This window comes from Emys orbicularis, chromosome 6 (genome assembly GCF_028017835.1).
Source record: "Emys orbicularis isolate rEmyOrb1 chromosome 6, rEmyOrb1.hap1, whole genome shotgun sequence".
Taxonomy (NCBI): Eukaryota; Metazoa; Chordata; order Testudines; family Emydidae; genus Emys; species Emys orbicularis.
Genome location: NC_088688.1, coordinates 19,993,827 through 20,065,915, shown reverse-complemented (window position 1 = coordinate 20,065,915; position 72,089 = coordinate 19,993,827). Strand labels below are relative to the sequence as shown.

Here is a 72,089-nt window from a genome sequence, read left to right as displayed (position 1 = left end):
ACTGCTTGGTTTTCTTTCTGCCTCTCCTCAGTTGCCAGCTTGTCTTTTTTACCCACCCATAATACCCAAACAAACTTTTGCCCAGCAGGTGCTAGTTTCTAGCAGATTTTATTAGGCCTTGTTTTAGGTGTGGCCCCTTAAATGTTTCTTACAACTGTTTTAAGTGAAGGGTATGTCTGCACATCAGTTTTAATTTAATCAATAACAAGGTTTCACCCACCTCATAACAAAATAATACTAGTGTAATGATATGTTAAAATGACTACATAAAACTGTTTTTAAAATCTTCTTATAAGTTAATATTTAGTATTGTTTTATCATGCATATTTAAATAAATATATTTTGGTATAACTCAAAACAAAAGGCTCCTATATTGGAGTCTTTAAAAATAATTCGCTTAAATTTAAAAGATTAAACTTGACATAACCATGAAAACAAGGAAAATTGCCAGATGCACACAGTCACGGTATGTGATTGGTCGGGCTTATACTGAAAACAAAAGAATGATGAAAGACCTGAGAAATATTTCCTCAGGAAAAAAATATTATTTTGGATGGCAGGTATGGGAGTGGTTATAGGAGGTATTGTCAGCTATGACACCCCAGAATTGCAGGAGTTATACTTACAGGGATTGAACCCTGGTATAAGGCTGGCAATGGGCCATGTAAACACCCGCCAGACTAACTTGAGAGATCTGGAGAGGAGAGTAAAAGAAATCTATGAATTGCAACAAATGACCAATCCAAATTTAACAGTGAAAAAGCGAGTAGCCGTTTTCAATGGTAATAAAGATAGGGAGAAATCCCAACAGTTTAAGAAGTAGGTGAACCAGGACAAATACATGTTCAGAGGTATCTCCGAAGAGATGAGGATCATGAAAAAAGTGTTGGCACGGAGACTAGCCAAATATGAGCCTGAAGACCAGCTGACAAAGCTTTCTGCTGAGGAACTTTTTAAAAGACTAACCAAATATGAATCTAAGCAGCCAACAACATCAGTGGTTGCTGCCTCAGCAGGAACTTCTTTGGTAAGCCCATACTGAGGGTGCCAGGATCCCCAAGGCCCTGGCATGATGGCACCCCTGATTAACGATCGTTGGGGGCGCCCCACTGTGAACATTTTAGTAAAAGGGGATTTCAGCTGCATAACACAAAGAGTCTTGGTGGATACTGGGGCCTCCACCAGCCTCCTCTGTATAAAAGGATATGATAAAAACAGCTTTCCAATTGAAGAGATTAGATCCTTAGTCTCTTATAATGAGGAGAGTCTAACTCCTTTTACTAAGGAACTAACATGCATATTGGGACCTTTAAGAACAAAAGAACCGTTTGGTTTGCAAACCCTAGATGATCAAGGAATAATGGGTATCGATGTATTAAGGAAATTTGGGGTAATCATGGACTTACGGCATACTGCACTAAGCAAGGCTGAGGAAGACAAAGCAGGCAATGCCATCCCAGCAGTACACCAGGTAGCAGCCACCAAAGCACCCGAGGCTCTCTCCCTCCTAAGTGGGAAGAAGAAGTAATCCAAGTGGCTGGCAAACATCTAAAAGCCTTTGCGACTTCCAAACTAAGCTGTGGGAAAATAAAAGTACTGGTTAAGGTCAATGGACCTGACTCTAAGCTTGTGAGGCAATACAGGTTCTCAGCTGAGGCACAGATGGGAATTAAACCGACCATAGAGGCCTTAATGCAGCACGGAGTGTTGCTCACTTGCGATAGCGCGTGTAATTCCCCCATATGGCCAGTGAAAAAATCGGATGGGAAATCTTAGCGCCTTATAACAGACTATCATGCCTTAAATAAAGTGACGCCAAGGATGGCACCTGTGGTGGCCAAATTTCCTGAGATCATGGCTCTAATAATGGCGGGAGCACGATGGTACTCAGTATTAGACCTGGCCAATGCTTTTTTTTCGATACCCCTTGATTAATCATGTCAACATAAATTTGCATTTACTTATGATAACAGACAGATTACATTTACGCGAGTACCACGAGGGCTGCATACTGCACCTAGCATTTGCATCAACATGTGGCCGCAATGTGGAAAAACCTGAGGTACACAGACTGTGTAATCAGCTACGTGGATGACGTGCTGATTGCAACCAAAACCAGGGAAGACAACCTTAAGGCACTGGATGAGGTGCTAGAGGCCATTCAAACAACAGGCTTTCCGATAAATCCAGAGAAAGCACAGCTGCTGAAGCAGGAAGTAAGTTACCTTGGAGTGCAGCTGGGTCCCACAGGGAGAAGACCTGACCAGGCCTGTGTGGAACTAATCTCCAACCTTCCTTCCCCATCAGACATCAGCACATTATGATCATTCCTAGGTTTGGTAGGATTTTCGAGGGATTTCATCGAAAATTTCAGTGAAAAAGCCAAACCCCTCTACAACTTGCTGAGAAAGAACCAGGAATGGTGATGGGGAGCAGAGGAACAAGAAGCAAGTATGCTGCTTAAAAAGGCCTTAATGAAAGCACCTGCCTTAGCATTCCCTGGTCCCAGTAAGCCGTTCCACCTGCAAATTGCCAGCACTAAGTCAGCCATCAGTGTAGTCCTGTTACAGCAGCAAGGGACATCTGTGAAGCTGGTTGCCTACGGGTCTCGAATTCTGACACCAATATAGTCACAGTTTACTGCCTGCGAGAGGGAAGTGCTAGCCCTAGTTTGGGCAATGGCCCACTGGGAATACATAATAGGAATGTCACCTATCCTATTGAGGACCACCCATACCCCAGTGAGGTATGTGCTCTCTGGCCAAGCAAATTCAGGGAGAGTGAGCCATCCTAGACTGGCGAACTGGACCCTTGCCCTTATCAACAAAGTCATCACTGTTGAAAAAACCAACACACCAGGCAAGATCCCATTTGCCCTTTGCGTGACAGTCCCAGATGATAATTCCATCACAGATCATGAATGTCCTATCCTTCCAACAACTCCACCAGAGATCCAATCCCCATTCAGGATGGAGGAGAAATTTGAGGATGCCAAAGCCCAGAAGAGGGATCTCGGGGTAGTGGATGGCAGCTGTCTGTATGTTGATGGAAAGGTAGCCACGGGATATGCAGCCAGGCATGTTGCATCGGGCAAGGTGTTTCAAGGCACCATCAAACAACATTTAGCTCAAGCCGCAGAAGTGGTGGCAGTAATATCAGCACTGGAAAATGCGGATCCCTCCGTCAACATTACCATCTGTACAGACTCGGATTGGGTTACCAGAACGTTCATCGACTGGATGCCTGTATGGAAAACAAAGGACATGGAGACCAGCGATGATCATCCAGTGGCCTATGCCAGGTATCTTCACTATGCCTGGCAATTGGCAGAGCAAAGATCAGGGGATACTTACTGTTCAAGGTGCGAGCGCATCGGAGGAACTTGGTGGAGATATCCATACTTAACAACCAGGTGGACAAATTAGCCAAGCAGGCTGCTAAAATGGGCCCTGAATCGCTGTGGGACAAAGTAGGACCTACCATCCAGGCCTTGGCAAATTCCATTCCACCAGATTGTAGCAACATCATCAAGCTACAACAAAAGGACCCAGAAATACAACTCCTCAAGAATGGCAAAAGTAAGCTGTGGACTATTAATCAACATCGTTCAGGTGTAGTGATGGCAGAAAAAGAAGGTGATAAAGATAAGGAAATGCAACTTCCTGTATTGATCATCCCATCAGTACTGAGGGGAGAATTGATTCAACTGGCACATGCTCAGGGACATTTCGGGTTACATCATCTATCTTCAGTAGGATGGTGGCCTAGTATCAGACAGGACATGGAATATCATATTAATAACTCTTCAGTGTGCTGCAAATAACCCCGACCCCCATATCAGGAAAGGTCCTCTGCTACATCAGACTACAGGAGGTCCATGGCATCGTATTCAAATAGATTACATAGGGCCTCTTCCTCGCACAAGAAACGGAAATATTCATTGCCTAGTGGTGGTGGATTCATTCAGTAAATGGATAGAGGTGTACCCCACTAGAAGGTGTACTGCATTAAATACTGTTAAGTTGCTTCTAGAACATGCTTTCAGTCGGTTCGGGATTCCAAACATTATTGATTCGGACCAAGGGAGTCACTTCACTGGAGAAGTAACAAAACAGCTATGTATAGCCCTTGGAATGAAGCAAAGATTTCACATTGCAGGCCGCCCATAGTCATCTGGGCTGGTTGAACGAACAAACCGAACCCTGAAAACTGCCCTACAGAAGGTTATAGAATCATCCGGACGAGATTGGGACTGGCATCTGCCCATGATTTTAATGGCCGTAAGATCGACCAGAGGGGCTCATGGATTTACACCCCATGAAGTGCTTTTAGGAAGGCCAATGAGAACTCCAGAGGCATGGTGGTTGCCAGGAGGGGTTCTCCTGGATGAGTTTAAGCCGAGACAGAAAACAGATGAATATATCAAAGACCTCCTTAAAACTATCACCAAAACTCAAAAGGCAGCTGCAATTCATTTAAAGGGCAACATCAAGGCAGTAGATGACCGTTTAAACAGTAACTTGAAATTCCAGGAGTGGAACAGAGACTATGTACTTTTAAAATCTTATTCGGAAAAGGACCATGCTCTGAGTCCTAGATGGATGGGGCCAGCAGTCATTGTGCAAAAGGATGGACCCGCTGTGTATCAAATTGAGATCAATAATGGGAAAAAGAACAAGCCAACTAAATGGTTCCATAGTTCCCAGTTAAAACCTTGGAAGGGAGTTAAGCCAGTGTATATAGGTACAAATAGGAGCAATGATTGGAAACCCCCATAGTTGCATAATAACCATTTTCTTTCTTCTCTTCCTGTTTACAGAAGCCTGGGAAGCTAATGATGAAGGAAGAATTACATGTTGAACTTTTGTTAATGTACATAGTTATCCTATGAATTCCTAACGTGTCTCTTCAGGAGAACAAATTCTTTCTAATCAAAGTGAATGAATATTGGAAGTGTCAAGTCAACCCAATGATAATGGATCGATGGAGGAGTTCACCACGTGCGGAAGGGTATTCAAGAAGACTCCAAAGCCAGGTAAAGCAACAAAGGAATTCTCTGAAAGAAGATAGCACGACGGAAAAACTTCCAGTGGTTACTAGTCAGAAAGGAAAAGGACCATGGAGAGTAAGGCACCATGGGAGCGGGAAATGGAATTGGGAGTGGGTAACATTATTGTCTTACAAATCAATGGGACTTTGCTACCTAGCAGTCTCAGAATATTCACAGAATCAACTCACCACATTGTCTGACACAGTTAGTACATCTAACCCAGTACAACTCTTTGGTCCCATACGCAAGGGATATGAATGTGAATGGCATATGCCCACTGTAACTTTCACCAATTGTGCCAGAGATCTTTTCAAATGTGTTTTATTTGACATCTCATCTCCCTCCATGGTAATGCCCGGAGAAATGAGTTTATCCATTCAAATGTATCATCAACAAACTCACACAGATTTTGTAGACATCTATATAAAACCTTCTAATCACAATGAAACTGTGTTAAGGTTGACCTGTGACTCTCTCACATTAATTCAAAGTTTTGTATCTCAGATAATGAAATTAATAAGTTTAAGGAATTGTGTATGAATGTTTTTACCATAAATGTTACCTTGACAGACTATGGATTATGGACTATACGAGGCCCACTAGAATTTGAACATAAATAGAGATACAAGTGGTGACTCCACCTTCTATTACCAACCCAATTTGGGATACACCTGTACTAATCAGGTGTGGGAAGAAGACTCTACTTGTCTAAATCCCATAGAGGGAGCTTGTCATTATGAGGTATTACATCATTCCCTCAGCAAAGCCTCAGCAATAGTCCAGGTAGACACTCATTGTTTTTGTATTCAAAGTTTGTGTTCACACTTTTTGGTGAATCGTTTATATACAGTCAGTAACCTAGGGATAGGAAACTTGTGTATATGTCAAGCTATGCAAATTACCGGTTGTGACATCAATGTAATGGTGCACAATGTATATACCAATGACATGTATGGTGAATATAAACTCTATAATGCGTTAACACCAATTCATATTGGGGCAAATTTAGAAGCCATTCGCAAGCTTCTACACCACCAGAAATTAGCTCAGTACCTAGATAACCTGAAGATTGAAGGGCAAAAAACCCTTGTCACAGTACAACATTCTATCTCGGAAATAAAATGTATCTCAAAGAGAATTAGGGATGAGACCACTCCTGCCTATTGGTGGGAAACAATTTTCAGCACTGACATAGGAAACATAAGGTCAGCATGCTACATCCTTTTACATCCAATTGTGGTTTTGTTAATCATTCAAGGTATTTTGCTAATCTATGTAATAGGTCTTAACATTAGCCTATATCAACTGAAGCATAAGAGCAAGAAAAAGAAGATGTTACCTTTTGATATTAATGCTCTAGGGTTACTAGTTTGATATTTTAATAGTTCAATAGTGACGTTATTTGGAGCTGTTATGCCTTATTTGGCTATAACATCTCTGTAGGGAGCCAGGGTGGCTTCCCTCCAAACCTGAGGGTAAAGGGCCGCTCTCTCAGCCTGAGTGGGCGGGGCCAGGCCAAGCTCACTCCACCCCCCACAAGGGGAGGGGTGGGACAGGAAGTACAAAGGGCGGGGCCCTTAGCTCAGTCAGGGCAGCACCAGGGAGGGAGGCAGACGCAGACCACGGGCTGCTCCCTCCAGACCCTGCTGCCATGCCAGGGGAGGCCCTGGACCAGGGGAAACCTGACCTGCAGGAAGGACTGGAGCTACCAGGACTGCCAGCAGCCGAGTACCCCGAGGAACCGGAGGAGCCCGAGCCAGAGGGAGAGCTGGAGCTGCCAGTAGCTGATGACCCAGCCGACCCGCCTCGGGACCAAAACCCAGACAGCGCTACAGATTTTTGCCGGTGCTCCCCCCTTGCCTGAGGGGCACGCCACAGACTTTTGCCGGCACCCCCCTGCCTGAGGGGCGCGCCACAGACTTTTGCTGGCGCCCCCCTGCCTGAGGGGCGCGCCACAGACTTTTGCCGGCACTCCCCCCTTGCCTGAGGGGCGCGCCACAGACTTTTGCCGGCGCTCCCCTGCCTGCAGGGCGCGCTCCAGACTGGCCGGCGCTCTCCCTGCCGCTAATTCCCCGGTGACAGAGGCGTGACCCAGGCCGGCCAGTGATGCCGTAGCTCCCCACCGCCCCTAGCGGCCTGGTGGGCCAGCCGACAAGGATCACAATCTCCAAGGAGGGGATTGTTAGGTTGGGTTCACTTTTGTATGTTTTGTGACTACAGGAATCCATGTTGGTTCCAAAATGGAGTTTTGTACCCATGTGAGCTATAGGTCCATTTTCCCGCTCTTTTATTTCTCCTGGATTTGTAAACAACTTCCAGTCAGAACTGGTTTTCCCCTAAGGAGTTTCCCAGAGGGACTTCCCGCCTTTTCTAAGGGGTTTCTCGGGCAAGTGTATAAAAGGCTGCCCCGAACATGGCCTCAGGGCTGTCCATCTGAGTGGCAGCCAGGGACAGTCACGGGTCTTACCTGCAGGCATCTATCCATCCTAGTGATAGAAGGGCTAGGGATTTTCCTCCAACAGCTTCTTCACCTGTAAAGAGAAGAGAGAGAAGGAGAAGAAACAACACTTACCTTTGTCATCATCCATCGCTGTTCTCCTGAGTGTACCATCTGTTCTGCTTCCCATGATCCCGAAGGAACATCAAGGGACTCCTTGGAGCTCCTCTCCAAAGGCTTGTCATTAGCCAGATGATTGAGGTCCCAAGGACCTGCCGTCGCTATAATCTAGGGTGATCAGATGTCACGATTTTATAGGGACAGTCCCGATTTTTGGGTCTTTTTCTTATATATGCTCCTATTACCCCCCACCCTCATCCTGATTTTTCACATTTGCTGTCTGGTCACCCTACTTTGATCTGTGAAGAAGGTTTTTATGTCTGTTTTGTAGGGTTGAGTTTGGGGGTAATCACTGTATTGCGCAATTTTGCTGTTTATTCCCCTTCTTTGTCCCACTCTTTGTTACAAACCCTTCAATACACTTTATTGGATTTTACCTTTACTGAGTGACTCCTCATTATTTAGGGTGGGAGGGGTCCTTTTTGCAGGAGAAGAGATCCTACCAGATGACAGACGCTGGACAGGGAGGCCGAAAGCATAAGGGTCTCTTGTCTTATCACACACACACTCCTCCTTTGTCTTTCAGTCCTTTCCCTTTAACATCTAGACACTACTGTATTACAAATAATACATAACTATACTGGTCACTGTATGTTATGCATATGCCATTATGCCTGTTACAGCGTTCTTTAACAAATCAAAAACAAGAAGCATACCAGAAGGCAAGGGAGCCAACCATCGCTCTGGTGTGACACAAAAGACATGCTGTTTCTACAAGGAGCTGCATGCCATCCTCAGCAGCAACCCCACCTCCAGTGCCAAGAGCCCCATGGATACTTCAGTGGGGACTGTAGGCATCGGCCAGCGGAGTCCCCCCCACAGATGAAGTGTTAAACGAGGAAGTATAGTTGGAAGGAGGATGTGGAACACACGACAGGGGCCACCAGTGGCATGGCAAGTCAGGACTTCTTTTTGACTCCAGAGGGGTCTAGCCAGTCCCAACACTCTGGCTCTGGCACTCATGAAACAGGGCATGCGAGCTCCAGTAAGCACGCATTTTGCTTTGATACTGCATGGTGAGAGGAGATTGAGCTCTCGTGTACTTTGTTATATGATAGAAGAGGGATAAGGGACAAAAAATAACAAATAAGCCTATGCAGGAATGCAGTGTGGGCCTGGTGGAAAAGTGTTTCTTAATGTACACCAGGATGTCCTGGAAATCGTCCATAGAGATCTCTAGGAAACTTTCCTGTAGGTATTCTGCAGTCCTCTGGTGAAGGTTCCTTGGCAGAGCTGCCTTTTTTCCCCACCAACTGTAGGAAATTCACTGCATCACTCCACAGTTATTTCTGCAGGGACCAGAGTATCACACAGGTGAGAAGCATATGGAGCTGGTCTGAAGCCACACGCATGCAGGAAATGCCTCCTTGCATCCTGGGTTACCCTCGGGAGTGAGATATCAGGTTCAATTACCCACGCCAGTGGAAAAGGGTACCAATATTCATAATAGTCTTCCTAGGTCGGTGTAGGAATCTCCTTTGCAAACCACCCAGACCCTTTCTCCTTCCTTGCCTATTCCCAGGGCCGACAAGAGGGGGCGGGGGGAAGCCGGTACAAATTACTGGGGCACGACGATCCAGAAGGGAACCCGACTATGTTGCATATGTTTTTGTCTTTCTCGGTAGTATCATTATTTGTCAATTGTTTTTGACATCCATTGTAAAACCGGTGAATTTCAAATAAAATAATAATGATATACAAAATTCTGTCAGTTATCGGCCAATATAGACTCTAATCAACCAAAGAACTACTAATTACATATTAAGAACAGAATATAATTATATTTTAATGTAATTCTTAACAAAATATATATTTCATGTTCAATGCACACACAATTCTGAATAACGGCTTGCGAACTTGTGCCGTGAACCGAGCATTTCCGATTATTTCCAACTCTATACGAACATTCACTTCTGCTCGTTGACAGTATGACAGTGCAGTCTCATCTTATTATGCGCAGTCGCATTTGTATGTTTTCGTAAGTGAACACTGTGCGAATACAACAAAGTTGTTGTGTGATACACATTTTGTTATTTTACACGTACAAGTTTAACATTTAAAGTGTATGGTTAGTTCAGCAACGATCGTGTGGGTGCTTATATTATTGATATTAGTCATTAGGATCTTAATATTCTCAACAGGTATGAATATCATCATATTTATTATTAATATAAAAATGAGATCATGCATTTATTTTATATTGCAGTGAATTTAAAATAACTATAATACATTTTTTTAATTTTTTAATTTAATTTTAGATAACGTTTTTTACCCATTTTCAATTCTTACCATGGATTATCATCACAAATCTGGTGCAAAAAAACAGAAAGAACAAAAAGAGAGAAAAGAGCTGCTGTAGGTCAAAGAACTCTTGAATGTCTCGGATTTACCATCGCCTCTCATTCTCATTCGTCTGAAGATCAGAAAGGAAATCAGTTAGTCAAGTGAAGTTGAAATTGTTTCAAAAGAAAGAATTGAAAAAAGAGAAAATGATGAAGTGAATAAAAATAGCTCTAATAATGAAAGTGGTTCTAGTAATATGGCAACTTGTTATCCGAGCACTATACTATCTTCGGAACCACAATACACGTCTGCAGATAAAACTGATGTTACCGTCACCGAGGCTTGTTCCGCTTCTTGCTCGACAAAAATAATATCGCCAACTTCTGAAATTACGCTAAATAACAACGAGAAGCTATTAAATTTTGATATTGGCCTTCTAGAATCAAATTTCACAGTCAATGAAATAGAAGATGCCATTCAATGAGGGCCGGAACCATATCCTAAAATTTTACCACCTGATAAAGATGGCAACCAATTTCCTGTTTATGTATTGAATTTTCGCTTAAGGAATAATGAAGTAGTTCCTCGAGGTTGGTTGGTGTGGAGTAAAACTAAACAAGCCTTGTTCTGTTTTCCCTGTCATTTATTCTGTAAACATGCAGAAGCTCATCGTTCAGTTTTCACAACTGAAATTGGCTGGAGACCTTCTAAAGGTTATAAGGTAATAAATTTTTTTGGAGTTGTACAAAAGCTATATAATATATTTAGTGGCAGTCCTCAGAGGTGGGAAATTTTGAAAGAAAACATTGGTAGTTCGCTCCACTCCATGTCAATCACACGCTGGTCTGCTAGAGTTGAGAGTGTTAAATCCTTTGCAAAAAATCTTCCTGCAATTAAGAAGGCAATCGAGTCAGTGCTGGAATTAAATCTAAATTCAGAAATTTGAACAGATCTAAATGGTATAAAAATATATATAGAATCATTTGAATGTGTTTTGATGGCATCTGTTTGGCTGAAAATTCTTACAGCTATACATTATATAAGCACTGTTTTACAAGCACGAAAGACTACAATCGATGTTGAAGTTGAAAATCTTTTCAGTCTTCTGGATGATTTGAAAACAATCAGAAATAGTTGGCAATCCATCTTAAATGAATGCAAGCTAGTTGCTGAAAATTTAGGTATGCAGGCTGAGTTTACGATAATACGACAAAGAAAAAGGAAAAGAAAATCTGACTAATTGACAATAATTGAAGAATCCTTAAACTCAAGGCCGGAAGAGATATTCAAGTGCAATGTATTTAATGTTCTTTTGGACACTGTTATTGGCAATATGACAACACGATTTGAGGCGGCAAAAGCAATAAATTCTTTATTCAGCGTTTTATGGAAATTCTACAAATTAGAGGATGAAGAAATTCTAGAAAAGGCAAAAAAACTGCAAAGTAATTATGAACATGATATTTGCGAAAATATTTGCAATGAGCTAATACATCTTAAGGCAGTATATAAATCAAATTTGCAAGAAAATTTTCTTTTGCCAATAAACCTTTTGAATAAACTAAGACAATTAAAACTTGAAATTCTTTTTCCAAACGTAGTCGTTGCTTTAAGATTGTTCTGCACCATACCAGTAACAGTGGCTCAAGCAGAACGCTCTTTCGGTTGTCTTCCTAGAATAAAAGACGTGTTAAGGTCTACAATGGCCCAAAACTGATTGGCAGATTTAGGTTTACTGTCAGTTATGGCTGAAATAGCGAGAAAATGCGATTTTTCTGAAGTTATCGATTTATTTGCAAATCGCAAAGCTCGTAAAGCTCCACTGATATAAATATGATACAGTAAATTTTGCAAAATGCAACTTTCCTGAATCGATTGTTTTAAAAATGTAGCTTTTTATGAATAAAGTTGCAATTTGGGAATTTTGGGTACAATATTATTTTATTATGATAAAGTATATATTTTAAAAATTTTTAGTTATTCTTTAATTACAAAAGGTTCGATGGCCTACATATATATTTGACACAAAAAAAATACAATTTATTTTTTAAAATATTTCTAACTGTATTTTCTCTTAGTTTTCAAATAAACAAGATCTCACGTCAAAATTATGAAAATGTAAAAATTTAACATTCTAGTGAAAAACAAAAAGCAGTTGCATTTTGCAAGTAGTTAATTTTAAATATGTTGCATTATACGAGTGTTGCAATTTGCGAAAAGTTGCAATTTGTGAGGTTGCATTTTGCAAGTATTTACTGCAATGTGAATTATAATAATGTGATATATTTGTCGCAACCCTGAGCCCGGAGTTCAAGTTCTGGCCGCTTGTCGGTCACAAGTGTACCGTGTGCAAAGACACAAGCATGCCGGGGGGGAAAAGAGGTGCCGGGTGCAGTCCCCAGCTTTGCGTACCGGGCACCAGTCCGGAACCCAGAAGGTGAAGGAGCAAGGAACCAATCCGACACCGATACGAGCTAAGTGTCCCCATACAAAACCAGAAGCCCGCGCCTAAATCGGGAGGAGTGCCCGCGTGTTAGCCCTACGGACTGATCACCCTGTCGGCCAGGGTCTCCTCCGGATTTTGCCGGCTCGTGTCGTGTGTTTCTTCCCTTCTTTTGTACTTTATTTTTTTTTCAAAACTACGTCCCACATCTCTATTATGTACTCGGTATCCATATTGCTGGTCAGTTGCATCTGGAGTGCGGTACATATGTTTTAAGTTCTAGTACTATTTCTAGTTGATGTTTTACCCTCGTACCCGAGTAGAGTTGTAAAAGTTTTAAGTTAGATACCATTTTTAATGGATGAATTATCTTTCCCACTTGCTCCTTCCCAATCCAAGTTGTAAACTGTCCCATATTAACAGTAATAAAGCAGCCACTTGGCTTTAAATCACAGCCCGTTTCATCCCGTTCCTTTCTCCTCCTCCCCCATTAAATACCCACCCGAACCTCACTTGTCTTTGTCAATATTATATGTGATTTTGATTTAAGTTTTTTTATATGTTCTTTAAATTTTTATTTTTATATATTCTTTAAGAATAAATGTTTTTTTCCCCTATTCCATGTTTCATTTGTATACCAGGCAGGGCATATTTGTTTTTGTTGTTGTTGTTGTTGTTTTGTACATCAATACAAATCCCATGTAAAGATTTTTAGCCGTTCTGCCCTTGCTGGGGGGGCCTGAAAAAATTTTTTCACTGGGGCCCAAACCCGCTCTCGGCGGCCCTGCCTATTCCCCCTTCATACCCCCCATGCCGAATTCACCATATTTGAGACTTGCACCGAGCTGCGTGCTAGCCAAGGGATAGTGAGAAAGATATGTGTGTAACTTTTGTGATTCACAGGTGTGAGTGAACTCACAATACTGTCTCTGTTCATAGTATCTTTGGCTTCCGCAAATGTGCTCTTGAGGATCCACTCCTCCAAACCGGAAGAGCAGCTCTGTCAGATTAGGCAGCAAACCAGGAGGAGTCAGGAGGATATAGTTTGCAAAGTGCTGCAGTCAAACAGATTCAGCACATAGCGAAACGAGAGCGTGGAGGAGACAATTAACAAAAGACTTAGGTGAGATAGCCTGGAAAAGACAGGGGCAGGAGCAGATGATAAAGCTACTGGAGGGCCAGACAGAGGTGCTTAAGTCCCTCCTTATGCTGCAGACTGAGCACATCTGTGCATGACTCCCCCTGCAGCCAATACAAAACTCCATTCCATGCCCTCTCCAAATCCCCCCAGCACATTCCTCGCATATTCCCAGTCCCTCGCAGTACCCCGTGCACGCCACCCCTAGGGACTGGTTTCACAATGAAAGCTGGAGTTTCACACAGCTATGAGAGCTGTAACCTCTCACTTTACCCCTCTAATTGCCTGATATCTGGCTGCTCAAAATCAGTAGCCAGCTGATCTACCTCATCACTCCACCCCTTGGGAAATGTTTCCTCCTTCACTTTACAAATGTTATGCAGAGCACAGCAGGCTGCAATGACCATCAAAATATTTTCCTCATTGAGGTCTAACCTGTCAAAAAGGCACTACCTTTTAATCAGCCAAGGTCGCATTCAACGGTCATTCACCACCCACTGAGCCTGTTGTTGAAGCGCTCCTTGCTGCTGTCTAGGTTCCTGGTGTAAGGCTTCATGAGCCACAGGAGCAAGGGGCAGGTGGGGTCTCCCAGGATCACTATGGGCATTTCCACATCTCCCATTTGAATCTTCTGGTCTGGAAAGGAAGTCCTAGCATGCAGCTTTCTGTACAGTCCAGTGTTCCTAAAGATGCGCACATCATGCACCTTCCCTGACCACACCGCATTGATGTCAGTGAAATGACCCCAGTGATTCACCAGTGCCTGCAAAACCATGGAGAACTAGACTTTCTGTCGCAAGATGGTCTGAGGCCAAAATTGGGATATGCATTCCATCTATTCCTCCACCGCAGTTAGGGAATCCCACTGTCTCAAAGCCATCAAGTATTGCCTGCACATTACCGAGAATCACAGTCCTTTGTAGCAGGAGGTAAATAAATTAAGAGGTGATTAATGGCCCAGCACATTTGCATCACCACAATCGCCATGGTGAACTTTCCGATTCCAAACTGATTTGCAGCTGACTGGTAGCAGTCCAGAGTTGCCAGCTTCCACATAGCGATTGCCACTCACTTTTCCATAGTAAGGGCAGCTCTCATTCTGGTGTCCTTGCGCCACAGAGCATGCCCCCATGATGCACCGCAATTTGTTCCCAGATCTCCTGGTGGCAGAGTGGCGAGTTACACAGTGGGATAGCTGCCCACGATGCAACACTCTCTCTGTTGGTGCAAGAGCACTGATTGTGGATGCGCTCCACTGGCACAAGGAGCATCGTGTGGATGTGCACAACCGATGTAATTAAAGCGGCTTATGATTGTCAACGAAACTTAGGTCGACTTAACTCTGTAGTGTAGACATGGCCTAAGTCAGTGATAGCCAGCATGAAGGGAATCTTCTCCAGACATGGAATTCCAGATGAAGTCTTTAATGATAATGGGCTGCCATTTTCCCGGGCAGATTTTAGGCAATTTGCCATAGCTTGGAATTTTCATCACAAAACATCAAGTCCAAATTACCCCTAATCAAATGGACTTATGGAAAGGTCTGTACAGACAGTAAAGAACTTTATGAAAAAGACTTTTGACAGTGGGGGTAATTTGTATAAAGCATTACTGGTTTACTGAAGTACACCCCGGCAGAATGGCTTTGTGATGGGTTGAATCACAGAAACCCCCTTGAGAACTGCCAACTGATGTGCCAAGACTACTTCTGCCACTGATTTCCCTGTCAGCTCGGGACCCCAGCACCCTGTCTTGCTGAGCCAGAAACGGCCCAGTCTGCACTAGCAGTGAGGTTCCCCCACTGAGAGCTCAGCTGAAATCACTGAGAGCTGGGTGGAACCTCAAGAGACCAACTCGCAGAGATCACAGTGGCAGGTAGCAGCAGAAGGTGACAGTGCAGGGCCGTTGGCAACAGAGCAATGGAGTGAACAGTGGCACAATGAACAACAGTGGCCAGAGTGAACAGTGAGCAGCTGGAGGAACGAGCAAGGTGCCTTCTTGCCCCCCACCTGAAGGTGAACTCATGTGACAGCACCTCTGAACTCTGAGTCTCCACTGACCAAGGACAACACTGGTGAGTGCTAATGAGGCTGTTAAGAATGCTGGAGACACAACACAGTTCATGCGAACAAACATGGCTGTGGCATCATACTTTCTATTTAAGAGATACCACACACTACAAACTGGAGGCTAATGTTAAGTGTATTGTCACTTGTTCATCCTGAAGTTGAACACTGGTTCCGAACAAGACCAGCAAATGCTCACTATCTTTCTGCAAGAAACTCAACTGACTGGCTAGAAGCATGTGGTGCAACAGTGAAAGACTCAACAGTTGAAAAAGTGAAGAACTCTCTCACCACATTCAAAAAATTTGCATACATGACTAATGAATGCACCAATGCAAATCGGCATCAAGTATTAAGTCATTGTGTACGTTATCTTGATGTCAGTGATAGGCCAGTAGATGAATTTCTAGATGTTCAAGTTATAGAAGACAGATCGTCTGCATCTGTGACAACCCACATCTTAAAGAGTTAAATGCTTGTCAATTGGACCCCAAACAGATGGCTGCTTGTGCATTTGATGGAGTGCAAACTTCTCTGGAAGACATGGTGGAGCACAAGCTTTGCTCAGAAAAAAGTGTAACCCTAATCTCTCCTAGACACACTGCAGAGGCCTTCTACTCTAAGTAGCACTAGTATGAGCTGCAGACTCTTCGAAAACATTTTTAAAAAGCTATAAATTTAACGTCTTCATTATATTCTTTTTTCAGCAAGAGTCCAAAAAGACAATATCTTGGAAAATGTAGAAGATACACTGGGACTGAAGTTCAAATTAGTCCAACCTGGGAAAGCCCTCTGGCTTTCTCATGAGTGATCCTTGGTTGTTGTCTTAAAATTACTCCAGCCGTTATTACTGGCTTTGGAAAGTATCTACCAAGATGGGATGGATCTAAGTAGTGAGGTCGATGGATTACTTTTGCTACTACGTTCAGAGAAGACTATTGCCATTCTCTCTCTTGTAAGTCTACTGTTGAAACCACTTGGGTCATTAAACAATACCATCCAGGCATCTGCTACAACAGTAGTAGATCTTTGTCCAGTAATAGAAGCTACATTTGGATCAATCAGAGAGCTATCTATTGAAAAAGTACTGGAAGAAGCAAAGACTTCAGTCCAGAAGTTGACTAATGAAGGCATTTATATTGAATCCTTAAGTGAAGAGGACAAGAAGTGTTTGTTAAGACAACCGAAAAAAGTACACAAACTTGATTCTTAAAAATCTACAACAGCGACTTCTAGATTCTACTCAACCTCTACGTAGCTTTTACAGATGCCATGTGCTCGGGACAGAATAGAGAATTTTAACATAGAGTGGAATATCATACAACGAATGAATGAAGATTTGACTTCAAATTCTTTTTTATCATCACTAGTGGCTCGACCTGATCTTTATGCTATGTTTCCTGGGATGAAAGAAGTAGGAATTCATCTCTTGCTACTCCCAGTCACAACAGCTACAGTTGAGCGTTCTTTTTCACCATTGAATAGAATTTTGTGTTCTGAAAGAAGTCGCCTTCTGCCTTATCATGTGAATGAACTAATGAGCATATCAATTGAAGGAATGGAAGTACCGGACACACGAGAAGCCACCAAAGATGAACACATTGCATTCAAGAAGTTCATTAACAGAGTTGTGCAAAATTATAACAAGAAACCAAGAAGGATGTAGATGTAGTGCTTCATAGAAGGCTTGAGTAGCCAACTTTAATTTGTGTGATGATTTTAAAACATGAGTTAAATCTAATAAAATGGTCATGAAACATTTTTCAGTTTTTACTATGGTGCCATACAACCCACCTTCACCCTCACGGTCTCCTCCCCTCATCGGCCCTGACCCTTCCCCCCCCCATAAATTCAAACACCCCCCCTAATTTCAATTCCTGGAGAAAACACTATTGACAGTAGATGTGGACTCTGGCATTTCCCATCTGATTGATCCTTTATCAACACACAAAGGAGAAATTGTCAAGGAACAAAAGAACAACTCAGACACTAGTGAAAGGCTGATACTGAGAAGATCAGCGTGAGAGATTAAATGTCCTGAAAGATTTATAGAGACTTGCTAACCTGCCTGGAGAAGGGGTATTTGAGGGAAGTGAGTGGTAAAGACTCACTCGAAAGCGATGTGCTAGTAACCTCTCCTCTCTAGGTAGTTGACACATTGGGTTTATGGAAATGTATTACATGGGTTGAGAATACACATTTGTTATTAGATAGTTAGTTGTTTATATATATGTGTATGAGTTAATTTGTTTTTCTTTAAGAGGGGAGATGTAGAGATATGTTTGTAGAAGATTATAATTCAGAGATGCTCCCTCATAAGGGACAGTATTATGAACATAGGAATTTGGAGATGTGCCCTGTAGGAGGGAGTTGGGAACACCAGGGATGCTGGAACAATTTGTACAGTGGGGGTGCTGAGAGCCATTGAACCAAACTGTAAACCCTGTATATTATGGAAACCACATCAAGCCAGGGAGTGCGGCAGCACCCCTAGTTCCAGCACCTATGGGGAACACCGCTGGCTGTGTGCAGCTGTTCACCAGAGACGCTCTCCAGTTCATTTTATTCCTTTTTCATTACTGGTTTGTTATTTAATGAACCCCAGGATCATTACGGTAGTTAGATACGCTTTCATGGACCACTACTACTATTTTAATTACACACGGTATAATTATTCATTATACACAAAGCCATTGTAGAGCCACTGCTGTAGCAAGGTGGCAGGACATCTACCCCATCATCCTCGCTAACGAATTACAAAAGGACACTACCGCAACGAGGCAGTAAAGTTCCAGCTTCACTGATCAACTTCTTCCCTTCCAATACTTCATCATTTTATTAATAACAGATTTACAACTTTGCTTCAGAGTTGGCACCACTTCTATTTTAGCGATATCACATTGTAAAGGTGCTTGTCTCTATAGTATTTAAGCCAATGGTTCTCAAACTTTTGTATTGGTGACCCCTTTCACACAACAAGCCTCAGAGTGCAACGCGCCCCCCCCTTATAAATTAAAAACACATTTTTAAAATATTTAACACTATTATAAATGTTGAAGGAAAAGTGGGTTTGGGGTGGAGGCTGACAGCTCTGACCCTCATATAATAACCTCATGACTGGCTGAGGGGTCATGACAACCTGTTTGAGAACCCCTGGTTTAAGGACTGTTTTTTTACAGCAGTGGTTCTCAAACTTTTGTACTGGTGACCCCTTTCACATAGCAAGCCTCTGAGTGCAACCCCCCTTTAGAAATTAAAAACACTTTTTTATATATTTAACACTATAAATGCTAGAGGCAAACTGGAGTTTGGGGTGGAGGCTGGCAGCTCGTGACCCCCCCATGTAATAACCTCATGACCCCCAGTTTGAGAACCCCTCTTTTACAGCAAGAGACAGTGTGGTGGTGCGGAGAGGCCACAGACCTGTGAAGCAGTAAACCTGAGTTCTGATTCTGCGGGTAACTCAAGCCACATAACCATGGGTTAGGGTTCTCGTTTAAAAAATGGGGATGAAAATACCTGACACCGAGAAATACATGACTAGGAAGTGCTACATCAGCGCTAAGTATTATTATTAGGAGCCTTCAATAGAAAGACAGCTGGTGAGATTCAAGCCACCAGATCTCCTAACCCGCAGCATTTCAGACCGGGCAGGCTCAGTCGAGACGAGAGCTCAGGCGCTGCCTTGGCTCCAGTAGCTCGTGCATATCTGTCTCCCACTACGGATCTGGGCTCACGACACCGATAAGAGATTCAGATTATAAAATTCAAGCCAGGCTTCCCCCTCCCTCCTCAATCCTTCTGGCTTCAGATGGGATCCCCGAGATGCGCTGGGGGTTAACACCCACATAAGGCTGCCCCCTCCCCAAACCAAGATGGCTGCTGGTGGTAGGACGCCACTTTTTATAGCGCTGCCCCGGTCCCTCATTCAAAATGGCTGCTAAATTTCACCCACGGCGTTATCCGCCCTACAGCAAGATGGCTGCCGGGGGCGTGCGCGGCGTCATGCTCGTCGGCCCCGCCCCCCGGAAGTAAGCCGCGTGAGAGGGGCCTGGCTGCGCCTGCGCGTGTGCGGTGCATGCTGGGCGCACCCCTTTCCCGCGGTGACTTTGCAGATAAGCGAAGGCGTCTGCGGCTCGCTACCTCCGCTTGTGGCGGGGACCCCCGGCCAGGATGGTCGGGGTGAAGGTAATCGCGAACGACACCGAGTTCCAGCCTGAGCTCAGCGCCGCCGGCTCCCGGCTCGCCGTGGTCAAGTTCACCATGAGGGGGTGAGTGAGAGGAGACCCGAGCACCCCGAGCCTCTCCCTGCGGCCGGGGCCCGGCTGCCCCCTCCCTGGGCCGCTACTCCCCCGCAGGGCCCTGGTCTCTCCTTGTTTCAGGCACCCCTCGCGCAAGGCCCTGGGCTTCCCGTCTCCTACACCCTGCTCTGCCTCCTCGCCGCCCTACTGCACCTTTGCCCTGTGCGGGGACGGGGATCCTGGAGTATGGGAGGCGATGTGCTAACTTCGCTTCCCCTCTGTCTCCTAGGAGTGATCCGGCTGGGTCTCTTGCTCGGGGTGACATGGGTTGTGTAAGGGGCTTCTCCCCCTACCTGTCACTCGTAGCTCTACGGCCTAGGGGAGCGTGTGGAGTTGGGGAGACTGTAGTCCGAATCACAGTCCTGCACCAAACTTTGTGTCGGGTGTCAGATTCCCTTACTGGGGAGCGGTTTAAGGGCAGAGTTTGTGATTTCTCCTGATTGTGAAGGAAACATTTTGCTGTGTGAGTTTAGTGGGACACACGCTGATCATTTGCTAATAATGTCCACACAGACTGTCCCAGTCTCAAATAGGTCCAGGTGACTCCCCTGTGCTTGTTTAAAAGCCTGAATGTGTAGAAGATACTCTTGTATGGAAAGGGTGACTATCCCTCTGCTTTTTGCTAATTTATCTTCAGTAGATTGTGGTAGGTGGATCAGGCATGTCTAATTTTAGTGGTAATTTAGGGTTAGCAAATGCTTACTGTACTTTTGCATTTTAACTTTGAAAGTAGTCTGGCCTTGGAAATCTTACAGTAATTAAAATTAAAAATATCAGATGTCTAACATAACTTTTTAGTTAGTTGTCAGAATGCTGCATCATCTTGGCTGTTGACAAAAATACTCTACTACTGTGGAAAGGATTAGGGAACCAGTTATTAATCTTTGTTTTATTAATACCTGTAGTTCTGATTGCAAAGTGTCAATACAAAATTAAAGTTTTTGAGTTTTAAACGGCATGCTTAAGTAATAATGAAACTGCAGTATTCTAAATCGAAGAATATATTTAGCATTTGAACCAGAAAGCAAGCCCATCTTGCATGTAGTATTTTACATAACAGTGAGTTGCACATTAATTAATTATGGCCTCGGAGGTGGGAGGAGGGACTGTGTTTCTGCTTTATTGAATCCAATCTCATTGTAATCAGTCTGCGGTCGTAATTCCTCAAGCCCATTTTGCAGTTTGGTTCTGCATATTTGTGTGTACTCTGGTTTTGGTACTGAAGTCATGTAATCTTAATTATTAACATTATAGATCCTAGGCGCCTCAGTCATGGACCTGGACACCATTGTGCTAGGCGCTGTACAAACACAGAACAAAGATGGTCCCTGTCCCAAAGAGATTAAAATCTAAACAGAATTTAAATCTTCCTCAGTTTTTATTATAATACTCTAATCTCTAATGCTTTATAGAAACTTGGCTGTATCATATTGCAGCCTTGCAGAATCCTACTCTTCCACTTGCTCGGGGCAAGTAAATGGTTCTTATGAGCAAGTAAAACACTATAACTGTTAGCACTCTTATAACAAATAATGCATTTTCTTACCTGTATAGAAGAAATCTGTTAAACTTGACTGATATGACCCAGTTTTAATGAAATTGTATCTTAGACCTCCTTGTCTTAAATAGGCATGTTTAATATTTTGATCTACTACAGTGTTTGTAGCTGAATGTCTTACAATTGGCAAGAACAGCAGAAGTATTGTAGACTGTCATTAACTTCAAAGTGCTTCTGCTATAGTAAAGCATGGATCAAGAGCCAGTTACAGGCAACCATAAAAAGTATAACTTTGCTATTAAAGCGTGTTGTGGAGCAGCTGAAAAGAAATTATAAGGCGAGTGGTGGGGGAGAATAGATGAAAGGTCCTACAAGTGAGGGGGAGAGGAGACAACAGGGATAGTTGTCTGCCAGAAAAGTTACGTTAATAAAAAATTGAGGGGAGTAGAGGAAACCCCCTTAGTCTCTTTATATTTTGATACTTCCTACATATTATAGTGATTGGGATTTTAAGTAAGCTAGTCTCATTCTTAACTATAGTTGTACTACTTCCTTACTATAATAAATAACGTTTTTGGGGTAGCAACTGTTAAGAGGTTACAATTAAAAAGAGTGCTGAGTTAACGAGTTCTAGTTAGGAGAGCAGTAGCTTAGGTCCACATCATCAAAGGTATTTAGGCTACCAACTTCCATTGATTTCAATAGAATTTAGGAACCTAAATACTTTGAAGATCTGACCCTGAGTAACCTCATGAAATTTCTAAAGATGAGCCTTCCTGCAGACACTGCTGCTGGGGATCAGTGACTTCTCATGCTGAATGCAGGAGAAAAGAGAAGATGAACTACATCGCATTCATGGCTGAGTGGATACTGTAGTAGAAGCTAATGTCACTTATGGTAAACCTTTAGCAGAAAACCTGGAATTATAGACATACCAACTACTATGGAAAAAGGCATTAATTATATAACTACAGTTAATAAAGTGACAATTCAGTATATTTATTAAAATACTAAGTAGGGTTAGTCAGAGCTATTGATTTCTGTGTTTCCACTGTGAGTGTAGTTCGGTTCTCTTTCAGAGCAGCAAAGAACTCTGTCCAGAGTGGACAGCCTCCTTTTTACCTGATATGATCTCCCTTGATAGTGATATGTGGTAACGCTAACCAAACTAGACCTAAAGTATAAAGTTTAGAGCTAACAGATCAAGCTTATCACTGTTAAATCAGAACTGTGTAAGCAGGAAGCGGGACACATTATTTATATTTCTCACATTATTTTGTCTGTGTCATTTACAAATATCTAACCAGGTTTGCCAACCAACTATGAAAGGTGTTTTGAAACTTACATCTGTAAGGGCCAAATGCATACACAACTCCCATTGACTTCAGTAGAGATTGGATATTGTATCTAGGGGCAAAATATAGCCCCAATTGCAAAAATTGGACAAGCTTACATCTATTTTTTCCTTAACAGATGTGGCCCTTGTTTGAGGATAGCCCCAGCTTTCAATGCTTTGAGTAATAAATATCCCCAGGCAACTTTTTTGGAAGTGGATGTACATCAGTGCCAGGTGAGTAGTATACAAAAATACATTTTGACCATTGGGAAGTAAAAGACCTTATAACAGGGATGGGCAAACTATGGCCTGCCGGCCAGATCCAGCACTTGAGCTCCCGCTGCTTGCCCCTGCTCTGGTGCTCCAGCTGGGCAGCAGAGTCGGGGGCCGCTCCACGGCCCCCCTCTGGCTCCTACGTGTAGGGGCAGCCAGGGCACGCCACTCTGCACGCTGCCCACGCCCCAAGTGCCACCCCCACAGCTACAATTGGTCGGGAACCGCGGCCAATGGGAGCAGCAGAGGCAGTGCCTGTGGATGGGGCAGCATGCAGAGCCGCCTGGCTGCGCCTCTGCGTAGGAGCCGGAGAAGGGACATGCCACTGCTTCCAGGAGCCACTTGAGGTAAGCGCCGCCCAGAGCCTGCAATCCTGAGCCTCCCCCCGCATCCCAACCCCCTACCCCAGCCCTGATCCCCCTCCTGCCCTCCAAATCCCTCGGTCCAAGCCCAGAGCACCCTCCTACACCCCAAACTCCTCATCCCCAGCCTGGAGCCCCGTCCCGCACTCTGAGCTCCTCATTTCTGGCCTCACTCCCTCCTGCAGCCCAACCCCAATTTTGTGAGCATTCATGGCCCGCCATACAATTTCTATTCCCAGATGTGGCCCTCGGGCCGAAAAGTTTGCCCACCCCTGCCTTATAAGCTGCTCTTTATAAAAGAGTGGATAATATAATATCTGGAAACTGTGAATAAACATGTCATCTGGTCCAAACTATGTATCTTAGGACACTATGGCAATTAACTAATAAACTTACTGCACTGCTGACAGTTATATTAGAAAATTCTTGGAGTATTAGGGTGGTACCAATAAGACAGGAGAAATTACTGCATTTGTTTAATTCAAAAATAAAATGATCCTAGTCGTTACTACCCTGAAATTCCTAACTAGTGTACCTGGCTGGGGGGAGTGTCCAGCAGGAATTGCTAAATATCTAAAAAATCATGGGCAATAGTAGCATGAATTATGAAGAATAAATCTTACCAAACAAGTCTGCGTATATTTCCAAAAAAAAAAAAAAGTAGGTGTTGGGAATGCATCGGATATAATACCAGATTTTAGTTGAGCATTTATTAGTGACTTCTGAAATGTTACTAAAACTTATTTCTAGTGGGGTTGGGAGTAGAGCGATGCTCTCACTGGCTGAACAAAATGGTTAAATGATTAACATCAACATAGAGAGGCTAGGAAGTATCTTGAAATGACCAGTAGTCTTACTTTCATTAGTGGGAAAAAAGTGAATAGATAACATTAACAAACTTGCAGATGATACTGAATTGTAATAGATTATGAGAACCAGTCAGGATAGATAACTAATACAAAGGCATCTGAAGAGATTAGAAACACAGGCGAATAACAAAATGAAAATCCTTTTGTAATGCTATAGGCAGCAGTGGTACAACTGAATGTCCTAATCAATATTTAGTGTATGTATATTGTATGTTTAAAATATCTGGTTAAGGGCAATCGTGGGAAAGGGAACAAATGAGGTTGCTATACATTGTTCTTCATTTTATTAGCAACCATGTCTGTCGGTCTGCAATCATGGCTTTAACCCTGATATGTGTTGGCAGGGGAGGGTGAAGAGCTTTAAGAGCTACCAACTTACCTTATCTCAGAGTGAATGGTCTTTAGTTCTAGGGCTATTCCACAGCAACAGTTAATTACAATCTAAACTTCTTTTCTAGATGTGCCAAGATGCAAATGATCATGATTGCTAATACTCCTGCATATTAATAAAGCCACTTCTTGTAGCACAATACTTTTTTCAAGTTTACAAATGTTTGTATCTAACATTTTATTACACACCACTAATGATCAATTTGTGAATTCTAGGGAACAGCTGCAACCAATAATATATCAGCAACACCAACATTTCTGTTTTTCCGAAACAAAGTGCGAATCGACCAATATCAAGGAGCCGATGCTGTAGGATTAGAAGAAAAAATTAAACAGCATCTAGAGAATGATCCTGGAAGTAATGAGGACACAGATATTCCGAAGGGATATGTATGCATACCTTATTTTAAGATTTTTTTTTTAAAGTAAATTATTGCAAGTTATGTTAATGTTGTCCTGTTTTCTAAACTTACCCACTTTAGTTAGATCAGGGTAAGTTTAGGCAGAAACTTAAGTGTCTTAAGCTTTTTTGAAATATCACCAGCTTTTTCACTTTTTCTTTTCCAAACAAACTTTTAAAGAGTGACTTGTGCATAGTAATATATTATAGTAATGTTTGAAAATGGGGTAACTAAAAATCTCCTCATCCAAAATATTCCTCTAGGTCTGAAACATTGGATTTCATGTTTCATGTTGAAAATTTTGCTGTAGATATTTACTATCTCTTTGCTTCTACCAGATGTCTCAGTCTGTTTCCCTGTACATTTTTAGAAAGTGGAGATCTCTCTCCTAGAAAGTGACAGTTATTTCTGTAACTGCTAAAGCCTTAAAGGTTTTTTGGACTGTTCCTTAGTGAGTCCTCTTTGCTACCTTTTCAGTATCTTCCTTTTCTTGTAAATTTTTCTTAATCTTTTCATGCTATAATGTTGCAGCTGCCCCAGAAGCTTGTTGGAAGCTGCTTATTGGAAGGGGTGGTGTGGTGGCTTATCATAGTTTGGTCATTAATAGCTTCTAAGAATATTTGCAAAACTGGACCATACTGCCAAACTCTGTTTACCTGATTCCTCCCTCACCGCGGAACAGAGCAATATAAAGTAGCTCTTGTTTCGGGGTTGTACAAAAAAGGTCTAAAAAGGAGTTCTCTGCGGGTTACAGTATCACAGCAGAATAGGAATGGGCAAGTACACTTCTAGGTAACCTGAATTTGTTTCACTTCTCTCTCATCCTTTGCTATGGAGTGATTAGTGCATAATCTTTCATATATTTTTCTAAAAGCTACAGATTCTATCTTTAAAACCAAAAATTAGTTTTTAGTCTGTTGCAGAAAATTGTGGCATAGCAGTGTCACAGGATACATAAAACTTTTTGCTTGAGGCATAAATGTTCACAGAAATTAAGATAAATTCATTCCTGGGGGGGAATGTTTAGAGAAATATGTAATAGACACCTTGAAAATTTAAATTTAAACTGCATGAATACATACAAAAAAACATAGTAACTTAAAATGGAAAGGGTAAGTATGAAAAAGAGCAAACATTTTTCCTTGGTTTGTTAGAACTTCTGATGCCTTACAGAAAATGTGGTGAAGCTTGATTTAGAAAGTGTTCTGCTTGAATGGTTTTTGTGTGTGTGTGTGTTTTCTTTTCCTTTCCTCACTTACCTCTATTAGTAAGTGTGTCTTATTAAAATATCTCCTTGAAGTACCTTTATTCCTAATGGTTGTTTTCCAACACTTAGTCACACAGCAACTAATGAGAGGGCTGGAGTAGACAGCATTTTAACTTTGTGTACTAAGATTTGGAGGGAAGTCCATATTTTAAAACTGATATATGAAAAATCAACATTTTTTGACCCTTTTTCTCTTGCATGTTAATGCACAAAATAAAAAAAAAACTGGTAAAGTTTAAAAACATTATTTTAGGCTGATTTCCTCTAATATTTCTGCTTGATCAGTGAAAACCAGAAGTTGTCTGGTTCTCGTTAGCACTTCGCTGAAATGCTTGAATTGCAAAAGCTGCACGGAAATGTCTAATTCAACAGAAACTGAATTGGAATTTGAAAGTTTGTGGAAACATTGCTGCTTTTTTATAAAGCCGTAGTGTCATAATAGCTGTGTTGGGACTAAATAACCTGACAGGTGTCCTTTTTTTGACCATATGAATTTGTTTTAGCCAAACACTTGGGAAACACGGTTTCCCAATATTTTTTGTGGTAATTCCATTAATTTTCAGACAAATCAAACCTTTTAACGGGATAGTTGGAGTTTTGAATCACTGTTGTCAAACTATGATGCTAAAGAGTAATATGGTTTGAAACTTAAGGAAAAAAACATTTCCTGAAAGTGCTGTTCTGCTTGTTTTCATGTTACCCTAAGGCAACTGTGCATTGCAAATCTTAAGCATGTCTGACAGCTGTACCAACAAACACATGTAAATGAGAAACTTAATGTGACAAAACACTCTGATAGAGCTGTCATCTGAGGTGGCGTTCTCTGAGCAATATTTGGTATAATGTTTCTACTTAAAAAGGGATGGCTTATTGTTCTGGCAGCAATATAAAAACACTTTTGATTGAATACCTGGTATTATGTTTCAGAAACACTAAAACTGCTAATAGGTTCAATAACATGATAGCTTCACTACGGTAGTATGAAGGTTTGTATTTAGTATTAGGAAATATAATACATTAAACTTAACTCTGAATAGTAGTTGTGAAACCTAAAATTGTTAAATGTAAAAATGCATCTCTTTGGATGCTAAGTACTTTAAATTCATAGCTAAATAGAGAGACATCTACCATACAAATACAAATAACATAATCTTCCTGTTGAATCGTTCTTATGTAAATAAACAGTAGGAATACAGGCCACTTGAATTTGCAACAGTTCAATTACGCACTATGCTATCAGCGTTAGTGTTGCATCTAGTTGTGAATGTAAATACTTACACTAATAGTTAATGTAACATTCAGCATGGCAACATTGTAATACAAACAGGCAAAAGGCTGTTTTTTTTTAGCTTCACAGCCCAAAACACATTAGAAGTAATTTAAGTAACATGAGCACAAAGTAGGTATACATCTGCTTTTTTGAAACTTGGGTAACTTCATAAAACGAACAGATTTTTTTTTCCTAAGTTCAGCCTCTACATAAAGGTGATAATTATCTGGAAAGCTTTTTAAACAGAAGGCTCAAAAGATTTTGAGTAAGGAAAGCATGAAATCCACCTTCTCTGCTGAGAGGGGGATGGAATTCTGGCCACCTCATTTTTCATAACAAGAGTTAGAAAACAACTGAATATTAAAGCTATAAACTGAGCATATACATTGTCCTTGGTAATGTGTTTTTTTTGCCTCTTCTTGGGGTGGAATGTTTTAAACAAGTTTGAAAATTCAAGAGCGTGCAAGCCTAGTAAAGAATTCCATTGAGTTATTAGCTGTGTACTTAACTGCATTACACAGTGATGTCACAGCTTTTTAGTGGTCCATATCAGATGATATCCTTGGGGTAGAACTTAAGCTTTCTTGAAGGCACAATAGACTCTTCTTATCTTGGCGGGAAAAACCACCACTTTTTCCTCCAAACAGATATCTTGAGTGTATCTTGATCTAGATTTTGTACCCTATTGGTATATCGGTGGTATTTCCATGTTTTTCTTTCATGATGCGAATACCCTTAGTTGGATACTTCATAAGAAAAAGTTCAACCATGAAGAAATCTACTCTTCAGTGAATCAAGCAATTGCTGCTATTTGCTGTACTGAAAGCTCTAGTAGGCACAAGGAAAAGGGCTGGGGAATTCTTAATGCCTGATGAAACAATCTTAATTAAATACTAAAACTTGTTAGAAATGAGTGTAATCTAGTCATCAAAGCCTTTTATAAACTAGCAGCTTCTTTTTCAGCGCTACATGTGAGAGGTAACAAGATTAGCTCGGCAGGTGGAGTCTAGTAACGTTTACAGTGATAGCATTCTAAACTGTTCCATTAACTGTACACGATTCATCTTTGAGTAGGCTTACTTTTGGACTTTGTTAAAACTTCAGTCTTTATGCTTGTTTTTGCAAATGCATTATGAATAATTTTTTAGGATATAGTTTTCGTGCTTAAACCAAAATACAGCCTCAGATAATTCACTTTATTATCGGTGTCTCTTGCTGTGGACTTCTGTGAATTTGCATTCCAGGGAATATGTGATTATAAAATTTGGAAAGGTTGGGGGAGTTTAACTAAAATGTAAGATGAATGCTTGAATGTGTTGTGTTCCTAATTAAGTTGTCTGACCAGTTTTATTACTTTATCTCCTATATACAATGAGGAGTTTCACTCATCCACATATTGACTAATCCTTTTCAATTAGTAGATGGCAGATTTTCAAGCACCCAGCAAGCAACACTGTTGGCTTTTTTTTTTTTTTCAGATGGATTTAATGCCATTTATTAATAAAGCTGGCTGTGAATGTCTTAATGAAAGTGATGAACATGGATTCGATAACTGTTTACGTAAAGACTCTACCTACCTGGAATCTGACTGTGACGAGCAGGTATAATTTCAGTTTATTTCAGAGGTTGAATATAATTTTAAAGAGCAGTTTTTTCATTGTATTGGTCTAATACAGTTATCTAATTCTCATATGTTTACAGTAGTCTTGGGATTAAAAAGCAGGAGAAATAACTTTTGTTTGTGTGTGGAGACTAATAGCTCTTTCTGGCTAACCAAACAACACAGTACTTACCAGCAGCAAGCCTACAATAATAAACTATACACTTGATCAGGGTGGGCAAACTTTTTGGCCTGAAGACCACATCTGGGTATAGAAATTGTATGGCAGGCCATGAATGCTCACGAAATTGGGGGCTGGGGAGGGGTGAGGGCTCCAGCTGGGGGAGCGGGCTCTGGGGTGGGGCTGGGAATGAGGGATTTGGGGTGCGGGAGGGTGCTCTGGGCTGGGACCATGTTCAGCAGGCGGGGGGGATCATGGCTGGGGTAGAGGGGCGTTGAGGACTCTGGCTGGGGGTGCAGGCTCTGGGGTGGGGATGAGGGGTTTGGGGTGTAGGAGGGTGCTCCAGGCTGGGACCAAGGGGTTCAGAGAGTGGGAGGGGGGGATCAGGGCTAGGGCAGGGGGTTGGGGTGTGGGCTCAGGGTTGCAGACTCCAGGTGGTACTTACCTCAAGCAGTTACAGGAAGCAGCCGCATGTCCCCCCTACGGCTCCTACACGGAGTAGCAGCCAGGTGGCTCTGTGCGCTGCCCCATCCGCAGGCGCCACCCGTGCAGCTCCTATTGGCCGCAGTTCCCGGCCTATGGGAGCTGTGGGGATGGTGTGCGGAGCCCCCTGGCTGTCCCTACACGTAGGAGCTGGAGCAGGGATATGTCACCGCTTCTGGGAGCTGCACGGCAAGCCCCCAACCCCTCTCTGGCAGGAGCGCAGGAGGGGGCAAGACCCTGCTCTCCGGCAGGCCATTTGCCCACCCCTGCACTTGATGAATGCAGTAAACCTGTTACTAGATATTAATTGCAAGCTCAAGGGTTTATTTTAAACAGTGGAGAATTGACTTGGGGAAGAAAACCGTAATCTCACATAGCTTTTAAATGTTTTTTTCCTTTAGATAAAACACAGCTCTCGATGCTTCATAAAATGTTTTCATATTAAACAGAATTCTAAATTTGTGGAGGCTTTCAGGGACTTGGGTGAGATGGGGGCTGCCCTGTAACTAATACAGATGAAGGCCAAGATTTTTTGGAAATGGGTATCTAAAGTTAAGCTCTTAAACTCATATTCAAATGTTTGGAAACTGTTGGATACTCCACAGTCTTGAAAATTGGGCCTCATTAAGGCATCTCAGATGAAGCATCCAAAATTACTAGTCTCTTTTGAAAATCTTGCCCAAGATGTTTGGGTTAGGACTCTTAACTTTAGGTACCCGTTTTCAAAAGTGTTGGCCAAAATCTCTGAGATACTTGGTTCAGAGTTCTAGTAGAATGGCTTTCATTAAAATGACCCTTCTTACAAACAGCGTAAGAGGAGGATATTCCCTATTCTCTAATAATACTTACATATAAAGACTGAGAATATTAATCACATCCTGGCAATCACAGCTACTTTTCCTGAACTAAACAGAGTTTTGACTTATTTTTCTAGTTTAAATATTTTTTCTGCATTTCAAAATCTTCTGCATTCAAAAATACTTTGATAAACTTTTTCTCTACAGCTCCTTATTACTGTAGCTTTTAATCAACCTGTCAAGCTTTATTCCATGAAACTTCAAGGGCCAGATAATGGTGAGTAAAATGCATCTGTTCCTTCACTCCATCAAATTGTTCCTAATAAGTTCTGCTTACACCATTTTTAAAGGCTTAAGTGTTCTCCCAGGTTTAACTAGACTGTTACTTCAGCATCCTGAATCTAATAACCGCAGTTCCAGTTTTCTGAGCAGTATCATTATAACTATTAGCAAGTCCCATGTATTCATGGCAAGAGGGCAGTATGGATCCTATTGCTCTCTGGAAGTCCTGTAGCAGCTTTGTTGAAATTGGGGGGGAATCCATACAATAGACTTGTTTGTTCTTTAAAAAATAATTTAATGTAATCTCATGCTATCCCTATGCTTTATTTTTGATATGGCACAGATGTTTATATTGACAATACATTAGAGTAAGGTAGAAGTACATATTTCTGAATCTATGCAAGATATGAGTACAGAAACCACATTTTTATGTTGCAAAACTAAAATATTTAATGATCACTAGGTGTTTATATAACAAACTGTCCTAAAGATGTTTTTGGAATTTTATACTTTAAACTGTGGTTCAGTTACTTAAAATTGCTGATTTGTTTTAACACAGGTCAAGGTCCCAAGTATATAAAAATCTTCATCAACCTTCCCCGATCTATGGACTTTGAAGAGGCAGAAAGAAGTGAGCCAACCCAAGCCTTGGAACTAACGCCGGATGATATAAAAGAAGATGGTATTGTCCAGCTTCGCTATGTAAAATTTCAGAATGTTAACAGCGTAACTGTAAGTAAAGCTTTCTCTTCCAAGCTTCATGTAAATGTAGCTATATGAAGTTTGGAGGTCTACTTTAAAATACTCTGGGACGAAATAATTGTTGAGGTGACAAAGGTTTCAAAGCTTAGCCAGGTTTTCTTATAACAGTCTTATCATTTCAGAGTGACTACACACTTATGCCAAGCATAGGTTCATAGAATTTAAGGCAAGAACGGGACTATAAGACATCCAGTTGGACTTACAGAATTGTTGAAATCTAGGGCTGGATGGGACCTTAAAGTCATCAAGTCCAGTCCCCTGTGTTGAGGTAGGACCAAGTAAACCTAGACCATCTCTGCAAGATGTTTGTCCAGCCTGTTCTTAAAAACCGAATGATGGGGATTCCACAGCATCTTTTGGAAGCCCATTCTAGTGCTTAACTATCCTTATAGTTAGATTAGATATTGGGAAAAACTTTGTCTCCCATGTTGCAGATTAAGACTAAACATGCTCAGTTTTTTAACCTTTCCTCATAAGTCAGGTTTTCTAAACCTTTTATTATTTTAGTTGGTCTCCTCTGTACTCTCTCCAATTTATACACATGTACTAAAGTGTGGCATCCAGAACTGGACACAGTATTCTAATGCAGGCCTCACCAGTGCTGTGTAGAGTGGGACAGTTATGTCCCTTGTCTTACATACAACACTGCTGCTAATATTCTGGGGTGTGTTCACCTTTTTTCGGCTGAATCACGTTGTTGATTCATTGTGGTTGTGATCCACGAAAGCTTTAATACTTTGTGTATGTCACAGGGCATTACATTTCTCTGGGTTACCCCTGTATTGAACTCAATAACTTGTTTGAATAAAGCATATATTCCAGAAGGGCATCTGGGCACTTCCCTTAGTAGTTTGTTCCTGATGGTTATTCACTCTCTGTTTAGTAATAAAGCCCCCTTTTTAATAATGTGAATTTGTCTAGCTTCAACTTCCAGCTGTCAGTTTTTGTTTTGCTGTTGGCTGCTAAATTAAACAGCCCTCTAGTACCCAGCATTTTGTTCCCAGGAAGGTTCTTATATACTTTAATCAGGTAATCTCTGAATCTTTTTGACAAACTGAATAGCTTGAGATCTTTGTCTTTCACTTTAGTGCATTTTCTCTAACCCTCAAATAATTTTTGTGGCTCTTTTCTGTACCCTCCCCACATCCTCTTCAAAATGTGGACGTCAAACTAGATGCAGTATTGTAGTATCAATGTTGTATACAATGTTGTAAAATTACCTTCCTATTCACTACGCCCCTGTTTATACATCAAAGGATTGCATTAGCCCTTTTTGCCACATCATCACACTGGGAGTGTATGTTGAGTTACTTGTCCACTGTGACTCCTAAATCCTTTTCAGTCACTGTTTTCCAGGGTACAGTCCCCCATTTTGTAGGTACAGCCTGCATTCCTTGTTCCTACATGTGTAACCTTGCATCTGTCTATGCTAAAACTCACTGTTTGAATGGGCCTGGCTTACCAAATCCAGATGTATGACGGTCCTGTCCTCATTATTTACCACTCCACTAATCTTTGTGTCATCCCCAACTTTATCAGCAGATACTCCATATTTACTTCTAGATCATTGATGTTGAATAGCATTGGGCCTAATACAGATCCTTGTAGAACACCAATAGAAACACCCCCATTGACAACTACTTCTTGAGATATCATTTGCCAGTTTTAATCCATATAACCTGTGGTTTGGTACAGTATAGTGCTGATTTTTAATTAGAATGTTGTGTGGTATTTGTGCTTTACAAATGTCTAAGCGTATTACATCTATGCAGCTGCCTTTCAACCAAACTTATCTTGTCAAAAAATGAAATCAGGTTTGTTTGAAATTACCTATTTTTCATAAAACCGTGTTGACTGGCGTTAGTTATATTGCTATTCTGTATTAATTGAATCCTATAGCAGTGATTCCTTTAACTTGCGTGGGGTTGATGTTCAACTAACTACCTGTAAAAAGAACAAGTACTCCTGTTCTTTTTGCGGATACAGACTAACACGGCTGCTACTCTGAAACCTAACTACCTATAGTTATCCAGGTCATCCTGCTTGCCTTTTTTTGAATATTGGCACAACATTAGCAATTTTTCAGACTTCTGGATTTTCCCTGGTATTCCAAAATTTATTAAATTAACATCAGCGGAGCTGAGCTCCACTTCAGCAGGAGGTTGGGGGAGATTACTCTTTATTGTCCTTACCTTTGCCAGGCATTGATTTTTTTTTCCTTATGACTTTGCCTTCCCTTATCAATTTTCTGCACCTCATAATTTACTAATTTATATTGTCTATCTATTTCCCCTCTTTTCCATTTATTATGCATTGTGGGTTTTTTTCCAAATTGCTGCCTTCTCTTAGCCATTGAATAGGGTTGGGTTTTTAGCCAAAGTTGTCCTTGTGATTGTGGAATTGTCTGCTCTCTAGACCACCACTTATGTAAATGAATTGCAAGCCACAGCCTTTTTTTCAACAGAGGTTGGTCATGGACATGCTCTGACAACTAGTTGGAATGTAATGCTTCCCAACAAAGCCACAATAGCCAGACTGAATCATATCAAGTAGTCACAGAAGCTCACAGTAGAACATGTGAATCACTCCCCTGGGATTGAACCCACTTGACAAGATCATAGCATTTGCACGGACAGGTTATATGGACAGTCTTAAAATGAAATTTGCATGGTGTACCAACTTAGCATTTAGTACAGACTGATATCCATATAGTAATGGTTCTTCTTTATCTGCACTGTGGTCAGTTCCAAGTTTTTTCTCATATCTGCTGCTTGTTAATTCCCAATAGTCTCCTGCAGTCTAATGGGTTCTTAGGTGTGAGAATCTCGTATGCATTTGTAAATTTATCTTATTAAACAGTATATGAACAACATCCTGTTAACTGTGGAATCTACATTTAATTGTTAACTGAACAATATAATATAACTTATTAAAAAAACTTCCTGTGGGTTTTATAATGGGGGCATGATGCAGCTAAGTAGCTCATAGACATAGAAGGACAGAGGTCTTGGCACCAAAAAAGTGCCTGATCCAGTGTTGCTCTCTGAACTGTTATGTGAAGACTTGTACATCAGAGAAAAATTGACCAAAATTTGATTCAGGTAGCGGGTGCATCATCAGGAAATGATGGATGCAAATATAGTCCCCAGTCCTGCAAAGACACATGCTTCACTTTAAGTATGCAAACAGTTCGATTGACTTCTATAGAACTACTCGCTTTCATAATGGTAAGCATATGCCCAAGAGTTTCAAGGACTGGGTGCTAAGCTATTACTATGTCATTGCCACAGTGAACCTCTTCTCCAAAAGTAGATTTCCCCCCGTGTAATAGTATTTTATTGTGGAAAACCTAAAGGCCCCAGCCAGGATTGGGACCCCATTGTGCTAGGACTGTACTAGCAGAAAGTCTATGCTCCACGATGCTTGCAAAAAAGACAGACAATAAATATGCAATTTGTCAAAAGTTGCAGTATAACTTCTTCCGACTTCCCCTGGGAAAACAATCCCCTCCTGTGCCTCTGCCAGGCACATTCCTTCACAGCCCTTATTCACCGCAGATTCCCTCTCTTCATGCTATCCAGCCCTTATAGGAAAAACATTTCAACTCACTGTCATTGGAATATTTATATTTTAAAAAGGGCAACTAACGCTGCTCCCTGTGGCATGAGGCACAGGGCCCATAGTAGCCCCCTAATCTTTGCTGCTCTCCCTCCTCCTGGGGAGGGAGGGGGATCTTGCTGCTACTTTGCTGTAAGGGTACAGGAGACCCACAGGATCTCTTCCTTGCACTCCCCCACTGTCTGCTGGTCCCTGTTCCTGACCATTTCCCTTTCCTGAGATAAATGATTTGTTTTTCATTTGTCCATTTTATAGTATGTATTGGTTTTTGTGACATAAAGCCAGCTTAAACCAAATTAGAAAACATATTTTGGTTTTATAGATTTCTTATTACCAATTCATGCTTTTTTAAGGAGCGAAAGTGATAGAGAATACGAAGTCCATATAGGACAGCATTTATGTAGGGTTACCAGACGTCCGGATTTTCCCGGACATGTCCGGCTTTTTGGTGCTCAAATCCCCGTCCGGGGGGAATTGCCAAAAAGCCGAACATGTCTGGGAAAATGCCAGCATCCCTTCCCCAGTCCCCTGCTTACCTGAGCGGCTCCGGCAGGCTGCGAGCTGCAGGCGGATTCCCCGCTGCGGCGGCGACTGCTGCTGCTCCCCCCAGACACCTCAACTCTGTGTAGCTGAAGAGCGGAGCTGCCCGAGCGCTACCGGCTTCACAGTTTGCCGGGCAGCCCCCAGACTTCCAGACCCTGCGCCCCCAGCCGGGCGCTTCCCTTCCCGGGCTCCGGCTGCGCTGGGGAAGCGCCCAGCCCGGGGCGCAGGGTCTGGAGGTCTGGGGGCTGCCCGGCAAACCGTGAAGCCGGTAGCGCTCGGGCAGCCCTTTTCGCGTGGCTGGGAGGGAGGAGGAGGGGGAATGCGGGGCGCTCAGGGGAAGGGGCGGAGTTGGGGTGGGGACTTTGGGGAAGGGGCGGAGTTGGGGGCGGGGCCAGGGCCTCGTGGAGTGTCCTCTTTTTAAAAACCTTTAATATGGTAACCCTAATCTATGGAGCCATGTAAGTTTTCCCTACTGAGCTCCTGTTGAATTCTAGCAAATCTTCATATTGAAAGAACGTAATAACACAATTTGCTATGAAGAGGTAATGCTGATTTCAATATAGAAAATGGTTAAACAGCCGTTTGATATAATCTGAACGTAGGTAAATTAACTGTTCACCTGCAGTTACTTTGATACCTCAGATTTAAAAGCTTCTTGCTTGCTGAGTGTGGTCTTCTGATTTAACCACAGACCTGAAAGTTGGAGAAACCTAGATTCTACCTTGCTGCATACTTGATTGGTAGTCATTTTTACAGAGGTGAGCAGAGAGCTTTAATGAAGAGAGTGGTCTCTATTTAAAGAACTCTGTAGTTATTTATACTTTTATAGTACTTCTCACAAAGTAATATTTTTGGGGTATACTTCTGAAGCTGTTGGATTGTCTGCCCCCACTTTTTTCTAAAAATTTGAGAAACCTAACAAGTGTAATACCTCATTTAAGGGAAGGATTGTAGTGTTAGCCAAACTGCTGTAACTACACCATGTATATTAAACAAAGTTAGAATTAATACCTATGAACTATCTTACTTTTTTTAGTTATTTGTCCAGTCCAATCATGGTGATGAAGAGACGACAAGAATTACATATTTTACATTTATTGGAACGCCAGTCCAAGCAACAAACATGAATGACTTCAAGCGAGTAAGTTGGATTCCAGAACACACACATGAATGTTTAATTACATTTTTAAAACAAGTGTATGTCAGTGGATTGGTAGTTTCATTCTCAACGAAGTGGATTATTTCTATAATTGTTCATTTTGTGTTAAGATACCTCTTATTCCTCTCAGTGCAACACATGTGCCTTTGAAATTCTGGCTTTAGTCCAACTTTGTTTGTGATGTGTAACATGCCTGAGAATCTTTCAAGGTGAAAGGCATTTTGGAAATGTAAAATAACAGCTTAGGGGTTCAAAGTTGATAAACAATGATCCCTTAAAGATTATATGTAATAGTTGCAATGTTCATGGTGTCTCTGAATATTACTGTGCCCTGCAGGTGGGCAGTTTGTAGAAAAGCCATTGCACAGATTGGAAAATAGAAAGCATAAGTAAACCAAAATAAATCTATGCCTGAAGATTTTGTTCAAGAGGCAATTTTAAATAGCCTAGAGAGATTTGGAAATACTTGGTTATAAGGCTGTTTATTCAATAACATACGGTGTATTTATCTTTATACAATTTCATAACATAACTCTAGTCTAACTTTAATTTGTTCCAATATCATTTAAGGGCTGTTTATTCCTAATGTTTGTCTGGCTATTCCTTTGGAGCTGCTTTTGGACCACCCTGGGTGGGACTGAAAATGGGTGCTTTAAGGGTTTAAAGGAAATGGAGTACTCAATGGGTAGCCAACTCTAAGGCTATGTCTACACTACAGCTTGTGTTGGCAGAATTTATGTTGCTCAGGAGTGTGAATAAACCACCACTCCCCACACACACCCCTCCGAGCAACATGAGTTATACTGACATAAGTGCCAGTGTGGACAGCGCGATGTTGGCAGGACAGCTTCTGTCGCTGACATAGCTTCTGCTGTTTGAGGGGGTGGTTTTACTATTCCAAATCGAACTCCATTTAAAACTGGCCAATTAAAATGTGTTCGAGCCAATCAATTCAGTATGTAACTAGTCCCATACTGATGCAGATAACTAGTATTACCACACTCTTTAAGTAGATAACTTCACCGCAGTGGTAAACAAAACTTGATTCTTTACACCAATAGTATTTGCCAAAAAAAATATCTGGAAGCCTTGATAACCTTTAGTATTGTAAGGATTTACAGATAAATTTATATCCATTAGATTAAATGTGATCCTGCAAAACTGTACAGCTTTAACACTTGGTTCAATACACTCAAACTTGAAAAGACAATGAGAAGGCTGTGTTAAATGTGCTAAAAAGTGATTGGATTACTGATTTAGAATTGTTTAATAGTGTTTTCAGTTGGCTCAAAACCAGAAGAAATGTGTAGATAAGTCTCTTACCACCCAATTACGAGTAGCCAAAAGACATCTGTTATGCTGTTGTTGTTTTTTTAAAAGGACTTTTACTATTTTGTGTTGTATTAGTTTTACAGCATTCTAGAGTAATCATTGCTATTAAGTCTGTGAAATAGTTTTTCATAATCTGAAAAATTCATTTTTCACACTGACATCTTGGTCTCCATTCCAGGAAGATCTTTTTTTAACTGTTTGAGGGAAAATTAGAGTTGAAAGTGAAAGACTTTCTGCATTTTAAAAATGCTGGAACACTATTTTATTCACTAATGAACTGGATTTCAGGCTTGTTATAAAAGTAGTGCTCAATGAGGTGCATGCTTGCTAAGTTTAGGAAAAAATTTAAAACACTTGAATATAGCACTGAGCCCAGACAGTGGAAAACCTCACTAATTTTTAAGCTGCACAGTTCATGATACAGCACACAGCTGTCCCAAACTGCTGCCTCTGTCTGGACTCTCCGCTATGGCCATCTGTCATCTTCCAATTAGTGGGTGTGTTTTTTGTTTTTTTGTTTTTTTTAATGCACTCATTGGCTCTCACATTCAATTCAGACTTACTATGTCTTCATAAAGCTGTGCAAACACCTAGAACTGGTGCAGTTCTCCAGGCATCTCTTGCTTTCTCTGTTCTGGTTTGGGTGAGTGAATCCAGATGTCAGTCCTTGCCTCTGTGGAGAGCACGTCCTAAAGCTGCTCCTTGGTGGACTTCTTGGAAGCACTTGTATAGTTCTGGTAAATAACACACCAGTGCATCTGAGTGCATGCTCCCTGAAGTGTACACATAAGTGTTGCAGTCAAAGGAATACACACTTCTAAGTAGAAAAGAATGTACTTGTGCATCTGTAGCCTCCATTTTAAAAAATATGAAAACGAATGTTAAATTAATATTTTATTTAAAGTTGTACAGTTAAAATCAGTCAGGAAATGCAGAAGTTAAAGGGATAAATTCAGGACCGGTTTAACCAGATATGAATTTGTCCAAGACTCAGAGGACAAAATTTAGCCACCAAATTAAATATGTATACACATCTGTAATATTCCCTATTTTAACAGTAATATTAAATTACATATTCTGGAATTAAGTATTTTACCATAACATGTGGGATGTGTAGTCTGGCAGAGTTATGGTTCCCATAGGAATTTTAACTTTTGCGTTTCCAGACTTTTTGCAATTTAGCTGTACAACCTTAATGTTCTGGTAACACAGTGTTGGACATTATATTCAAGTGTATAAAAAAGGTATTGAATAAAAGGTTAACTGGAAAACTCTTGAAAACCCATTTTCTCTTAATCTACAGGTAACTATGTATAACTCCTGAGAACTCACTATTTTAACTTTGCTCACTAATCTCAATTTTGGCTCAAACTAGACTCCATTGTGCTCTTGTAATTATAATACAAATAAAGATATAACTGCAACATAACTATAACAGTTCCTTATCAGTGCTCCCAGTAGATGCTTTCCTTTTCCCCAATCTTCCGCTGTCTTAACACTTTGTATAACTTGTCTGATTTAGACAGTAGTTCATCAGGGGGGGACCATCTTGTTTGTGTTTAAAGTACTATGAGCATCCAAAATGCTATATAGATGCTATATAGGTAACTAAGCTTAAACTGAGCAGCTGCTCAAGGGGAAAAAGGTAAACAGAAAAGGGCCACAGCATCCAGTACTTAGAATGTCAAATGTGGAGTTTGTGATTAGTTTAATCTTGTACTGAAAATTAGTAAAACCAATAAGCAGCTGCTGGTTGGTCTTTCAATGATAACTTAACCTGTTATCTGTGACAGCTAACTGTGACACATGGATCTAGCTATTTATGTTAGGTCAATGAATAAAATGATGCAAAATACAAGTGGCTTTTAAACTTACATTGATAGGCTGTAGCTCCTCCCTCTCCTCTGAAACTTGATTTTAGCTGATGAGAAGTGGGAACTGTTAAATGTGCTAAACCTTTTTTAGCACAAAACTTGAGTGGATTGAGCTAAATTGAGGTACGTGGGGGCAGGGGAGAAAAGAGAGACTCTCTATTGCCCTGCTTAAGTGACATCATGAGCAGCAGGAGAGGGTAAATAAAATACTTGTATTTTCCTGGAAAGTCCATGCACAATAAGAATACTTGAAATGCTTGCTTTATGGCCATCTTTATAAATGTAATAAGATGGGACAGTGTGATAGTTGTGAGAACTAAACACCATTGGTATGTTGACATCTAGTTTTTGCCTGTCTGCCAGTGCAAGCTATGTATTCATTAAAGCTACCATATCTATAGTGCATATTAAATTATTGTAGCAGATTACTTTTAAGATGTTTCCCTCCAGAGACTTTGCTAGGCTAGGTTACCCTGCCAGCCAGACCAACCAAGTGAGATGGGTCAAAGAAGTGGGTTTGTTTTATTTCCCATTTGTTAGCATCCGCGTTCTAGGTGTCTTGCTGTTGAATGTTGTAGTGAACTTGCAGTCTGAATTTTTTGGGGAGAGGAAGGAGGATCTTTCACTCATGTCCCAGTATGCTTTTAACATAGATTTCACTTTATATTCATTACTCATTAATATCAGCATTCTAGAACCCTTATAAGCTACTGCTCCTTTTTGGAATGGGGGCTTAGGTGCATGTAAAAAGTAGGTTCCCAAGCCCCAGATGATCATAGCTTTTCCTTTCTTCTTAAAACTGCACACCAGGCTGCTTTTCCTTTTCTCTAACATTTTGTTTTTATTTTTTCAGCTTAACTTCCCAACCCCAAAGAACTAAAAATGCAGAAGAAAATGTTTTTAAATGAATATTAAGAGTGACCTTGTCTCGCACCACACCCCTCCCTGCTCCCTCCGTTCATCTAGCATCTGTCTCTCACCCTTTCCACAATCTCGCCACTGGTGCAAGAGCCTTCTCCTCTGCAGCTCCTGTGCTCTGGAACAGCTTTCCTGTACCTCTCTGCTTCATCGACTCAGCTTTTTTTAAATCCCATTTTAAAATCTTTTCTTTCTCAACTTTGCTTTTTAATTTTTATGCTTGTTAACATTAAAACTAGATAGTAGATTTGTTATACAACGCTTTTAGACCTGTTTTCTGTGATTTTTGTAGTCCATCTTATATTTAATTCTGTAAAGCAATTTGAGATGCAGTTTGAGACTTTGGCAAGTATTTTAATTTGGCTTTTATACAATTTATTGCATGGGGAATAACATTAGAACAGGTTGATTTTAAGGTGTAATCTATCATGAAGACAATTTAGGATTTTTCATCTCCAGTTATTGTTTCAAAACTTTCAGTTTAGTTGGCTAATTTTTTAGTAGAAAGATGTTTAGCAAATCACACCAATTTCATTTCCCTTTCCATTGTTGGGCCAGTCAGATCAAGAAATTATATACTTAATTTTTTACAAAATGTCTAATGTTAAAGATTTGTATTATGTCACAATTGCAGTACCTATTCATAGTTAAGGTATGGTATCTTACAAACAACTGCCATATAAAGTGTCCCGTAAGTGATGGGAGGGAGATGAATTTCTTGTAGAAAGTAAGAAACTGCTGTTCTTACAACCATCCTCCATTTGGGGTAGATGGGAAATGAGCCTTTTTGTCGTGTAATGACAAAATATCCATTCTGGTGCTTAATTTTTGCAGATTATACACATGGGCAAGTTGACAATTCCCACCTCTGAATGGTATAGCTCTATTTCTTGATTGATGTTACACATCTGCTAACATCTTAATAATCTTTAATATATTAGTGTTTTCCTGCTTAATCCAAATCTGGGCATTGTGCTTGGGGTTTAAGATACACAATCAAAGAATATATATTTCATTTACTTATTTGTTGAGTTTAATCTTATTTTTTTAACTTGATTAATCAAACTTTAACACAAGTGAATGGATTTTTTTTTTTTTACGGGCACCTCAACATTGCTGTGCAACTAGAATTCTCTTGGCCCTACACGTTAGGCTCTGCAGTTCAATGAGCATCCTCCTGGCCACCAGCTCTTTGGAGGAGGAGATGACCAATAGATACCAAAGCTCTTTACAAGGGAATTCAATCAGCATGTTTTTTTAGTCAGAGCAATTGCAGCTGAGTGGTGAAAGGCATTTCTTTTCAGCTGTTGCAGACCTTGCGAGGAGGGAAATACTGGGAAAAATAACCCATATCTCCCATGTGTCACAGTAGAACATAATCACTGTTCCAACCAGGTACACCAACCTTCATCTTTTCAGCCAGTACTAAAGTACAGAGCTGTATGAACCTTTGTGAGGACATGCTGTGTCCTTGGGAAGCCCTGTACTGCAAAGGTAACCATACTATCCCATTAACATATTTTACCACAGTAGTCAATTTATTAAAATACAGGGATTTTTACTTTTCAAAGATTTCAGCATTACCAGTATTATAATGCTGTAAACTTGTCCTATTAAATACATAGGATTTAAATAGAACTTCAGCTTCAAAGCATAATCCTGGTAACCCCGCAGGTAGGTAAGTACTGCTCTCAAGTTTAGAAGGGTAAATTAAGAAATTAATGGAGATATCCCATCTCCTAGAACTGGAAGGGACCTTGAAAGGTCATCAAGTCCAGCCCCCTGCCTTCACTAGCAGGACCAAGTACTGATTTTGCCCCAGATCCCCAAGTGGCCCCCTCAAGGATTGAACTCACAACCCTGGGTTTAGCAGGCCAATGCTCAAACCACTGAGCTATCCCTCCCCCCGAGACAAAGAACCTGAGGATGACTTGCCCAATGCCACATACTAAATCAGGGGCAGAATCAAAATTAGAACAGCTTCTATCCTCCAGACCTGTGCTATGATTATTCAATTGTTAACACAGATTTCCCCCCCCCCCCCCTTAATTTGTTTAGTTTGTAACCAGTTACTCTTCTGGGTTGGCAAAAACTCAAAAGTGTGGTTCTGTTCTGAAAAGTGACTAAAAACTATTTTACACATAGGCAGCAGATCTGTCTTGTGTGTGCTTATCTTAGCCAAGTGAGCTGGATTCTCTTCCTTTCTGTGCAGCAACAGAATTGTTTAAGCTCCAATCAGTTGTACTTTTGCAACCTCAAAGCTAATGACGTTGCACTGGTGTTAGAAGGCAAATCTGCCCTCTAAACCTTTATTACTGATGATATCTAGAAAGGGAAGAACTAAACTTGAATCTGATTCCAGACTGAGTTTGCAGAGCTGGCAGTTAGAATTTTTTTTTCACTATCATTGAGCACACGACGTCAAAGTCATTGACAATAAATGTGGAATGCTGCTGCTTTTAGTTACTTTTCAGTGTTGAATTACATTATAAAGCAAAAATTTCTCAAAGACCTATCTTTAATATAGACCTAGTTCATCTCCTACAACTACTTGAAATTTGGGCCCAGAAGGCTAGGTTTGGGGTAGTCTTACCACTACATTTTTGTTGTGTGTTCAGGTCTGATTCTTGACACCTAACTTGGTTTTGTGAATAATAAAAATATGTGGGCTGTTGCTTTTTCCTAACTTGTCTCAAACAAACAAGTTCTTTGCAATCTGGATTAAAAATACTTGAAGTTGGGGATTTCCTCACATATATCCCATGTCCTGTTTAATTCCTGCAGGAATTTACAGCTCCCTCTGTATACAGCACTAGAATGCGTTCTGAAAAATCCATTAATACAACTGCAAACGGAGCCACTTCATTTAGTTTGAAGCTTATAAAAAATTGGTTGGGGAGCTGTTTGTTTTCCAACATAACTTTCATTAGTGATTATTTTCTATTTTTCTTTTATCAGGTGGTAGGCAAGAAAGGAGAGAGCCACTAAGATGCAAGAAACACTGGATCGCCTTATTGAAATCAATGGGATCTTCACTTTATCTACAGCTCCTGGATAATTGCTTGACTGTAGCCAGAGACTGTCGATCTGTTTCATTTAATGCCATTACCAATAAACCATTGCTTTTGTTGAGATGGAGTTTCACTAGAGTATTTCTGTTGTAATCTTGGTACATGTATTTGTAAATAAAATTCATTACTTTTGCCAAGTTTAATTTTGTCATTGTAATAACTAAGGCTTTTTTTTACAGTTTCATTTAAATTTCAAAACTGGACTGGCTTATCTTTAAAAACAGAAGACTTAATGTAGCCTGCATTTGTTTAATTAGTTTAAAATGTCAAATTTAAGTAAATCATCTTTGGTTTTCTGAAAGTACATTTAAAAATAAAATCCAGAGCTACTTTCTTATAAGCCTGTGCTAGTTTATGATCAACGTTGACACAATATGGATATTTCTCAAAGGGAATAATTTTTTCTTAGTCTCCCTTTTCCCGTCCAAAAATATAGTGTGAGGAAGCATATTTCAAATTACTGTTGCATCAACTTAACTTGCTCATTTGTCACAAGTTGCACATCAGATGAAGCAAACGGTAGAATATGACAGTTCACTACAAATTAGGCACCGTGAAAATTCTTGTTAGTCTTTCAAAATACCATCTCCAGTTGGAAAATTGTGAACTTGTTAGCCAGACACACACACTCACAGGATATGCAGTTCAGGAAATGGCCAGGCACTACTGATGCCTGTAGGTTTATAAGATCCCTTTGTTACTCGTGAACTTAATTGGGCATTATATTTTTCTCTCAATCTTGATATAGAAATGCTCATTGCAGATACCATTCTTACATCTTAATCTGAATTCCTTAAAGGATGGGTGTCTGTGCTCAACTGCTTAAAACCATTTTTGCTAAAATTCCTTGGAAAAGTGCCCTAAGTAATTTTAATAAATAAATTCCTGTAAAGTTTTACTAAGTGGTTTTTAATTGGCATAATTAGTTCCTTTGTAAAGTTAAATTTGTTGCATTTTTAATTACAATAAATCCCAATAAGAATTAAATCCTGTCCTAATTGGCATTCTTTTCTTTAACACAGTAGGGATTCTTCCGTACTGGCTTGGCAGATTTACACATTTATACCAAGCTAACTTTCTCTGCGCAGAGATTTTCTTTGAAAAAGTTTGAGGTTGTGCAGAAAACTATACTTTCTATGAGGCACTTCCTTAAAACTGTATTGCTACATACCCCTCTTTACTCATCCCTTGGTATTGCACATATTTAATGGCATTAATGCCTTGATTTCTTTTGTAATTCCGAAATATTTTGCTTAAATGGGATATGAGGTATCTGAGACACTGTATATAGAATTTAAAATCACTTTTCAATATAATCAAGGGCAATATGAATAACTGTTTCTGTTTATAATTTTGTACACTAACTACCTTTTGGGTTATTGTTAAAGTGCCTCATCTTAACTATTACTTACCTCATACTATTGATACCTGAGAGAATTTGATAACCTAGTGATTCTCATCTTTGTAAAAGGTCAGATTTGTATTGTTTGCCTCTTCTGTGACTTCATTGGTTGCATGGTGCATACTTTCCATAATTATACAATGTAAATAGATCTAAAATGTTTAGAGGCAACTGTAACATGTTCAATTGATGGAAAGAGTTATTAAAATCATGCATATCAAAAATACAAAGCTGAAATTCTGATAATTTCACTCTTTAGGAGAAAAGCTGTCCTGAAGTAATCCTAAATGTTGAAACAAACACGAATATAAGGATATATGGTAGAAAACTCACTTATTTTGTTTGTTGCTTTGAGTAACTGCTTTCTTAATGCAGGAAAGCTACTTCCTTGCACTCGATCTGTATTTGATTATTCTAAATTTATAAACTAGAATTACTTTTCCACTTAGTACATGTAGTTTTACACCACTTGGCATAATCCAAATGCCATGTCCATTAAATGGAGTTTAATATTGGTTCACGTAAGCAACAGTCACTAACATTCACTGTCTTTAAGCTAAATCAGTTTTCTGGGATGCATCCCAGTTAAATGTATCCTCATTTAGCATATGCTGTTTATATAAATTTATAGAAATGTAGGGCTGGAAGGGACCTCGAGCTCTTTTAAATCCAGCCCCCTACAGTGAGGGAGGACCAAATGAAACTAGACCATACGCGGTAGGTGTTTGTCCTAACTGTTCTTAAAAACCTCCGATGATGGAGATTCCACAACCACCCTTGGAAACCTATTCTAGAACTTAGCTATCATTATAGTTATAAAAAATTTCCTAATATCTAACCTAAATCTTCTTTGCTGCAGATTAAGCCCTTTACTTTGTATCTTTCCTTCAGTGGACATGAAGAACCATTGACCTCTGTCCTCTTTATAGCAGCCCTTAACATAGCTGAAGACTTTATCCGGTTCCCCCTCAGTCATCTTTTCTCAAGACTAAACGTGCCCAGTTTTTTAATCTTTCCTCATAGGGCAGGTTGCTCTCCTATGGACTCTCTCCATTTTATTCACATCTCTTCTAAAGTATGGTGCCCAGAATTGGACACAGTGCTGAGGGCCAAGTTGAATGGGACAAGTATGTCCTGTGTCTTATATACAATGCACCTGTTAATACACCCCAGAATATTAACCTTTTTTGCAACGGTATCACATTGTTGACCCATTTAATTTGTGATCCAGTATAATCCCATGTTCCTTTTCAGTAGTACTGCCATCTAGTCAGTTATTCCTGCTTTTGTATTTGTGTATTTAAATTTTTTCTTAATTGTAGTACATTGCACTTTATTGAATTTCATCCTGTTGATTTCAAACGAATTCTCTTATTTTTGTCAAGGTCATTTTGAATTCTAATCCTGTCCTCCAAAGTGCTTACAACCTCTAACAATTGGGTGTTAGCTGCAAGTTTTATAAGTATACTCTCCACTCCCTTATCCAAGTCATTAATGAAAATATTGATTAGGACTGACCCCCTAGCTATGCCATCCTAGTTCAACAGCAAACCATTGACAATCATTCTTTGAGTAGTCTTTCAACCAGTTGTGTGCCCACCTTATAGTATTTTCATGTAGACTGAATTTCCCCTGTTTGCTTATGAGAATGACACACAGGACTATCAAAAGCATTACTAAAAGCCAGCTATAGCTCATCATCTTTCCCTCTGCCCTGCAATCCACTAAGCCAGTAATGCTAACAAAGGAAGAAATTAGGGGGGTTCATCGCAATTTTTTTCTGGACCAATCCATGCTGGCTATTCTTTATATTATCCTCTAGATGCTTAAAAATTGATTGTGTAATTTGTTCCAGTATCTTTCCAGGTATTAAAGTTAGGCTGACTGGTCTATAATTTCCCGCATTCCCTTTGTTCCCTTTTTTAAGGATAGGTACTATGTTTGCCCTTCTCCTATCCTCTGGAACTTCATCTGTCCTCTGGGAAGATAATTGCTAATGGTTCCAAGATTGCTTTATCTAGTTCCTTAAGTATTCTAGGATGAATTCCATCAGGCCCTGCTGACTTGAATACATCTACCTTATAGAATCATAGGACTGAAAGGGATCTCAAGAGGTCATCTAGTCCAGTCCTCTGCATTCATGGCACGACTAAGTATTATCTAGGCCAGTGTTTCTCAAACTATTGTACTGGTGACCCCTTTCACATAGCAAGCCTCTGTGTGTGACCACCCTTTATAAGTTAAAAACACTTGTTTATATATTTAACACCATTATAAATGCTGGAGGCAAAGCAGGGTTTGGGGTGGAGGCTGACAGCCTGTGACCTCCCCCCACCCATGTAATAACCTTGCAACCCCTGAGGGGTCCTGACCCCCAGTTTGAGAACCCCCGATCTAGACCAATGGTTCTCAAACTGTGGGTCGGGACCCCAAAGTGGGTAGTGACCCCATTAAATTGGGGTTGCTAGGAGTGGCTTAGACTTACTGGGGTTTGGGGCTGAAGCCCAAGCCCCACTGCATGAGGCTGAAGCTGAAGCCTGAGGGATTCAGCCCTCGGTGGCGGGGCTGAGGTTACAGGCCCCCTGGCTGGGATTGAAGACCTTGGGATTCTGCTTTGACCCCTACCCTGTGCAGGTATTGGGGTTTGGGCTTCAGCTCCCCCACCCGTGGCAGTGGGAATCAGACGGACACAGGCTTTGGTTCCCCCCTCCTGGGGTCATATAGTAATTTTTGTTGTCAGAAGGGGGTCATGGTGCAGTGAAGTTTGAGAACCCCTGATCTAGACCATCCCTGACAGGTGTTTGTCTAACCTGCTCTTAAAAATCTCCAATGATGCAGCTTCCACAGTCTCCCTGGGTGGTGGAAATATCTAAATATTCTTTAAACTTTTCACAACCCAAAATGGGGAAAGTTTCTTCCCCCTTGTTAATAAAATTGTGTTGAGTATCTGGTCACCATTAACCCTTTTAACGAAGTCTGTAGCAAAATAGGCATTAAACATCTCAGCCTTTTTGATGTCATCAGTTATTAGCTCTCCTCTGTGAAGTAGAGAACCAACACTTTCCTTGATCTTTCTCTTGCTCCTAATGTATTTAAAGAACCTCTCTTCTAATTGCCTTTTATGTCCCTTACTAGGTATAACTCATATTGTGCCTTAGCCTTCCTGATTTTGTCCCTTCATGTCTGTGCTATTCTTTTATAGACTCATAGTCTTTAAGATCAGAAGGGACCATTATGATCATCTAGTCTGACCTCCTGCATGATGCAGGCCACAAAATCTGACCCACCCACTCCTGGAATAATTCTCTCCCTTGACTCAGCTGTTGAAGTCCCCAAATCATGATTTAAAGACTTTAAGTCGCAGAGAATCCTCCAGCAAGCGACCCCTGCCCCATGCTGCGGAGGAAGGTGAAAAACCTCCAGGGCCTCTGCCAATCTACCCTGGAGGAACATTCCTTCCCGACCCCAAATATGGCGATCAGCAGAACCCCGAGCATTTGGGCAAGATTCTCCAGCCAGACCCACATTGACCATTGATACTAATTACCAGCGATGGCACGTTATTGACTTATTGATTAACATCACGTTATCCCATCAAACCATCCCCTCCATAAACTTATCAAGCTTAATCTTAAAGCCAGAGAGGTCTTTCGCCCCCACCGTTTCCCTCGGAAGGCTATTCCAGAACTTTTGTACTCTTACTTATCAATTTGTCCACCTTTCCACTTTTGGTAGGATTCCTTTTTGATTTTCAGGTCAATTAAAGAGCTATTGATGGAGCCATATTGGTTTCTCACTATTCTTCCTATCTGCTCTTCACATCGGGATAGTTTGAAGTTGTGCCTTCTAATGCTGTCTCTTTGAAAAACTGCCAGCTCTCCTGAATTCTTTTTTCCCCTTAGATTTTCTTCCAATGGTACCTTACCTACCAGCTCTTTGAGTTTATCATCTTTTTTGAAGTTCATTGTCTTTATTCTGCTGCTCTCACTCCTTTCTTTGCTTAGAATCATGAACTCTATCATTTCATTATTGTGTTCACTGAAATTGCCTTATGCCTTCAGATTCGCAAACAATTCCTCTGTTGATCAGAATCACATCTAAATTGGCTGTTCCCTGGTTACATTTTCCACTTTCTGAAACAAAAAGTTGTTCCCAATACATTCCAAGAGTTTATTGGAAATGTGTTTTACCATATTATTTTTCCAACAGATGTTTGCATAGTTAAAAGCCCCCATTACTACCAGATATTGTGTTTTGGATATTTCTCTTTGTTTTAGAAATGCATCATCCATCACCTCTGCCTGATTTGGTCTCCCCTATTTTTCCCCCTTTCATTTTCGTCCAAAGACTTTAAACTGATCTGCCACTCACTTCTTTCTGGACCTCAGAACAATTCTATATATTCTTGATGTATAATGCAACACCTCCTTCTCTGTCATTCCTGAACAAGCCCTCTATACCAATATTCTAGTCATGAGATTTATCCCACAAAATCTCTGATGCCAACTTACCTTATGTCCTATCTATCTCCTATCTCATAGAGCTGGAAGGGACCTTGAAAGGTCATCAAGTCCAGTCCCCTGCCTTCACAGCAGGACCAAGTACTGTCCCTGACAGATTTTTGCCCCAGATCCCTAAATGGCCCCCTTACAACCTGGGTTTAGCAGGCCAATGCTCAAACCACTGAGCTATCCCTCCCCCTAATATTTCCAGTTCTTCCTGTTGTTTGCAATACGTCTTGCATTTGTATATAGACATCTAAGATGCTGAGAAGATCCTCCTACTGATTTGCCTCTTGGAGCTCCTTAGATCCTATTATAATTTGCCATGTCTCCTCCTACCCCCCATTATCTAGCTCTCAGTTAAGGGTGCCTTTTTTTATGCTTACCTGTGGGCTTTTGTCACCTGCCCCCTTTGAACCTAGTTTAAAGCCCCGGCTCCTCACAAGGTTGACAAGTCGGTGCATGAAAGTGCTCTTCCCCTTCTTGGTCCGATGGACCCTATCTCTTCCCAGCAGTCCTCCTTCCCGGAACAGCATTCCCGTGTCAAGGAAGTTGAACCCCTCCTGCTGACACCATCTGTGCAGCCCTTGACTCATTTTTTGGGCTCTTCTCTACATCCTCTCCATTTTGCAACAGCGTCTTTAAAATGTGGACATCAGAACTGGATGCAGTGTTCCAGTATCAGTTTCATGTTCAACTGCTTGTCCATTGTGATCTCTAAATCCTTGATGCTGGCAAGCAATGACTGTACAGCCTCCCTTTCTGTAAATGTGGCCTGCATTCCTTGTTCCTAGCTGTGTAACTTTGCATTTGGCTGTATTAAAATACATTATGTTTGAATGGGCCGAGCTTACCAAGATTCAGTTCACTCTGTAAGTCTGCCCAGTCATTTACCATTCTGCCAGTCTTTGTGTCATCCACACATTTTGTAAAAGATTTTATATATATTTCCAGATCAATGATAAAAATATTGACTAATATCAGATCCTTGTGGAACCCCACTAGAAACACCCTCATTAGATTCCCCACTGACAACTACTTTGAATTCTGTCAGTTAGCTGGTTCTTAATTCATTTAACGGGCAGGTGCCGCCCCAAGCATGTGCTTGGGTGCCTGGTGCCTGGAGCCGGCCCTGTGGATCAGGCCAAAATATAGTTGTATTAGGTACAAATACAGGGTGTTCCTGTTAACGCAACATAGTTTCAATGGAATAAAGGCAAAACCAAAGTAATATTATTGAAGAGCAACAGTAGGCCAACACTGGGTCAGAATCCCACACCTCCATCCTTTGAACATAAAGTCAGGTCCAAATCAGAACTTCCAAGCTGTGAACATTGCAGTATACTTTACTATTAAAGAAGAATGGAGAATGACAGAAAAAGCCAAACAAACCAACGAACACCCACACACAACCTAGAAATGGATTTAAATCTTGGAAATAGTGTCAAATTTAAAGCAGGTTTTGGTGTTTAAAAAAAATCAGCCATCACATTTAGTTAAAAATGTGAATTATTTGAACTCCATATTATTCTATTTTTTGTTTTGGTTTGGTTTGGTTTTTTTGGTAAACAGTGTTGCCAATGTGAATTTGCAAGAATCTCAGCTTTCATTTAATTTTTTTTCCCCTGGCTGTTATGGTTGTGGAGGAAATCTTGAAAATGTGACTCAAATGTACCTTAAAGGCAAACTCCAGAGAGTAAATAACAGGAACCCAAAATGCAGGTGTTTTTGTTTTGTTTTGAAATCACATTCGCTTAAAAATAATCTCATGATATTTGGGACCCTGATTCACCATTTATGCTTTGGTTTGGCAATACTCCTTATAGCACTGAATTTTATTTAATGCTGTATTGATTAACATAAATAATTAAAAAATGCATCCAGATTATAAGATCTTCAAGGCAGGACCTATTACGGTGGTCTTAGTGTTTAGCACAATAGGGCCCTAATTTTGGTTGGTCCCTATGCACTGCTGAAATAAATATAAAAGTATAAACTATTGTTTCCTACTTTCTCCACTAGATGTCATTAGCAGCACAGCTAAAATACATTCATTGCAATTCTACATGGGTACTTTGGATGGTTGTCAAAATTCTCTGTAGCTGTTTGGAGATTTTCCCTTTACTTTTCTGCATGGTACTTTGAGCAAGTTTTCTATTACTTCAAATTAAAAAAATCTCATTTATATACAATACAAGTAGCAATATCTGATTACAGTATCATTGGACAAGGGTGTTGTGGCCAAATTTTCAGGAGAATGAGCATATGGAAACTAGTAGGTTATGATTATGTAGAGTATGGTTTGATTGCTTTTGTAGAGTCAGGGGAGGGAATTTTGGAGTGAGAGACTGAAGAGATGAGGATTTAGGGCTCCCTGACAGAAGGGGGAATCTTACAAGGGGTGGTGTTCATATGATGGAAGCTGGAAACCTAAACAAGCCCATGGATAGGACTAGAAGGAAAACTTTAACTGGATTCAACTAAACAGGAAGCCAGAATTTCTGAGGATGTTTGTTTGTTGGCAAAGTGAGTGAAGGGGATATGGATTTGGGTTTCTTCTGCATGGAAGTAATATATCTAAAGTTGAATGCAGAAAAGAAGTGGCCAAAGGGGTTTAGAGAGGGGGCTAATGACTGAGGACTTGGGGTGTTTATTATAAAGAAGTTATAAAGAAGATGTTTATCATTCACACTCAAGGTTCATTGGCCAGGCAGTAATGAAGCCAAACAACAGGAGGCGATAGACTTCAGTAACCTGTGCCAGTCAATGGAGAAGCATGTTCTAGTTGCTAACTGAAACAATATTAAGGAAAGAAGAAGTGGACAATGGAACCAGGGGAGAATGAAAATACACCCAGACCAAATGTAGAAGAGCCATTTCAGGTTAGATTTAACTAGCTGAGGAGAGAGTTTTGTGGGGAGAGCTACATGAAAAATTATTCAAGGTTTTATTGAGAAAGGAGAGAATGGAAATGAGAAGATAGCTGGTGGGAAAAGTCAAAGCAGGGATTTCAGAACACAAATCACAAGATCATGGATGATGCCCAGTGGACAACACATGGCTTATTATTTCTAATATATGTAAAGGAAATGTTGGTATAATTAATTACAAACTTTATGTAAATCTCATGACTTACAAATAAGCAGTAGTCATATCTGATATGATCAGTGCTTAATTTGTAATGAAAGAGGTTCCAGGGGTTCAAGCAGTTAGGTGTCTGGGCTCAAGCAATTTTTTTTTATTTTCATAACTGACAAGGAAAGCCCAGAGGTGCCGGAGCTATGAACTGCCAAGACTAGAGGTTCTGGGGCTCAGCCTTGGCAAGCCCTGGCACAAATTAAACACTGGATATGATGCAGTGTATTCACTGAAAGTGAGTTAAGAAATGCAGACCCAACTTTTCAAATGGGAGACGTTCAGGTCCATGTGTAAACAATGCATGCCAAAAAGTGCCTCTGTTGACAGCATATACAAGTTGAGTGACTAGGCAAGAGGTTAGTTTTGCACTCAATTAGCCATTTGTATTACATTTTTTGCATATGGACCTCAGGCCTCCATTTAAAAAAAAAATGCCCCTGTCATCAAAGCAATTCAATGTAACATAGGTTACGTGGAGCCTAAAGACAGCTACAAGTAATTGTGCTCATTTTAAACATTAATCTTAGGGCCCTGTGGTAGTGGAATTTGCCACAGAACTCATCCTCTGTTTTGAAATGCATTCTAGAATCCAAGCTTTCATTACAATCTTTCTAGTCACCTTATGGCTTTATAGGAAACCTTTAAAATATTAACTGAATAGATATCCGCCTGAGTCTGTGGGACAGCCTGAAACAATCCTCTGAGAGGAGTGAACTGCCCCAGTCATCTCAATGCGGTGTTGACTGTGAGAACTAATGATGACCAATTTACATGCCAACATTATTAATCTTTTCATTGCTGATCAGTTTAGAAGAAGCACCCAGCTAATGTGTTTATACCACAATCCCAAACTCCCTCCCATGCCCCACCAGGTGCCAGGAGCCCTAACATCTACTACTCACTTGCCAAAACTTTCAGCTTCTATGAAAATCCATAATATAGTTATACATTTTTCAATACAAACTTCTGCAACACACTGAAAATTAGAAGGGCAGTGTAAAACAAATTGAATTAAATGTTAAAGTATTCCAGTAATATTTAATTCAGTCTCATATTTTAAATGTATCAGAAGCTGCCACAAATTCTCACTTCTGCAGCACCTTGCCATAGAATTTAGGTCAAGCTTGCTACAGCATGCACAAGGTCTTCCCTATTCCGAATGTTTAAATCCATCTGCTTTTGTAGAAATCACATCAAGATCTCAGTGAACATTACCCTTATATTATCCATATGGTACAACTTCTTGCTGATTTTTAAATGAAGACAACCTTGTTAAATAGAGTTTGGCCTGCTGGATCTCAGTGTAGGAACTAACTAATTTAAAAGATTAGCTCCACAATATACATGAACAGTGAGTGTATATGTTCATGTATACATCTATATATCAATTTTTTTGTATAAATACATACATATACTATTTTAAACTCAATAGCAATTTTATAAAGTCCTCTCTTAAAGCAGTCACAGAATTTGAAGATTTAACTTGTAAAACTGAGACAAAACAATAGACAATTATAGAAATGCATGTTATAGGAATTTTAACAGGCAGAACATAGTCCTTCATTGGATAATAATGGTATTGAGGAATCTGCAGCTGCTTGTATTGGATGTGAGTAGAACCAGTCCTTGGAGAGTGGGAAATGGCAGGAAATGCCTCTAACTATTGTAATCTACAAGATTATCCCATTAATCATATTTGTCTCCCGGAGTACCTTAGTACTAACTGTAAGTGTTGTTTTTCCCTTGGTGCATCACATGCAAAAAAGCCTCTAATTGAAAACAATACAGAGACAAAATCAAAATGCTTGTAAGTGTACATAGAGTTCTAGCTGCTATTGCAAGTGAAATGAATGGTATACATGCCGATAGGATTGTCAACATCTTTTTACACCTTCAGTGGTTTGAGCATTGGTCTGCTAAAGCCAGCGTTGTGAGTTCAATCCTTGAGGGGGCCACTTAGGGATCGGGGGCAAAATCAGTACTTGGTCCTGCTAGTGAAGGCAGGGGGCTGGACTCGATGACCTTTCAAGGTCCCTTCCAGTTCTAGGAGATAGGATATCTCCATATATTATTATTATTATTTTGAATCTTTCAAATTTTCTCATCATAGGATGGGTGCTAACACTTGTTTTCCAATTGGAAGGATTTTATGTGCTAGTACAGAAAACACAGGAAAGAAGACAGGAGTAATAAAAATGAAAATATATCTGTAGCAAGGCGGTCTGGTTCCCCGCCGCTCCGGAGAGGGACGAGCCCCTTCGGATGCCAAAGTGGGCGGAGTCAGTGGAGCTTGCGCCCGCCCCCCCAGAGGTCGGGGTGCAGGACAGGAAGTACAAAAGCCCAACCCCAGAGCTCACTAGAGGCCCGGCTGCCGGAGAAGCCAGACGCCTGTGGCCTAGCTCCCAGTGGGGAGACTCCTACAGTCTGCGACCGACCCGAGGACTGGCCAGACCAACCGAGACCTGATGCCGACCAGACCCCGGGGAAGCTGTTAAGCCTGCCTGTGGCAAGCTACCCAGAGGAGCTGCCAAGCCTACCGCTCACCAAGTACCCTGAGGAGTCCATGGTGCTTGATTCCGTGGAGGACGCCGTCCCAGGGCTGCCCGGGGGGGGGGGGCAAGTGGGGCCACGAGAATATAGTATTCTATAGTATTGCAACTTTATTTTATGGAAGGGGCCCCAGAAATTGCTTTGCCCCAGGCCCCCTGAATCTTCTGGGCAGCCCTGCGCCGTCCAGACGCAGGTACCTCTAGAGGGGGAGATAGGAAGTAGCCCGGGGGCAGCCGACCCTAGTCTGGCTGCAGCACACCCACACCCACAGCCGATGTCAGTGTGTTGCAGCCAGGATCCCCACGGACACAGCAGCAGGCCATCTGCCACTGTTAGGGCCCCGGGCTGGGATGCAGTGGAGTGGGTGGGCCTGCGTCCCCCCTGCCACCCAACGTGTGGGTGGCAGTCTCCTCCTCTCCCCAGGGCCTTCGAAGCCAGGGCCTAGGCCTCCTGAACTCATTTGTTTGCTCAGCCCCTGCATAAGGGCCTGAGCCATAGACTCTCGATTGCCCCGCCCTGACCCAGGGCTAGGGCCTGTGTTAAACTGTTTGCTCACCCCCTGCATAAGGGCCTGAGCCAAAGACTCTCGACTGCCCACCCTGAACTAGGGCCTGGGTCTGTGGAATAGAGCTGGTTGTTGGTCTCTACCGTTGCCGCGGCATGAAACCCCGCAGCCAAGCTAGTTCCCCCGAAATAACCCGACGGACGTAGCGAGGCGGTCTGGTTCCCCACCGCCCTGGAGAGGGACGAACCCGGCCGAACCCTTCTACAATATCCTGTAAAACTATATTATAAACTAGTTTGCTTAATAAATAGCCAAAGAGAGCTCAATACTGTTGTAGCTGTGACTCAACAAAAGCTGTGACTCAGTAATAAAATAAAGCTATGGGATAGCTTATGCCTGAATGGCGTTTCACTGAAGCTAAATGGCACTCTGTGTGGGTGATAGACTCACACATTTTGAAGAACTTTCAGACCATGAACAGGAAATGAACCAACAGTTAATACCAAACATACCACATCGTTACAACAGCCCACTATCACACACACAAAAATCATAACTAGTTGCAATTTATAAAAATAATTATTTTAAAGGGCTAAACTGGATCTATCAGATTTTTAAATTACAAATAAAATTCATCCTTTAATTAACTGATTAACATATTTTTGGAAGGAATATATTAATGAACAACTATCACAGTCCTAAACAAGGATTATAATTCTGTATCATTTGTAATCTTGCATGGTCTCATCATAAAAGTAGGCTAATCATGACAGGGTTGACAGAGTTTTGATTTGAGTTTGAAGAGAAGTGGGGGAGTGTCTGTTTCATCTGTAAAACCAAAGTGAAATTCTGATGGGGAAATCCACATGGTTTGAAACCAAAGTAATTTTTTGCAAACTTTCTGCAGAATGAAAATGACAAGTTTCATTAGCTCGCTCTCTTTCCCACCATGAGACAGTCTTTTAGAGAGCATATTACTAACCCCTGGCACCTTGATATTATTTTAATCCATGGTACATAGAGTAAAATTGCTGTTGAAATATTTGATTACAGTATTTGGTTGGTAGAAAACACTATGGTTAAAGTAGCAGAATGGTTCTACTTATAACTTTTTTTTTTTCACCAGCTCACAACTTTGTGAAAAATGCTAATTTATTATTAAATTTTCCATGCTTCGTCTCTGCTCAGAGACGAAGCCCTTTCCTTTTTTTTGTTCTTTGTGATGTTTTGAGAAAGTTCTTTGGCTGTTTTTGCATTGTGGATAAAAAGAAAATATTGCCTTTGGTTTTTTCCAGCAAGATCGCTGATCAAAACAGTGATTGTGATCACTTTTAACATTTGACTAGGAGGGCCATGTTGATCGCTATTCATAAGAACATAAGAACGGCCGTACCGGGTCAGACCAAAGGTCCATTTAGCCCAGTATCCTGTCTACCGACAGTGGCCAATGTCAGGTGCCCCAGAGGGAGTGGACTTAACAGGCAATGATCAAGTGATCTGTCTTCTGCCATCCATCTCCATCCTCTGACAAACAGAGGCTAGGGACAGCATTCCTTACCCATCCTAGCTAATAGCCATTAATGGACTTAAGCACCATGAATTTATCCAGTTCTCTTTTTTTATAGGGAATTACCCTATAGTTGACATACTGTAGTGGCTGTGGCCATGGATCTTTCTCAGCAAATAGAATTTGGCCTAATGCATCCATAACTGGAGATGGCATAAAGTCCTGTCTCTTCCCGTTGTCTCCCCAATCACATACTTCTTCATCACATTGTTTAATCTTATCCTGTTTTTCAAGGTTTAACTAAAGACTTTATCTAAAAAATAACCTATTCTGTGTAGAGATGGGTATAAGCCACAAAGTTGAGATCCAGTTATGAATTCAGATCCAAATTTTCCCCAAAGTTCAGGGTGTTCAAATTTGACATAGTGATTCAGGCACATTTTATAAAGAGGGCTGAATGAGAAGTTAAGATCTTGATCTGGATCTGAACTTTGCTGATGTTTGTAGAGTGCTTTGGATTTAGGTTTCTGGTTCAGTCCCATCTCTATGTCTTTGCACAGAAGAATTTGATCTCCAGGACTGCCAAGTTTGCAGCATGCTTCAGCACCAAATTTATTTAAAAATAGAAAGAGTGAATACCACTGTACAAAGAAACATGCATCACAATTTTAATATAGTTTATCCAAAAATATTATTTTGTCTTTGGCACCTTACATTTTGAAGTTTAAATGAATCATAAAACTGAATAAGGTTTTTAATAGAATAATACTGTAAATATCTTCAATGATTTCAGGAGATAACAGCATCCTTTACAGTTTTGTGTGAATCAAACTTATATTTATATATATTTTATAAAACATAACATAAGTCATGCCCACTCAGAGAGGAGCTGTGCATATGCTGTATGTCCTTTTGGGCTTGTAACCAATTGGAGTGGTAGATAGTTATAATTTCATGGTAAGTGAAATAGCATCCAGGATAATGCCTTCCCTGGTAAGGGCTCAATTTAATCTGAAGGTGGCAATTGCCATAATATCTAGGTATTAAGTCCAGTATTAAGATGATCATAAACATTACTTGACATGGGCTATGCTCTTGCTGTGCTAGGTTCAGACAACTGTACTTATTTTATCTTTTGTTTTGTGTACATCTTTTTCTCTTTTTTTTCTTTTTCCATTTCCCATTCCTCTACAACTTTTATCGCTGCTGGGTGTTAAGAGCTCCATGGAAAGCAGGGCAGAGAGGAAGCCCTTTGCAGGGCACAGAAGCAACTTTTATTAGTCCTACAACACCCAGGAATGCTACAGACTCCCGTGCACCTTCTACTGGCATTTTATCTATTAACTGATTATTTACATATATACAGACATAGAGCTCTCCTGTAATATTAGGCTTCTGTAAAAAAATAATAATTGTGTTTCACCTGATTCTGAAAACTCTCCATACTGGGACTTTAAAAAATCTCTGCTGGAAGGCTTTCTCCTGTCTAGGATCTAGCACTGAGAATGCTTTGGCTATGACTTAATATCTTTATTAATGATCTGGAGGATTCATAGATTCATAGATTCTAGGACTGGAAGGGACCTCGAGAGGTCATCGAGTCCAGTCCCCTGCCCGCATGGCAGGACCAAATACTGTCTAGACCATCCCTGATAGACATTTATCTAACCTACTCTTAAATATCTCCAGAGATGGAGATTCCACAACCTCCCTAGGCAATTTATTCCAGTGTTTAACCAGCCTGACAGTTAGGAACTTTTTCCTAATGTCCAACCTAGACCTCCCTTGCTGCAGTTTAAGCCCATTGCTTCTTGTTCTATCCTTAGAGGCTAAGGTGAACAAGTTTTCTCCCTCCTCCTTATGACACCCTTTTAAATACCTGAAAACTGCTATCATGTCCCCTCTCAGTCTTCTCTTTTCCAAACTAAACAAACCCAATTCTTTCAGCCTTCCTTCATAGGTCATGTTCTCAAGACCTTTAATCATTCTTGTTGCTCTTCTCTGGACCCTTTCCAATTTCTCCACATCTTTCTTGAAATGCGGTGCCCAGAACTGGACACAATACTCCAGCTGAGGCCTAACCAGAGCAGAGTAGAGCAGAAGAATGACTTCTCGTGTCTTGCTCACAACACACCTTTTAATACATCCCAGAATCATGTTTGCTTTTTTTGCAACAGCATCACACTGTTGACTCATTTAGCTTGTGGTCCACTATAACCCCTAGATCCCTTTCTGCCGTACTCCTTCCTAGACAGTCTCTTCCCATTCTGTATGTGTGAAACTGATTTTTTCTTCCTAAGTGGAGCACTTTGCATTTGTCTTTGTTAAACTTCATCCTGTTTAACTCAGACCATTTCTCCAATTTGTCCAGATCATTTTGAATTATGACCCTGTCCTCCAAAGCAGTTGCAATCCCTCCCAGTTTGGTATCATCCGCAAACTTAATGAGCGTACTTTCTATGCCAATATCTAAGTCGTTAATGAAGATATTGAACAGAGCCGGTCCCAAAACAGACCCCTGCGGAACCCCACTTGTTATGCCTTTCCAGCAGGATTGGGAACCATTAATAACAACTCTCTGAGTACGGTTATCCAGCCAGTTATGCACCCACCTTATAGTAGCCCCATCTAAATTGTATTTGCCTAGTTTGTCGATAAGAATATCATGCGAGACCGTATCAAATGCCTTACTAAAGTCTAAGTATACCACATCCACAGCTTCTCCCTTATCCACAAGACTCGTTATCCTATCGAAGAAAGCTATCAGATTGGTTTGACATGATTTGTTCTTTACAAATCCATGCTGGCTGTTCCCTATCACCTTACCACCTTCCAAGTGTTTGCAGATGATTTCCTTAATTACTTGCTCCATTATCTTCCCTGGCACAGAAGTTAAACTAACTGGTCTGTAGTTTCCTGGGTTGTTTTTATTTCCCTTTTTATAGATGGGCACTATATTTGCCCTTTTCCAGTCTTCTGGAATCTCTCCCGTCTCCCATGATTTTCCAAAGATAATAGCTAGAGGCTCAGATACCTCCTCTATTAGCTCCTTGAGTATTCTAGGATGCATTTCATCAGGCCCTGGTGACTTGCAGGCATCTAACTTTTCTAAGTGATTTTTAACTTGTTCTTTTTTTATTTTATCTGCTAAACCTACCCCCTTCCCATTAGCATTCACTATGTTAGGCATTCCTTCAGACTTCTCGGTGAAGACCGAAACAAAGAAGTCATTAAGCATCTCTGCCATTTCCAAGTTTCCTGTTACTGTTTCTCCCTCTTCACTAAGCAGTGGCCCTACCCTGTCTTTGGTCTTCCTCTTGATTCTAATGTATTGATAAAAAGTCTTCTTGTTGATGGTGTGGACTGCACTCTCAGCAAGTTTGCAGATGACACTAAACTAGGAGGCGTGGTAGATACACTAGAGGGTAGGGATCGGATACAGAGGGACCTAGACAAATTAGAGGATTGGGCCAAAAAAACCCTGATGAGGTTCAACAAGGACAAGTGACTAATTTTAGGCTCTTTGTTTGAAAATCTTGGCTAATATGTTCAGGGTTTTTCTTAAACAAATTGATCTTGTTCCAGCACCTAGCTCACATACTGGAGGCAGCCAGTAGAACCATACTAAAATATATCACAATACAATTTATTGTATATGATTGATACTGGGAGTAGTGATTGTACATCAAAAGTAGGACATCTGAAATCACATCTTTATTTCATTCCCAAGTAATAAAGGATTGTTGCACCTCAACTGCTAGCAGAGCACCTCACCCTCCCTGATTGAACTAACTTCGTTATCTCCATACTGATTTATACCTGCCTCTGGAAATTTCCATTACTTGCATCTGAAGAAGTGAGGTTCTTACCCACGAAAGCTTATGCTCCCAATACTTCTGTTAGTCTTAAAGGTGCCACAGGACCCTCTGTTGCTTTTTACATGTTTTTACATGTTGGAGGGAGACACTCTCCCACCAACATAGCTACTGCCACTCATTGGGGGTGGTTTAATTATGTCAGCGGAGAGCTTTCTTCCGCTGCCATAGAGCGGCTACATGGGAGACTTTACAGTGGTGCAGCTGTAGCGGTACAGCTGTGTCGGTGTAAGGTCCGTAGTGTAGACATAGCCTGACGCTGGCATCAGGGCCACAGATTGCTTTTTTTGGAACAAATAACCATTTTGTCTCCTTTCTGTAAAGGAAGCTGAGACTACCTTACCAAGTGCAGCCAATGCAAAGTGTAAATCTAGGCACGTTGAGCATACTTTTTGTTTTTACTCCATTTTCTCTCTGGTTTTAATAAATGTGGTTCTTAAGAAATCTGCTGTTGAGGAAGGGTCACCGAGTCTGCTCTCAAGGAGAAAAACCAGTGCTTAATTTGTAATGAAAGAGATGCTGGGGCTCAAGCAATTAGGTGCCAGGGCTCAAGCAATTTTTTTACATTCATAACTGATGTAGCAAAACTAAGAGGTGCTGGGGCTATGAGTTGCCAAGCCTAGAGGTGCCAGGGCTCAGCCCTGGCACAATTAAGCACTGGAAAAGACACTCTGCAACCTTGAAAGAGAACTGGAAGCAAAGGAGCTTCAAATCTGATTACTTGAGATTAATGCTCCTGTCGTTTATTTTTGTTTCACTATATTTTAGTTGCCTCACATCAAAATTCTGGATATTGGAAACAGGCTTGTAGCTCACAGCCTGAGACCATTAACTGACAACCTCATGTTTGTCCAGAGGACATGGGATCACTCCACTTGTTTTCTTCCAAACCAGTCTGAGATGAGACCAGAAGTGAACAGAGGGAAGACCATACTGGGGAGATGTAGAAATGGCAAGACTGTTAAGCACATACAACAATCATGTTAGTATTAGGGACAGCATTTCAGGCTAGGTAAATCTTATAACCCCTAAAGAGAGAGACACTTTAGAGACTAATACTATGTAGACCTCTTTCTGTCTTTCCTTCAAAGACCAGAGCAAAGTTCCCACTCACAAGCCTTGTCTCCCCAAGATAATTTAGCACTAAACTATGTTGTACTTCTACAGTGCCTCTTCCCTCTGTGTGGAATTTCTTCATACCAAGCCTCCCCCCTTTAAACAAAGAGAAGCACTTCACAAACCTGACAGCCTCTCTAATCTCCCTGAACACTTCACAATCACCATCACCATCCTTGTCAGGTGGTCGGTAGTATTCCTACTGCTACCCTCTTATTATTCATGCATGGAATTTCTGTCCGTAGACATTCTGTGGTACGGTTTGATTCATTTAAGATTTTTACTATATTTGACTCTATGCTTTCTTTTCACATATAGTGCCACTCCCCCACCAGCGCAACCTACTTTGTGATTCCTATGTATTTTGTACTCTGGTATTATCGAGTCCTGTTGATTGTCATGGTTCCACCAAGTTTCTATGATGCCTATTATATCAATATCCTCATTTAATACCAGGCACTCGAGTTCACCCATCATAGTATTTAGACTTCTTGCATTTGTATACAAGCACTTATAAAATTTGTAAATATTTAGTCGTATGCTTTCATGTGATGTAACTGAATGGGCCTCTCTTTCATTTGACTGTTTCTCTTTAGTTCCTACCTTACAGTTCCATGTGCTAACATATTGTGCAGCACTTGACATGCAAGTGGATGAGAAGAATTCTATTAAGTGCAAGATTAGGGCTTTGTAAATAATTGTGATAAATGATAGCATCTGCATGCACTAATTTCCCTCAAGATTTGTTAAATTAATGAAGTTAATATCCAGAATAGCCATTTTTGTGACCACCACTTGGAATCGGTTTGAGCCCTCCCACTCTTTATGTGATTTCAAGGCATTGTCAGGGTAGGTAACAAAAGGAAAGATGAGTCAGGGAGCCCAGTTTTCAAACATGGGTCCCTGAACTGGGTACTACATCTGTGCAATGAAATCACATTTAGGTGGATAAACCTGTTATTTGAGCATTTCAGTGCCTGTTTGAGCAGAATTTGGGCAGTCAGTCAAGACATCCAAATTAAAATTGAGCCCATGATGCCACAAGATGGCTAAGGACCCATGCTTCCATTGGTTCTATAAGCATTCTTAAGTTAAGGAACGTTTATGTGATTTATTTATTATTAATGGTATGTGTTGTCTGGCCTGACCCTGCAATCTTAACACATGCCAGATTCCCAATGAACTCACTGGCATTTTGCCTGAGTAAAAGATTGCTGAATCAGGCCTGTTCTTGAATCAGTGAATGCTTAGTAACATCCAGAGAATGCAAAAAGAACAGGAGTACTTGTGGCACCTTAGAGACTAACAAATTTATTAGAGCATAAGCTTTCGTGGGCTACACGATTCTGCGTGGACTCCTCCGGACGGTCGAAACAACAGACTGGATTTCTACATAGATTGCTTCCGTCAACGTGCAAAGGCTGAAATTGTGGAAAAGCAACATCACTTGCCCCATAACCTCAGCCATGCTGAACACAACGCCATTTACAGCCTCAGAAACAACCCTGACATCATTATCAAAAAGGCTGACAAAGGAGGTGCTGTCGTCATCATGAATAAATTGGAATATGACCAAGAGGCTGCTAGACAGCTCTCTAACACCACATTCTACAGGCCATTATCCTCTGATCCCACTGAGGATTACCTAAAGAAACTACACCATCTGCTAAAAAAACTCCCTGACAAAGCATGGGAACAAATCTATACAGACACATGCCTAGAACCCCGACCAGGGACATTCTATTTGCTACCCAAGATCCATAAACCTGGAAATCCTGGACGCCCCATCATCTCAGGCATTGGCACCCTAACATCAGGCTTGTCTTGTTATGTGGACTCTCTCCTCAGACCCTACACTACCAGCACTCCTAGCTATCTTCGAGACACCACTGACTTCCTGAGGAAACTACAATCCATCGGTGATCTTCCAGAAAACACCATCCTGGCCACTATGGACGTAGAAGCCCTCTACACCAATATTCCACACAAAGATGGACTACAAGCTATCAGGAACAGTATCCCCGATAATGTCACAGCTAACCTGGTGGCTGAACTCTGTGACTTTGTCCTCACCCACAACTATTTCACATTTGGGGACAATATATACCTTCAAGTCAGCGGCACTGCTATGGGTACCCGCATGGCCCCACAGTATGCCAACATTTTTATGGCTGACTTAGAACAACGCTTCCTTAGCTCTCGTCCCCTAACGCCCCTACTCTACTTGCGCTACATTGATGACATCTTCATCATCTGGACCCATGGAAAAGAAGCCCTTGAGGAATTCCACCATGATTTCAATAATTTCCATCCCACCATCAACCTCAGCCTAGATCAATCCACACAAGCGGTCCATTTCCTGGACACTACTGTGCTAATAAGCGATGATCACATAAATACCACCCTATACCGGAAACCTACTGACCGCTACACTTACCTACATGCCTCCAGCTTCCATCCAGGACACACCACACGATCCATTGTCTACAGCCAAGCTCTAAGATATAACCGCATTTGCTCCAATCCCTCAGATAGAGACAAGCACCTACAAGATCTCTATCAAGCATTCTTAAAACTACAATACCCACCTGCTGAAGTGAAAAAACAGATTGACAGAGCCAGACGAGTACCCAGAAGTCACCTCCTACAAGACAGGGCCAACAAAGAAAATAACAGAACACCACTAGCCGTCACCTTCAGCCCCCAACTAAAACCTCTCCAGCGCATCATCAGAGATCTACAACCTATCCTGAAAGATGATCCTTTACTCTCACAGATCTTGGGAGACAGACCTGTCCTCGCTTACAGACAACCCCCCAACCTAAAGCAAATACTCACCAGCAACCACACATCACTGAACAAAAACACTGACCCAGGAACCTATCCTTGTAACAAAGCCCGATGCCAACTCTGTCCACATATCTATTCAAGTGACATCATCATAGGGCCTAATCACATCAGCCATACCATCAGGGGCTCGTTCACCTGCACATCTACCAATGTGATATATGCCATCATGTGCCAGCAATGCCCCTCTGCCATGTACATTGGCCAAACCGGACAGTCTCTACGCAAAAGATTTAATGGACACAAATCTGACATCAGGAATCATAATACTCAAAAACCAGTGGGAGAACACTTTAACCTGTCTGGCCATTCTATGACAGACCTGCGGGTGGCTATCTTAAAACAGAAAAACTTCAAAAACAGACTCCAACAAGAGACTGCTGAGCTGGAATTGATATGCAAACTAGACACAATCAACTCAGGATTAAATAAGGACTGGGAATGGCTGAGCCATTACAAACATTGAATCTATCTCCCCTTGTAAGTATTTTCACACTTGCTTCTTATCAAACTGTCTGTACTGAGCTATCTTGATTATCACTTCAAAAGTTTTTTTTCTCTTACTTAATTGGCCTCTCAGAGTTGGTAAGACAACTCCCACCTGTTCATGCTCTCTGTATGTGTGTATATATATCTCCTCAATATATGTTTCACTCTATATGCATCCGAAGAAGTGGGTTGTAGCCCACAAAAGCTTATGCTCTAATAAATTTGTTAGTCTCTAAGGTGCCACAAGTACTCCTGTTCTTTTTGCGGACACAGACTAACACGGCTGCTACTCTGAAACCAGCCAGAGAATGCTGTCCCCAGATTCAGGGGGAAAGGCTGGTTTGCCCTGTGCAGATTCAGTAGTAGAGGAAAAAGTGTGCAAGGAGCTACTTCCCCCACTTTGCTGGAACCATGCTGGTGCTGGCACTCCATTAGTGCTGGGAGGGGGGCACTGTTACAATGCAGGTGTCATCTTTCAGCACAGATGTAAAACCGACATAAGCCCTCTACTCCACATCTCTTGGAGTTGGAGTTATTATGTTGGTGTAGTAGGGCACTTACATGGATAGGAGCAAGGATGTAGTTTGTACACTGACATAATTAGGTCAACATAAACTGCCTTATGTAGAGCTAACTCTGTAGTTAAGCCTAAAAAAAAAATATCTGTAATTCCTCCCTCCTCCCTTTCTTATGTGCTTTGATCATCAGTGAAATAGGTAACTAGGCTGACATTTACATTATCACTGTGGGCACCTGAGTTAACACCCTATTTAGATTAACAGGGCAGTTCACATCTCTCAGAGCTATTGTTTTAGGCTCTTTGAAGATGCAGGCAGATATCATGGCATCAATTACATTTGTTTAACATTTGTAAGGTTTTCCCTGCAACTACAATGGCTAGAGATTTACTTTTCTCTCTCCCTCAGTTTTTAAATAAAAACTCAGATTCTGGAGAACAAGATTGTGGTCTCTGAAAAGTACTGGATTACCAACTTGGTGCAACTCAGCCCAAATTGAGTCTTTATAAAGATTAAACCTATGACTAACCTTTATGTGTGCATCTGCTCTCCAGCTATCAAAATAGTGCATAGAATTAGGCTATTCTGGACTCCTTATTGCTCCTTGACCACCAAGTACCACCATTATGTAAGGGGACTGTTGCCCCCTTACTAACATTCAGTGGGGGTGTTTTGATTGGCTTGCTCCCAGTACTAAAAGGGGAAGGGTCGATGGCAAATCAGGAGCCTGAGACTGACAGTCCCCAGGAACAATGGGGAGAGGCCAATGCTCCAGATCAGCCTGATTGACAGGGCGGCCAGGCTAATCAGAGGGTCAGGAGGCCAGGGAGGTCCCGTCCTCCATGTGAGCTGGAATTGCCTGGGTCAGACAGAGTGGGGCCGAGCTAAGGAGAGAGCAGGGGCCTGAGCTAAGTTGCTGGGAGCAGAGCTGCAGCCCCAAAGCCAGAGCACAGCCAGGAGAGAGCAGGGGCCTGAGCTAAGTTGCTGGGAGCAGAGCTGCAGCCCCAAAGCAGAGTTGCAGAAGCAGCCTGCAGAGCAGACCTGTCCTGGGGGCAGAGCTGTAGCAACCAGAGCCAGAGGGGCCAGAGAAGCAGCCCAGGGAGCTGGAGGCAGAGCAGCAGCAGCAGCCGTGCTGAGGTAGAGTGGAGCTGGAGCTGGAGCTGGGGCTGGAGCAGTCCGGAGCCGGGTGCGGTGAGCAGCTGGGGAGAGTGAGGGGGACCCTGGCAGTGGGCCCAGCGCAGGGAGATACCTCAGCCAAGAGGCCTTGCAGGCCAGACTTGGAGGGGGATCGTAACCCTGACAGGGCGGGGGCGACGCTGGGAAGAAGGGTCCTGCCACCTAGAGCCTGAGAGCGTGTGGCCACCGCCAGAGCAAGTGTCCAACCCACAGCGTCCCTGCAGCACAGCCAGGGCCTGAGAAGGAGGCCCGGGACCTACAAGGAACAGACTGTGAACTGCCCTGACGTTCCAGAGACACTGCTTGTGATATTCCCTGCCTCAGAGCAGGGTGATGTGTTTCCTTTAACCTTTTCCATTTTTCCTTATTCTTTTTTAAAAGTAATTGTTAATTAAACAACTTGTATTTGCTTTAAATTGTATAAGATGATCAGTGGGTCAGGGAGGTGCCCAGTGCAGAGAGAGTACCCCGGAGTGGGGACACCCTAGCCCCTGTCCTAGGTGACCACAGCAGGGTTGGGGGTCAAGCCCCCCAGGAATCCTGGGCCCAGCCTTGTTGGGGTTACAAGGACTCTGCCAGACAGGAGAGTGGAAGGGGAGTCCTCGAGGGCAGGGAGGCCTCTGGGTAAAGGAAGTGGGAGCGAGGACTCGGATCCTTTCGCTAGCCCACTTCACCGGGGTAGTGCAGAAGCCAGGAAAGTTCCCCACAATAGCGGGACCATTCCCCCGCTTACAATTAGGAAGGAATGGTTTTTACTACTTTCAGTTTGCCAGTAGATGATGCTGGGGCAGGAGGTTGGGGTGAGAGAGGGGGTGAGGGCTCCGGGATGGGGCCACAAAGGAGGGGTTCAGAGTGTGGGATGGGACTCTGAGGTGGGACAGAGGGTTGGAGTGTGGGGGGGTGAGGGCTGGGGGTGCAGGCTCTGGGGTGGGGCCAGGGACGAGGGGTTTGGGGTGCAGGAGGGGACTCTGGGCTGGGGCCGAGGGTTGGGGTGCGAGGGGGGGGGTGAAGGCTCTGGTGTGGGCCAGGGGATGAGGGATTTGGGATGCAAGAGGGGGCTGTTGGCTGGGACTGAGGGGTTTGGAGGGCAGGAGGGAGATCAGGGCTGGGGCAGGGGGTTGGGGTGCGGGAGGGGGTGAGAGGTGCAAGCTCCGGGTGGCGTTTACCCAGGAAGCTCCCGGAAGCAGCGGCTTGTCCCCCCTCCAGCTCCTAGGCAGAAGTGGGGCCATTGGCTCTGTGCGCTGCCCCGTCCACAGGTGCCACTCCCACAGCCCCATTGGCTCTGGTTCCCGGCCAATGAAAGCTGCAGAGCCAGCACTTGGGGTGGGAGCAGCACGGGGAGCCCCCTGGCTGCCCCTAGACCTAGGAGCTGGAGGGGGGACATGCCACTGCTTCCAGAAGCTATGTGGAGCCATGGAAGGCAGGGAGCCTGCCTTACCCCCGCTGCGCCGCCAACCTGATTTTTAATGGCCCAGTCAGTGGTGCTGACCAGAGATGCCAAGGTCTCTTTTCAACCGGGTGTTCCAGTCGAAAACTGGACACCTGGCAACCCTACTCCCTGGGTGTAGGGAGGTGTTTGAGACTACAGGGTTCAGTAGTCTATAGTTACTCCCTAGGAGGAGGATGTTTGAGCTGGTACATGTGGGGGAAGAGGGAGGGTGAATCAGAATCTGTAGGAAGGGGTCCAGGGAAGGAGCAACAGGGTCCAAGGAAAAGGAGACCACAGTTGCCAAGTCAAGGATTCCTGGAATGGAACCTGGAGTATTGTATAGGCCTGGGTTCTCCTACCAGCTGCTGAGGAAGTGAGACCATCAGGGCAGTGCCTGAGAACACTTCCTGAGACTGTCCATGCGGAAGGACTTTGGGTAACCTCTGGAAGGGGAAACCACATAGTGACCTGGCTGGAGGCCTGAGACTTGAAGAGGAGGCTGCAGAGAGCGATAAAGCCAGAGTGACAGAGTGCAATCGCCGGAAGGAGTGTTGGCCTGGCAGAGCTAATCTCCAAAACGGGTAGGAAGTTGGACCATCCAGCAGTGAGGCAAGCCCCCTGTCACAGTTGGGGAAAATGACTTGACCACCATTATTTGATGATTCCTCTGTACTCTACAAACACTCCTGGACAAAATCTGTTCTTCTTCGCGTGATTGCTCATGTGTATTCCACAATAGGTGTGTGTGCTCGCCACATGCACCGGTGCCGGAAGTTTTTCCCCTAGCAGTACCCGTAGGGGAGTGCCCCAACGACCCCTGCAGTGGTGCCTCCATGGCACGGTATAAGGAGTGCTGCACGCTCCCCCCACCCTCAGTTCCTTCTTGCCGCCAGTGAAGGTGCTTCGGAACTGCTCTGCTCCAGCTTTGCTGTGGCTCGTCCCCAAAACTGCTTGTTCGTTCAGTGTATGGTACCTGTAGTTAATTGTTTAGTTAGTTTAGTTTAGCTAGAGTGCCCAGGCCGGGGCATGCCCTGTGCCCCGGGTTTTAAGTTGTGCAACGCTTGTAGGTGATGTATGCCACTGAGTGATCCGCACGTGGACTGCCTACACTGTTTGGGGGAAAATCCATCTCAGCGATTGCTGCAAGATTTGCAAGTCGTTTAAGCTTCGGACCAAGAGAGAAAGGGACATTAGGCTCTGGGCTATTCTGATGGAGTCGGCGCTGACCCCGGCTCCGGCGCGCCACTCCGAGTCTGCACCGGGCACCGCAGTGTTGGTGTGCGGCGACCCTCCGGCACCATCAACTAGTTGGCACCGCTTCCTGTCCATGGGGCACGCCAAGAAGGTTAGGAAGAGGCCTTCTTTGCTTCAACACCAGAGTAAACTCGGGACAGAGGCTAGACCCATGTTGGGCAGTCCTCAATCCCCACCGGCCTCTAGGCCTCCAACTCAAGTCGAGTGGAGTAGCCCGGCCCATTCAGAGCAGGCCTCTTTGGAGGTCCAGATGCTCTCTACACCGGAGGCCCTGCAGGCGGCCCGGGATGTTATGTCCATGCCAGTACCAGGAGCACCGCCGATGTCGGCTCCACGCTCCAGAGGCAAGCTGCCGCTGGGATCACCACAGTCGCCCCTGGCTCGGTACCAGTCTTGGTTGAGGGAACATTTCCAACGCCATTCAGCGACCGTTCAGGGCAAAGTCCACATGGATCGTCCTCGATGCCTACCAGGCTGTCTGGTTGGGTTCCGTTTGACCGAGACTCTCGGCACCACTCCGCCTCGAGGAGCGAACACTGACGGGACCGAGGCAGACAACACCAAAGGTCCTCATCTCAGAGGGGCTTTCGCAGCCGGTCATGGCATGAATGTCAACGTCGTTCCCATTCGGCGTCCCGCTCCAGGACCCTGTCACAGCACCACCTCTGCAGCCCCTGGCGTCAATCGCTGTCATCTCGCTGTCGTGGGTCCGCTCGCCGGAGCCGATTGCGGAGCAGCTGTTACCAACGGTACTGGTCCTCCACGTTGGGATTGCAGTCCCATGGTCGGCATCGCTCTTGGCACCGCCACTCCTCCCGGTCCAGGGACAGCGGCAGGTCGTATGTCAGCCCAGCCTCCCTTCGTAGTCATCCATCGATGGGCCAGGCCAGCCAGGCCGAACAGCCGGCTCCGCCGGTGCCACAGCAGGCTGTCCCATGGCTGGCCCAATGGTACCATTGTGCACTGTGGCCCCCGACACAGCCCACGGTGGGGGCTTGCTCAGTGGCCGGAGCCTCAGAAGGACCATCGGCCTCCCTCTCCAGACCTCCGAGGAAGGAGTTGGTGGGACGTACATCCTCAGCACCGTGCCCAGAGACCGGCCAGGCGGTGGACCCTCTGGTGCCGGTGGATACACAAAGTACCGCACCGGCCTCCTCACCCTCCCGAGATGAGGCGATTGCGGCCCCTCCTCCCTCTGTCCTGCAGGAGGACATTGGGGCCCACCAAGAACTCTTAAAAAGGGTGGCATCAAGCCTCCACCTCCAAGCAGAGGAGATGGAGGAGCCCTTGGACTTCCTGTGTAATGTGCTGTCCTCCTCGGCACTGGGCAGGGTGGCCCTGCCTCTTCATGAAGGGGTGGTGAAAATTTCAAATACCCTGTGGCAAACCGTGGCCTCATTGGTTGGGAATTTTTTGATGAAAAGGATTTTTGTTGGAAAATACTGATGTTTTGATCCTGAAACTTTTTTCAGAAATGTTAATAGTTTTGACAAAACTTTTGTCAGGAAAGGATTTTCAGGTCCAGGGTGGAATTTCTGGTAGCCAGTAACCCACTGATTAGGGCACTCACTTGGGATGGACCTACCTTTAAATCAAG

The 72,089-nt window shown here is 42.2% G+C and overlaps 1 protein-coding gene across 1 annotated transcript; it reads left to right on the top strand.

Annotated features, from left to right (window-relative positions):
- The first annotated feature begins 19,656 nt into the window (after positions 1-19,656).
- TXNL1 (thioredoxin like 1) lies at positions 19,657-44,327 on the top strand. Its single transcript, XM_065406051.1, has 8 exons — positions 19,657-19,868; positions 22,870-22,966; positions 24,843-25,016; positions 29,043-29,165; positions 30,833-30,902; positions 31,467-31,639; positions 36,867-36,971; positions 44,072-44,327. Exons 1-8 carry the CDS (start codon positions 19,771-19,773, stop codon positions 44,099-44,101), a joined length of 870 nt encoding a protein of 289 aa, XP_065262123.1. The 5' UTR covers positions 19,657-19,770; the 3' UTR covers positions 44,102-44,327.
- Positions 44,328-72,089: the final 27,762 nt, after the last annotated feature.

Excerpts from the sequence above, each read along its gene's own strand:
- TXNL1 (XM_065406051.1), top strand. The coding sequence starts at position 19,771 with ATGGTCGGGGTGAAGGTAATCGCGAACGACACCGAGTTCCAGCCTGAG. Across the intron at positions 30,903-31,466 it reads ACTTCAAGGGCCAGATAATG|GTCAAGGTCCCAAGTATATA; the intron begins GTGAGTAAAATG and ends GTTTTAACACAG. Across the intron at positions 31,640-36,866 it reads AGAATGTTAACAGCGTAACT|TTATTTGTCCAGTCCAATCA; the intron begins GTAAGTAAAGCT and ends TACTTTTTTTAG.